We start from the raw sequence: 72,089 nt of genomic DNA on the forward strand, positions 1-72,089 counted from the left end.
GCTATGACAGAAATATTTCAAATGTCATTAGAAACGGGAATAGTCCCCGAGGATTGGCGTACAGCGCATGTTGTTCCATTGTTTAAAAAGGGTTCTAAGAGTAAACCTAGCAATTATAGACCTGTTAGTTTGACTTCAGTGGTGGGCAAATTAATGGAAAAGATACTTAGAGATAATATATATAAGCATCTGGATAAACAGGGTCTGATTAGGAACAGTCAACATGGATTTGTGCCTGGAAGGTCATGTTTGACTAATCTTCTTGAATTTTTTGAAGAGGTTACTAGGGAAATTGACGAGGGTAAAGCAGTGGATGTTGTCTATATGGACTTTAGTAAGGCCTTTGACAAGGTTCCTCATGGAAGGTTGGTTAAGAAGGTTAAACTGTTGGGTATAAATGCAGGAATAGCAAGATGGATTCAGCAGTGGCTGAATGGGAGAAGCCAGAGGGTAATGGTGGATGGCTGTTTGTCGGGTTGGAGGCAGGTGACTAGTGGGGTGCCTCAGGGATCTGTGTTGGGTCCTTTGTTGTTTGTCATGTACATCAATGATCTGGATGAAGGGGTGGTAAATTGGATTAGTAAGTATGCAGATGATACCAAGATAGGGGGTGTTGTGGATAATGAAGAGGATTTCCAAAGTCTACAGAGTGATTTAGGCCATTAGGAAAAATGGGCTGAAAGATGGCAGATGGAGTTTAATGCTGATAAATGTGAGGTGTTACACCTTGGCAGGACAAATCAAAATAGGACGTACATGATAAATGGTAGAGAATTGAAGAATACAGTTGAACAGAGGGATCTGGGAATAACCGTGCATAGTTCCTTGAAGGTGGAATCTCATATAGATAGGGTGGTAAAGAAAGCTTTTGGTATGCTAGCCTTTATAAATCAGAGCATTTAGTATAGAAGCTGGGATGTAATGTTAAAATTGTACAAGGCATTGGTGAGACCAAATCTGGAGTATGGTGTACAATTTTGGTCGCCCAATTATAGGAAGGATGTCAACAAAATAGAGAGAGTACAGAGGAGATTTACTAGAATGTTGCCTGGGTTTCAACAACTAAGTTACAGAGATAGGTTGAATAAGTTAGGTCTTTATTCTCTGGAGCGCAGAAGGTTAAGGGGGGACTTGATAGAGGTCTTTAAAATGATGAGAGGGATAGACAGAGTTGATGCGATCAAGCTTTTCCCTTTGAGAATATGGAAGATTCAAACAAGAGGACATGACTTCAGAATTAAGGGACAGAAGTTTAGGGGTAACATGAGGGGGAACTTCTTTACTCAAAGAGTGGTAGCGGTGTGGAATGAGCTTCCAGTGGAAGTGGTGGCGGCAGGTTCGTTGGTATCATTTAAGAATAAATTGGATAGGCATATGGATGAGAAGGGAATGGAGGGTTATGGTATGAGTGCAGGCAGGTGGGACTAAGGGAGAAAAATTGTTCGGCACGGACTTGTAGGGCCGAGATGGCCTGTTTCCGTGCTGTAATTGTTATATGGTTATATGGTTATATGGTTTTGACAAGGTACATTTCCACATAATGGGAGCAGGGAGGAAGGTTTCCTATTATCCAGGAATACCACACGAGTGGTTGTTTTAATGCAGAATGGCAGATGCTGGCAGAATCTGTGTAAAGGTATAAATCTTATATTGGGTCTGATCACTTGAGTATTATCCAGATCTAATGTAACTTCAGGCATCATTAGAAGATATAAAAGGTAAGAGCAATGTTTGGTAACCACATTCCAAGCTTGTCGTTTTCCCTGTGGAGAAATGTTTGGCCTTTCTCTGATATTGAAACGCACTGCATGTGAAATGATTTCCTTCCAAATGAACACTTAAGTATCTGGACAAGCTGTTGAATTACCAAAACACACAAGGCTACTGATCAAATGCTGGGAAATGGAATTAGATTCTGCACGTTTGGCATTGTTGGCATAACTATAATGGACCAAAGGGCCTGTTTCACTGTTGTATACTTCAGTGGGAAAAAAAGCACATTTTAAATTTGTAGCACAGATATAAGGTGACTAGAAATGTCACCCATTCCATCTATCCAGAGATGCTGCCAGTAACTCCAATATTTTGTGTCTCTCTAGTCCTAATCTTTCACTTTCCCATATTATTTTGTACTTTGTGTTATCCAAATTTTTACTACATTCTTCACTTCACTCCACAGAAAGGGAGGATAACAGAAAGATGTGACAAGGGATGGATTCATGTTGGAGTTGGCAGAAATAGTAGAGGATGTTTTATTAGATGCAGAGCTGGTGGATTAAAAGATGAAGACCAAAGGAACTCTATTGCTGTTCTGTCCAGGAGAGGAGATATTGAGAATTGAAGTGCAGGAAATGGGCGAGTGAGGGATTCATCAACTATTACAGAGGAAAGCCAAGGATATTTTCTGAGATTAGTATACAAACTTAATGCACACGGTATTGGGGGTTCAGTATTGATGTGGATAGAGAACTGGCTAGCAAACAGGAAGCAAAGAGTAGGAGTAAACGGGTCCTTTTCAGAATGGCAGGCAGTGACTAGTGGGGTACCGCAAGGCTCAGTGCTGGGACCCCAGCTATTTACAATATATATTAATGATATGGACGAGGGAATTGAATGCAACATCTCCAAGTTTGCGGATGACACGAAGCTGGGGGGCAGTGTTAGCTGTGAGGAGGATGCTAGGAGGCTGCAAGATGACTTGGATAGGCTGGGTGAGTGGGCAAATGCATGGCAGATGCAGTATAATGTGGATAAATGTGGGGTTATCCACTTTGGTGGCAAAAACAGGAAAGTAGAGTATTACCTAAATGGTGGCCGATTAGGAAAAGGGGAGATGCAACGAGACCTGGGTGTCATCGTACACCAGTCATTGAAAGTAGGCTTGCAGGTGCAGCAGGCAGTGAAGAAAGCGAATGGTATGTTAGCATTCATAGCAAAAGGATTTGAGTATAGGAGCAGGGAGGTTCTACTGCAGTTGTACAGGGTATTGGTGAGACCACACCTGGAGTATTGTGTACAGTTTTGGTCTCCAAATCTGAGGAAAGACATTCTTGCCATAGAGGGAGTACAGAGAAGGTTCACCAGACTGATTCCTGGGATGTCAGGACTTTCATATGAAGAAAGACTGGATAGACTTGGCTTGTACTCGCTAGAATTTAGAAGATTGAGGGGGGTTCTTATAGAAATGTTTAAGTGGTTGGACAGTTTAGATGCAGGAAGATTGTTCCCGATGTTGGGGAAGTCCAGGACAAGGGGTCACAGTTTAAGGATAAAGGGGAAATCCTTTAGGACCGAGATGAGAAAAACATTTTTCACACAGAGAGTGGTGAATCTCTGGAACTCTCTGCCACAGAAGGTAGTTGAGGCCAGTTCATTGGCTATATTTAAGAGGGAGTTGGATGTGGCCCTTGTGGCTAAAAGGATCAGGGGGTAGGGAGAGAAGGCAGGTACAGGATACTGAGTTGGATGATCAGCCATGATCATATTGAATTGCGGTGCAGGCTTGAAGGGCCGAATGGCCTACTCCTGCACCTATTTTCTATGTTTCTATGTTCATAACAATGCATCGTTGCATTGCGAAATAGGGACAGATTACTATTTGTTACAGCTGATCCCTTCCTGTATTGTCTTTTGTACTTGCTGATTTACTATAATATTAAACCAAGACCAATCGTGTCTTGCAGTTTGATGCTGTACTACTAATGTTTACTCTTCAAATAGGATAGATAATGATGTGACAGAATGTTTGCAGACTTCCTTACAAACAATAGGTAAAATATGCTTGGTCTTCCATTGGATGTGGCTTGCTTACAAAATAGAGTATTGAATTTTCACGGATTCACGAAAGGGCAGCAAACTTCCCTACCTGTCTGTCATCTTTGTAAAATAGATTCAAACGATTATTTTCCTTTCTAGCAATCCCACTTGCATAAGCTCCAAAAAGAGGAGCAATCGGTTTATACTATCATTGGTGCATTGGAAGAGCTATTTTTTGGTAGCTGCTGCTGTATTACTAAATGTTTTACAACCTCTAGTTTTGGGGCCAGTCTCAGCCATCACTTCAGAGTTTCTTTATGTGGTTTAATTTTTCCCCATCCAGGTGCCTCTGGGTTTCCTGCTGTATTTCAGTCAAAACTGAATATTTCCCATAATTAAGCTCCAAACAATAATCAGCAGATGACTTAAAAAAATGCAATGGATACTTTCAAAAATAAGCTTGTCTAGTTTATTTGTCTTCTACTGACTACTTAATGAAAATGAAAAGGCAACATAACGCAGGGACACATGACAATAAACTCTCTTGAATCTCTCTTGAACATTCGGGATTGAGAAAATGCAAAAGAACTGAATTCTAGAGATGGTTTGAGAGTGACTGTATTTGATGTCAAGGTTGGATTTGGATCCATGTGCCATCAAGGCGCTTTGGTAAAACTGGTCAATGGCTATCAAGAAAAACCTCCAGTGGATGGAGTTTTCTGACACACACTAATTTGAGGAAAGGACATCCTTGTGATTGAGGCAGTGCAGCGTAGGTTCACGAGATTGATCCCTGGGATGGTGGGACTGTCATATGAGGAAAGATTGAAAAGACTAGGCTTGTATTCACTGGAGTTTAGAAGGAGGATCTTATAAAAACATATAAAATTATAAAAGGACTGGACAAGCTAGATGCAGGAAAAATGTTCCCAATGTTGGGCGAGTCCAGAACCAGGGGCCACAGTCTTAGAATAAAGGGGAGGTCATTTAAGACTGAGGTGAGAAAAAACTTTTTCACCCAGAGAGTTGTGAATTTATGGAATTCCCTGCCACAGAGGGCAGTGGAGGCCAAGTCACTGGATGGATTTAAGAGAGTTAGATAGAGCTCTAGGGGCTAGTGGAGTCAAGGGATATGGGGAGAAGGCAGGCACGGGTTATTGATAGGGAACGATCAGCCATGATCACAATGAATGGCGGTGCTGGTTCGAAGGGCCGAATGGCCTCCTCCTGCACCTGTTTTCTATTTTTCTATGTTTCTATGGTTGTGTTTATCGGAGTTCTATCATCCACACTCCAGATGTAACTGCCAACGTTCCTCAGAGCAATGCTTCATCAATGCCCTTCCTTCCATCATAAGACCAGAAATGCCGATGTTTGCTGATAATTACACAATGTGAATTCCATTCACAAGCCCTCAGCAAATGAAGGAGTGCATGCCAGCATACAGCAGGACTGGCTTACATTCAGAAATTTGGTTCCCAGCATAAAACAGCACCAGGGCAAAGAAGTGAAACCTGGGGCAAGTAGTCAGCAATTCTGGGGCAAGTTAACTCCTGCAGTATTTTATTCCTCGTTGCCAGTTCAGAGAACCAAGATGCCAATACTAAACTAATAGGGAAATGGAGTTTCAGCCCATCAATTGGCAGCATGATTTTTCAAGTGAAATCATTGTCACATTAGTTATTCTAATGTCCCTCGGAAGTCCCTTCTAATAACACCTCAGGTAATTGCAGCCTAAAATATTTCATTGTAAGACAACCTACAATTTAAAAACCCCCAAAATTGAGTACTTGAATATTTGGAGTTCTTTTAGGCGATTTGTGTATGATTACTTGGTACTTTATTTGTCACATGTACCGAAATATAGTGACATTTATTTTTGTGTACAGTTTGGTACAAGTAACTCCTCCTAATAGATAAACAAGACCAATTCTTAACGAGTTGGTCTCCATTTATTGATTTATTGGATTCATGTGGTGCAACAGTATCGTAAAAATTAAAGGTTTCAGGTATGGGTGAAAGACGATCAATAATATAAAAACTCATCTCCTTGCGGCGATTTGATAACTCCCTCCTGCTTTCTTTTCTTGCTTATTTCTTTTCCTCACTATCTCTTTTTCCTCCTTTTTATTCACACACACTATACTTTTCTCTATTCTTTACTATATCTTTCTTTCTTATTTCTCTCTTTAAAAAAAAAAAAAAAATCAAGTTGTATGAAGTATTATGTTAACATATTTTTGGCACCTGTAAAAAGGTACCACTGTATTGTACTTCTAATAAAATTAAAAGAAAAAGAAAAAGTTTGGTACAAGTATCACTCTACATAAGCACAAAGATAAATCTCAGATAAGTATCTCAGATACAGTACAAGTGTATAGCAGTAGTACCCTGAGACAGTACACAGAGTCGCCAGATTTGATGCCATTTTCAAGTCCCAGTTTGTAGCTGCAGGGTTCTTGACCTTACCATGAAGGCCCATTGTTCTGGCGGCTTTGCAGGTTCGGCCTGGCCAAGCATGGCCGTGGTATCCGCCGCGGCTCCACTGCTGTGGGCCGCGTCTGGTCCACCCGCTCAACCTCTGGGAGTGGAAGGCCTACAGCAATGGAGCAGCTCGGACACTCCAGTCCAGCCGAGCCCCAGGCCATTGCAGGGCCTCCAGCAGCCCAATCAACGCACACTTCCTCCCGCCGCTCACTCATAAACCATTGATTTACAGAAATGCACAGCAACAGGGAAGACCATTGAAATTTGTTTATCCAGTGTGAAAGTTGGTAAACAAATCTCACACATCTCAATTTCTTCAACCTTTAAATCTTCTGAGTGTAATTACTATTCTGCTTTTATTTGAATATGTCCAAGAAGTTCTTCTCCATTGTTTTTATGTGTGATCTTCCACATATCTACTACTTACTGTAAGAAGTTAAGATATACATTCATCATCAATGCTCTCCAGATCTGTGACATGTTACCACTCCTTCACATTAAGTTTTGTAGCATGTTGCCAACATAATTTGCTGTTTAGCTTATTGTGGAAGATGAATTGTGTAAATATTCTTATTTTTCAAATATAAGCTAAATGCAAAACTCATTCTGTTCTATGTGGATTCTTTCCCAGGAATATTTATATAGCTAAGTCTCCAGGGAACCAGATAGATGAATCATTTACATTTCTCTGAAACTGGGAGAACATTCTGAGAGCAAATACTGAATTGTAATACACAAAATAAATTATTTGTATACATACTTTGTAAATTTTTCTTGGCATAACTTTTATTCTGCATGTTGAAGTGAATGATGATCCTTTTTGATAATCACAGATTCACACAAAAAATGGACATTTGCGGCTTTCCTACCAAGCAAATAGCATATGCTTTGATAAGCATATTGTGAATGTATCCTTTACAATGTAACTACAATCTCTGTGAAAAAGTGAGTACAACAAATTTCACTGAGAATAAGTCAATTCGCTGTTGTAACTGCATGGATTATGCCTTCAGCATAGAACAATGTTTCAAGGTATTTCACGCAAGGCTTTCTCTGAATCCGTGGTGTACAACATTAGACTTTGGATATACGTGCAGGTCACTATATTCTGGCCTGCCTCAGACCCAGTCATCAGTCCACAGTCATTTATGAATATAATTACTTTTACTAGGTTGCCATGGCAGGATTTAAAATTATATCTCTGGATCAATGGTTCTGAACGCTGGTCACTAGTCTAGTAAATAAACCATTACATTACCACCCCCATTTCTCTTGTGCGAACAATGGAAATATTCAAGACACCAATTTGCCAGAAAGAACAACCAAGGCTATTGTTCACTACATAGAAGTCGCTCAGTTGCCAAGTGAAGGTCTACACTGGGAGCCACTTGGCCATGTGTGGCCCTGGAACTGGAAGACTCAGTCTGATGCTAAAATAGGTATCAACAGCAGTAAAAAAATGCCATAGATTAGGTATGGTGTTCTTGCAACTATTGTTGTGTTCTTTACATTTAATTGGTTGCATATTATGGAATTAAACTGAGACCACAATTTTCTGCTGCATTGGATAGGAACCTAGGTCTTACTTCATCAAAACTCATTTCACGATCTGCAGATCCCTTGATCCCTTGACACACCCTGACCACTGATAAGTGAATATCTGAATGGTGGCCGATGAGGAAAAGGGGAGATGCAATGAGACCTGGGTGTTATGGTACACCAGTCATTGAAAGTAGGCATGCAGGTGCAGCAGGCAGTGAAGAAAGCGAATTGTATGTTAGCATTCATAGCAAAAGGACTTGAGTATAAGAGCAGGGAGGTTCTACTGCAGTTGTACAGGGTCTTGGTGAGACCACACCTGGAGTATTGCATACAATTTTGGTCTCCTAATCTGAGGAAAGACATTCTTGCCATAGAGGGAGTACAGAGAAGGTTCACCAGACAGATTCCTGGGATGGCAGGACTTTCATATGAAGAAAGACTGGATAGACTTGGCTTGTACTCGCTAGAATTTAGAAGATTGAGGGGGGATCTTATAGAAACTTACAAAATTCTTAAGGGGTTGGACAGGCTAGATGCAGAAAGATTATTCCCGATGTTGGGGAAGTCCAGAACAAGGGGTCACAGTTTAAGGATAAGAGGGAAGTCTTTTAAGACCGAGATGAGAAAATCATTTTTTACACAGAAAGTGGTGAATCTGTGGAATTCTCTGCCACAGAAGGTAGTTGAGGCGTGTTCATTGGCTATATTTAAGAGGGAGTTAGATGTGGGCCTTGTGGCTAAAGGGATCAGGAGGTATGGAGAAGGCAGGTATGGGATACTGAGTTGGATGATCAACCATGATCATATTGAATGGCGGCGCAGGCTCAAAGGGCCGAATGGCCTACTCCTGCACCTATTTTCTATGTTTCTATGTTTCTAAGTAGTAAGAAAATGTGTTCATCCCGTGTCCTGCCTAGTGTTTCCCTTTGCTATGACAGTGCAGCCAAATGGCCTGGCAAAATTGCAAGCTTGATCTGTGAAATATGGTGGTTTATTTTGAAACTGTTGGTACATTTAGGACTATGTGTTAAAATGAGCCACTATGACTGTCTATGTGTGGCAACTCGTGCTGGAGATTTGTTTGGAGGTTTCTATTATCCATTACATCATTAGAGAAAGTAGCAAGGTTCTATGGACAAATTTGCAGATGAAATGTGCAGCTGCTGTAAATGGCAGTTTGATTAGATGGATATAAATATGAATTATGGAGTTCAATATGAGCAGGTGTGTGATTGTCCAAAAATGATTACATTGGAATAATTTGTAAATAGAGGAAAAATAAAACCTGCACAGGAGGAATGAGGTTTCGGTGAATGGCTACAAATCACTTCAAACTAAATGTATTGATTTGATTGATTAAAAACCAGTTGTAACTGAGTTCCACCTGCGAAATGACTAACCAAGGTGCTTAAAACATCAAAAAGTAGATACCAAAAATATTCACTGGTGGGAGATTGGGAATAAGGAGACATTGTCATTAAATTAGTGGTTGGGCAAACAGGAAAAGACCAGAAAGGCTTACATTTGGTATAAAGGCTAACATTAGTCAGAAAATCTATTAATTATTTTAAATTGGATGTACATGCAGGACAATTGGAACCATCAACAATGAAATGAATAGATTATTTAGAGGATTTAGAGATTTGATGAGGTGATTCACAGATCAAATGTAAAATAATTGAATGGCTGACTCAGGGGGCTAAATTACCTTCTTGTATTAATGGTGCCTAGCAATTACTGATGGTTAAGGAACCGACTAGATCGAACAGACTAGAGACAAACTGAAATAGACTAGAGACAAACTGGAAATACAAGGATGGAGTTAAAGTGAAAGAGAGTATAAGAAAAGTTAAGAAAGACACCAGAATTAACGGGGCAGAAAGCTCAGGAAGGGATAGGAGAGTATGGCAAAGTGAAATAGGAATTGATGTGGAAGGTGAGGGAAGTAATGGATTAAAAGTATTATATATGAATGCACGAAGTATAAGAAATAAAGTGGATGAGCTTGAGGCTCAGATAGAAATTGGCAAGTATGATGTTGTGGGAATTACAGAGACATGGCTGCATGAGGACCAGGGCTGGGAACTGAATATTCAGGAATATATATGTCCTATCAAAAAGACAGACAGGTGGGCAGAGGGGGTGGGGTAGCTCTGTTGGTAAAGAATTAAATTCAATCCCTTGTGAGGGGTGACACAGAATCAGGAGATGTAGAGTCAGTATTGATAGAACTGAGGAATTGTATAGGTAAAAAGATCCTAATGGGAGTTATCTACAATACAATACAATACAATACAATACAATACAATACAATACAATTTATGACAACCCACTCGCAGTTATCTACTGGCCCCCAAACAGTAGCCTCGATATAGGGTGCAAGTTGAATCAAGTTAAAATTACCGCCGGCTGCAGGAGCTTCTGAACGCCGGCTGCAGGAACTTCTGTCGAACCGATGGATGGTTCAACTGCCCCAACTACGGGAAAAAAATGAGGGAAGAAGTTTGGACTTTATTGCCTTCCATCACAGTGAGGAATGTGGGGAATCCGGAGTGGTAAATGTTTGGTTTGACTTTTTTGTAGTTGGGTGTCATGTTTCTTTTTTAGTATGGCTATATGTAGCGATGTTACAAAACTTACCTTCAGCGGCGCTGCAGTTCTGCCACTGGCCGTGTGTACGACTTTGGCGCCTTTGAGGGGGGGTGGGGGGTGCGGCCTTCATCTTCATCTCCTGCTTATCGGAGGTGGATTTCCTCGGGCGAGGAAGAACAATCGATCGGACTTCCGTTCCCGATTTTTTAATTTATTTAATCACGAGACAATTTAATAATTACATTAAAATAAAACGCGACTTCTAACGCCCTCAACGCCTACAACGTGACGGATCGCATGAACGGGACAAAACAAAATGTAAGTCGTGTATTTTACATGTAAACTTGTTTTTTGGGATGGCTTTAATCAAATTTTACGATGTGAAAATGTGATTTGGGCCCCATACGAACCGGCAGTGTTTTCCTGCCGATATGGGGTTGAAATTCACCGCAAATGCAATGTTCCAATCAATCGAGTTCCAGAAAAACCCACTCGCTCTTTTTTTTGGACAATCATGTCATAAGAGCACTTAAATCATCTATATTTTGTGTTATTGTCTACCCATAGTCAATATTTTTATACTAAATATCAGTTTTAGTCCCATGTATTGTGCAAAAAAATGTAATTTTAATTACATTGAGTGGATGTTTCTAGATTAATTTATGGGAATTAAACATTAAATTCCTTCCATCTGGCATATAAATTCATGACAGTGAGATTTAAAAATCATGTTATATTGTGGATTCTTGTGTGAATGGGATTAGTTTGTTATTTGAATACTTAGGCTATTTAAAAAATATATAATTTTCTTAAGAAATGGAATCTACAAGACATTCTTAACGGGAACGTAGTGGGCAGAAAGGCATGTCATGTGTGGTTTGAAAAGCAAAAAATTATAGTTTACAATGCCAAAATTGAAAAGTCGAGGAAAAAACAAGGTGTACAGAGTTGCTTATTGGTTACAATCTGAGGAGTATGATGATGCTACTGATTGTGATATGCCAATGTACCAGCTAGCAATTGATCTTCTCCATAAAGACTCGCTATAAATTGTAATTTATTTACCTATCTGTTACAGATTTACAGCATATAATACAATAATATTAAAGTTCTGATCTTGAGAATATCACATTTTTGAATTTTCAAGGCAGTCTGGGTGTTTATTACTATTTCCGTCGCAATGGTCAATTTTGTAATTAACTACAATTAGGTAATTAATTAATTATATGCTTTAATTTCAGGTCAGCCAAGTAAGATGTTTTATATTTGTTTTAGAATGCTTCAATCTACAATAACTGAACATTTCATTCAGTTCTCTTAATTTTTAAGAAAGTTATGGACTTTTGACTGTCCTCGATCACAGCTTTTGTGTTAAGTCAATGCAAAAGCAATAGGGAACATGATGCTAATTTCCGAATATGAAAATGGCCATAACCTTTCTAATACTGAAGATGTGAAAGTGAATTAGGTGTCAAATTAAACTTATTTTTATGCTTTATCTGATAGGATAAATTGCAGACTTGATTTTTTAAATCTCAAAATGTTGTAACATTGCTACTCTATGTAATTCACATATCACTGTACCTTAATTGGTACACTTGACAATAAAAGACCTTTGTAACCTTTGAAACCTTTGAAGATAAAAACACACGTACTAAATACCAAGTAATGGCAGAAATTTCTACTGGGCAATTAAGAGAACCCTGCAAAATTCTTCTTTCAGTCAGTTTTATTAAGACCTAGCTGAATAATTCATATCTTCATGTTCAAAGGGATGTGATATTGCATTTTATTTTCATTGTGCTTTCTCCCTGAAGCAGCATCAAAATAAATTGTGGAATTTTCTGGACAATAATCCTTTAAGCATTTAACTGATGGATTGCAAAATGGTTTCACAAGGCATGTTAAAATAGCCTTCCTCCTTATAGCCTTCCTTCATACAAGCCAAATCAGGCTGAATACGTTTATTTTATCCAGTCTATTCCATATATACAAACCCCCGAACTTCTGAATGTCATTTTGTTACATCTGCATTTCCATTTAATTATTTCCCATTTTAATGATCTCACATTCATATTCTCCAAGAAATCTCACTATTTTCACAGAATTCTATGATTTATTGCATAAAGTAAAAATAGATTTCTAAGCTCTGATTGTTTCTTAATGTTGACTGACTACCCAAAAAGTAAACATTAAAAATAATTATTACACATTTAGTAATGTACTGACTTCAATCACAATAAGTTATCTCCTCAGTCCCGCACATCAAAATGCAAGATAGTGCTAGCGTACGGTTTGATCGCTAGTCGGCATGGACTCGGTGGACTGAAGGGCCTGTTTCTACGCTGTATTGCTACAGTCTAAATCAACAACCTCTAGACTTGGTGATTTTATTTTCTCTCTTAGAGCAGGTAAAATCCCACACACCAATACTAAAGATTCAGGGTCTGAACAACTGTCCAATCATTCAATAGCAGAAAAAGCATGCCCAGGAGAGGTTACATGTCTGTTGATGAAAATTATTCCACCCCACCTCTCCTCGTGTGCCCATATAAAGTAGTGTCCTTGTCCTCAGATCATCCCAAAGCACTTCACAACCCGAAGCTCTGTTGATGTGCAGTTGCCAAGAGGGATTGTGAGAATTTAAAAGATGTCTCTGCAGAAATGCAAAAGGTAAAAGTAAAGATGAGAAATCACATCCCCCGGTTATTATTTTAGGAGAGGTTTTAAAGTGAACTTTAAATTTGACAATTCTACTTTGAACAAGTACGATAACTGTGTTTACGCAAGCGTGTCAGACAATAATTTTGGTGATTAACAAAACATGACTTCTTAAATAAGATCTTTTGTGCAAGACATATTACTTAAAAAGCATAAATTATAAAATTTCACAATGTGGTTTAGCACCCTTGTGTGAACAGAAGGGAGCACGAATATGCTTGTTTGTGGAAACATGTTGCCTAGATTCCGATAATGATGATACAGCGGAATATAATTTAAGAAGAATAATGTAAAACAAATCTGTTTCATGCAACCTGTGGAGATCCTGTTAACTCCTTAGATGGGAATGTACCAATATTCTAGATTTTTAAACTGTTATAGTGATACAAATAATTTGATGTTTGGACTTACAATGAGTGTGGTGTTGAACAAAATTATTATGTTCAACAAATATTTCATGATTCAAATACTCTGCCCTAAATTTTCTTCAGAAAGAGTAAATGTGGCTAGTAATTTAATGCAGTGATCATTTACAAGATAAATAAATAATTTTCTGGAACTTGATGTGGTAATAAACACTGTCCATAAGTTTATACACCTAATTGCTTTCAAGTTGTAATGATGGGCAGTAATGGGCGAGATTTTGCTGTCGTAGGCCACCCCCTGCAATTGCTACTTAAGGTCAGCCCATGCCATCAAACTGATTAGGATGCAGCGTCCTATCGTATTCATCCAAAGCATCCAGACTCAAGCAACAGGGCACAGACAGTGCTAAGTGGTAATTGAATGTATTCAATTATCTGAACATTCAGCACTGTCATTGGCACAGACGCCCAGGTTAACAAACCCCAGCAAAACAAAGTGAGTTATGTTGGAGGGGTCAACTTCCACATGAACTGTGAAAACTGCAGTCTTTTCCATCAATTAGTTTTAAAGAAACCTAGAGTACTCTTTCTTTGTGGGTTAAATAACCACTGAATTTAGCAATGGCACCCAAAGCAAATCGTGAAAATTGGAGAAAAATGTGAAAGAAAAATTTTAGAATGTTTTTCACACTCATCAATGCATGAAAACTTTACCAGAGCAGCTCCCAACAGAAGCTACTGGCAGACATCAAAACTGCTGTATTATCACTGATATGAAGCATGGGCAGGTGATCAGAGCTTTACACGGATGCTCTCTGTGGTAGTCATAATGCATCAGAAGCAAGGCTTGTCATAGATGTCCGTGAACATGGGGAAGGGAGATATGTCTTCAGCACGTCTTTTGGGCCCTCTCTGTAATGATCTACAATGATCTCAGTTTCATAAATAGACCCCCATGATGCATTGTCTTTTCACTCCTGAAGAGGTTGCAGAATGAATTCTACAGTGGGTAAAGAGACATCCAGCAATGCTGTTAGAAATGTGCTGTGACTGGGTGATGCAAACAGCAATGCTGTTGGAAATGTGTTGAATAACTAAAACTGTGACCAGGTGATGCAGACAGCAATGCATTGACATAAGAGCAGGGACCTCTGAACCATGCCTCTTTGCTGATGCACTGTACGCTTCACTTCCTGTGTTTTGGTGCAAGATAAGCAGAGCTTATTAGCCGCAACGTTAGCACTATTTTTTGGTGATAATGAAAGAAATGGGCTCCACATCAGATAATATTGTTATATGAGCATCTGATGCTGAGTAAATGTCATGTACATTAAAGTGTATCATGCCCTCACCAGTTTCCCAATGGTGGCTAATTGAGCTGGAAATTGTTTCTGGAGCAATCAAACATGCTAAATGACTTTTATCTGCAATTTGCTCATGAGAAGGTAGCTGCAAATGGATAAAATATCCAGGCAGATAAAATCTGGCTAAGGGAGGGGGACTGGACTGACAACTTAATGTTTCAGGGTACAGATGCTACAGGTGAGGTGGGGGAGTTGCTTTATTGATTGAGGAGAATATCACTGCACTAATCTGAGATAACATTTCCACAAGGCTATATGGGTGGAACTGAGAAGTAAAAAGGGAATGATCGCCTTCTTGAGAGTGTACTAAAGGCCCCCAGTGGTCAGTGTGAATTACAAGAACAAATATGCTGGAAGATTGCAAGCAGCTTCAATACTGACAGGGTTGTCATAGTATGAGGATTTTAACCTTTCCTATATAGATTGGGACTGTGTCAAATGTCAATTAAATTCAATTCAATTGCCCTTTATTGTCATTCAAACATGCAAGTTTTGAACGAAATTTCGTTCCTGCAGTCATAACAGCAAATAAAAGACCAAAACACACAAATAACACAATTCCACATAAACATCCATCACAGTGAATCTCCAAACACCTCCTCACTGTGATGGAAGGCAAAAGTCTTATCTCTTCCCTGTCTTTTGTTCTTCTCCCGCGGTCAGGCAGCCAAACTGCAACGTCGAGGCAACCGGGGCTCCCGATGTTAAAGCCCCTGGCGGACGATGGTAAGTCCCGCGACCGTTTAAGCCGCGTTGGGTGATGTTAGGCCCTGCTGAATCAAACCCTCGATTCGGGCGGAAGAAGTTGCCGTTGCGGGAGCTCCGAAAATCGGTCTCCCACCAAGGACCTGCGAGCTCCCGACTCCACCGTCCACAGGGCCCGTGGCCGAAGCTCCTAAACTCCGAAGTCGGGAGCGCCGCCACAGCTCCGAAGTCAGCCAGCTCCGCAATGGTGAGTCCACAAGCACTACGGCTGGAGCTCTCAGGTCGATCCCGGTTGTGGGCCGCCGGGCCCCAACGACAACGGAGACACGAAAAGGGAAAAGTCACGTCCCCCGTTCAGGGAAGAGATTAAAATGTTTCCTCCACCCGCCCCCCGCCTCCCCACATATGCACAGCTAAAATAAAACCAAAAATATACTCCCACAAGACAAAGAAAGAAAAAAAAAGACAGACGCACTGCAGGTAGCCACTGCCACAAGGCGCCGCCACTCATAACCTCAAAGGTCATTTGTCAAATGTGTTCAGGAAAGTTTCTTCAGGCAATATGTAGAGGGCCCTACAAGCAAGAGGGCAAAGCTTGACCTGTTTTTTTCCGGAATACGGGAGGGCAAAAGTGTTAAGATGTGTGCATTTTGGGATTAGCAATCTTAGTTCTATCAGCTTTAAAATAGGTATGGATAAAGACAGGGCTGGCTCGTAGGTTAGTTCTAAACTGGGCAAGGCAAACTTTGAACTCAAGCCGACCTTTAAAACCCCGGTTCCTCAGCAGCCCTTTCTTCGTTGCATCCGCTGCCGCCATCTTGACCCTCTTTCCCTCCTGTCCAGTTCTCCAGTCCTCACAGACAAGTAGGGGCTGGACTCACAGGCTTTCCTCTCGAGGTCAGTTTTTTTTACTCTACAGCATGTGAGCTAAGCCTGCTGCCAGGGGATAGGTGCAGCACCACAGTCCAGATGATCATTAAATGTTTTCATAAACATCCCAACTTTTTGCATTTAATCTTAGGGCATATTATTTTTACCCTTCATTTCTCTTAATCTTCTTCTTCGAGTCCGTTGCAATCTCAGATGTCGTTCTGCCAGTATCTGGCGCAGGTCACAGCTGGTCGGGTCGGTTCAGCCAGGTCCTGGGGGCTGCACTGGGGGGCGTCGTCACACTCCAGTAGGTGGGACATTGTCTGTATTGCTCCACAGCTGCATGTGTCTTCTGCCTGGTAGTTCCATGCTTTCAAAAGTTCTTTGCACCTCCCCTGCTCCACTCGTAATCTGTTGATGGTCTTCCAGGTTGGCCATGGGAGGTCGTGCCCACTGGCGAGGCATTCAGTCGGAGTGATTCCTCTCTCCATCCAGTCGTGGGCTCGTGTGTTGAGCTGGTTACATTCATCTTTCCAGATGTTGGTCCTTGCTGTTTCTTTGGTTGTCTGGAGAGGTGGGACTGTCTGCAAGAAACTGACTCTGGATTTCAGTCGGGGTGGAGGTGCTGTGTGTCCGTGCAGGGGGTGCCTGGTATCGATCTCCTGTGCTCTCCGCTCGTCTTGGGCGACGATGGATCGTCTGATATAGGGGGGGGCAATACCAGCTAGGGCGTAGAGGCACGGGACTCTTAATGAAAATGATGCATCAGATGCATCATATCTTCTGATGAAGTAACATATATGGGCAGTGGCCATCTCCAGGCACCCACTAATTCTGTTGATATGCAATACTTTTTTTTCAACTTAATCCATTTTCTTTTTTTTTTTTTTTTTTTTTTAAATTTTATTTATTTATTAGAAGTAGACATATTATAAAATGTAGTTACATATTATAGTAAAAAAAAAAAACTTTTCATATACATGTCATACATTATTAAAATTTTCCATTATCAATTACTTCTGCTTCTAGTATTTTTATTTTTTATAGAAAGCGAGAAAAAGAGAGGGTAGAAAGTTACAAAATAAAAAAGAAAGCAAAAAAAAAACAAAAAAAAAAACAAGAAACAACACAACAGAAAAACAAGGGAGGTGGAATGGGTTACCTGTAATACATCAATGGAGATAGGTTCGTAGGTTATAAAGTATAGAGTATAGTTTTCCATCTGTTCCTGAGTTCAAGTTTCAGCTGGGTCCTCGTGCTGTGCCAATCTATCCCTTCAGATAGTTAATGAATGGAGCCCAAATTTTATGGAAAAGATCTTGTTTGTCCATTAAGACAAGTCTAATTCTTTCTAAGTATAGGGTCTCCGACATTTCTGTAATCCACATTTTAATTGTGGGGGTTGTAGGGCCTTTCCAAAATTTTAATATTAATTTTTTTCCGGTTATTATACTGTAATTGAGGAAGTTTCTTTGGTTTGTTGTGAGTGTTAAGCTTTGTTCTGATATTCCAAGTATTATTAATTTTGTGTCTGGGTCCAGTTTTGTATTAATAACTTCTGAAGTTATTTCAAAAATATCAGTCCAGAAATGTTTAAGTTTTATACAGTTTGCAAACGTATGTGTTAAATTAGCCTCTAAATGTAGACATTTATCACAAATAGGAGAGATTTGTGGGAAGATTCTATTTAGTTTTATTTTAGAGAAGTGTAGTCTATGTAAGACCTTGAATTGTATTAAAGTATGTCTGGCATTTAATGAACATTGATGTATTTGTTGTAAACTTTCGTCCCACATATCTTTTGTGATAGGATGACCTATTTCATTTTCCCATTTGTATCTATATGGTTCGGTCGGTGGTACCTCGTTATTTAGTAGGGTGTTATAAATATAAGCTATCTTCATTTTAGTTCTACTGTAGCTTAATGTTGTTGGACAGGCAAAGGTGAGAAGCAACATGATGGAATTATATGGTTTATAATAGTGGGTATGTAAAGTAAATTGAAACATCAAATTTCAAGTGCCATGATGCTGACTTTTTATTTTACACGGTATCTTTACAAGGTATATAAAATTAGGAATATCTGTAAAGCTCAAAGGATGTCAGAATTTTAGTGGTGCAAAATTCTATAGTATTTACAATAAGCAGAGATCTTCAGTCTGAATGGTTGAAAAGACCCAGGTGACAATATTGTAATTGAAATACAATAAAAAAAAACATATATTCAATTTATTTTTTCCTGGAATAACAGAAATCAATTGCTCTGAAATATATCAATCTTGAATAGCTACAACATTTGTGATCAGGAAATTAGCAATGATTTTGAATCAGTAGTCCATATTGTTAGTTTACGTAGGTTTCTACGGCAAAATAAATTTCCCCTTCAGGGGAAGAGAAACGACCCTGGATTATTCCTGTATTGATACCATATATCCTGAGCATGATCGTTGAACATCCTTGCCAGTGTTTGTGAGGAACACACAACTTTCTCACCAAAGTAAAGGAAGTCACAAACAAGCATGCTTCTCTAACTATAGGTTTCCAGGAGATGAGGCCATGAAAAGAGGTAATAAATATTTTAGAGCCTATTTGAAACAATTAGAATAAATACTTTGGAAGATACAGAAGAAAAAAAAGCAATTTTGGTATTATTAATTACATTTCTTGCTCCAGTAATTGCACTATTAACCTGTCAAATAGCCTGACGATACTGAATGTACACCCTATAAGTCACGGAAATTCAATTTAAATTCATTAGACACACATAACATTTAATTAGGCCCAGGAATGCAGACAGGTGGTAAAGGTCTATTGTCTATTGTCTATTGTCTATTGTCTCGGGCCGGCGAGGCCTGCGGAATCAGCGATATATTCCAGATGATTTGAAGTTAAGTATTACAGCAATGAGTTGCTAAAGCTTAAATAAAGATTAAGTAAATTACGAGTAGCGTAAAAGTTTCATTTGCCTCACAACAATTTAAGCAACTCAATCTCAGAAGTTAAGCAGTGTGACATCGAGATGGAGAAACTATTGAAACCACAACGCTTGGATCTGGATCCCAACTCACCTACTGCTGCAAAGGAATGGAAGCAATGGCTTCGTACACTAAATAACTTATTTGATGAGTGTGGCAACAATGCACCAGACAGATTCAGGACATTAATAAGCTCTGTCTCTTATGATCTATATGATTACATAGAGGAATGTACAACTTATGATTCTGCTATTGATGTACTAAGCAGACTCTTCGTTAAGACACCCACCGTAATATTTACTCAACACCTCCTTGCTACTCATAAACAAATACCTGGTGAGTCACTTGATGAATTTTTACAAGAACTTCAAAGACGTAGTAAAGTGTGTCTTCAAAGCAGTTACAGCTGATCAATATCGACAGGAACTTATTTGAGACTCTTTTATCAATGGTTTGGCATCGCCTTTAATACGACAGAGACTATTAGAAAACAAAACCTTGGATTTATAGTCAGCTTACAATCAAGCATACTCATTAGACTTGGCTCAGAAAAATTCTGATGCTTATGGCTCATCTAATGTGTATTCTGCTGCAACTACTACAAAAGAATCTCATCCTTGGATAGTTATATGGACGGGAAAGGAATGGAGGGTTATGGTCTGAGCGCAGGTATATGGGACTAGGGGAGATTATGTGTTCGGCACGGACTAGAGGGGTCGAGATGGCCTGTTTCCGTGCTGTAATTGTTATATGGTTATATGGTTATATCCAAGTACTAATATGGAGCAAGCTGAAACAATTTCTACTGATAAATGTGCCCTTGCTGCAGCATATATTTATTCAAAAATGAACTGTTATTTTTGTGGGGGGTAATAGAAGCAAGCAGAGACGGAAACCATTGTCAAAACATGGAGGGGACAGGGGGACACAATTTCACAGCTAGGGCGTAGAGGCACGGGACTCTTAATGAAAATGATGCATCAGATGCATCATATCATCTGATGAAGTTACATATATGGGCAGTGGCCATCTCCAGGCACCCACTAATTCTGTTGATATGCAATACTTTTTTTTCAACTTAATCCATTTTCTACTTGGTATATATCCTGCACTAAATTGATGTTGCAAAATTGATGCTCAATTTATTCAAGACAGCAATATTCCTCAAATCAGCACTCTGCAAAAATAACATCACGATGCGTAATCATCTATTTCCAGCTGTAGATATATCTATCTACCTGCTGGTACCCTGTCTCAAGTATCTCATACTGATGTAGGAGCATCTCATGAATTAGTAAAGCCAATTTAACTTCTGGCTGACTCTTACGATTGCATCTGACATAAGGGGTTCACCAGTCTGCAGACCAAACCGTACGAGGCTATTGTTCCTACAACCCTGTTTTACAGTATGTCTGTGAAAAAGTCATTAAGAAACTGAATCACTTTCACCTGCATGGCATGAGACATCTAATAAAGATGGGATAACAAAATCCATGATGTTGAAGATATTTAAAAAATCTGACATACTGATTATATATACTTTGAACTTGAAGGGTGGTGCAAATTTTCAATAAGAGAATGTATATGTAACTATGTGACTCAACCACATGTTAAGATACAACCCATTTTTATTAAAGCACTTACAGTATAGGATCTACAGTACATTTTAGCTCCGAGCTGCTACATCTACTACCTGACGTAGGCAGGTTCTTACTATTATAAAACACGTACTAGGCGGGGCTACTACTAACAAGCACTATGATTGGCTAGCATGCAATAGCCAATCTACATCTCTTCTTGTAGAAAATAAAGAAACGACGGTGGCTTAAACAATATAAAAGAAGTGTTAACAATATACTAGCAAAGTTACACAAAATCGCCATATCTAACGGCGGCTTACAAACCCGTCTAGCCCTCGTGCGGTAAGAAACCGCCTCACCTCCTTTTGCGGGAGAACAGACTGGGGAGGGGAGTGTTGACATAACCGGCAACCCGGCAGGCCTGGTGGGAGACGACCTTGGCGAGCCAGGCGCCAACCGACGTTGGGGGAGCTGGACCAACTGAGGGTTCGAACGCGAGAGGCTGGGCGTCAGGATATGGAGTCGGAGGACGGGGTTCCTTCACTGGAAGGATGTGTTGACGGTTACGTCTGTAGATTACTCCGTCCACTTCGACCAGGTATGAACGTGGCTCCTTGGAAGGGCCGTGAATGTGTCCCAGTCGTGAATGACCCTTGTCAGTCTGTAGGCAGACCACTTGTCCACGTGCAAGAGGTTTAAGTGGCTTGCTGGACTTGTCGAAGAATCGTTTCCCATTTAAGCTGTAGTTGCCTCTGCACCGCGGACGGGGAACGAACGTGCGGCTGCAGCAGCTGCTGAGAGACAGGCAGGAGAGCACGGGTTTGGAGAGACATTAGTCGCTGGGCTGGGGAGTCTAGGACAGGATCCCGTGCAATGTTTCGTAGATCGAGCAAGTCCAGGTATACATCGGATTTGGCAAGTGCATGGTTCCCCTACGCATATTCAGTCTGATAATGGCAGGCAATTCACCAGCCAAGCATTGAAGAACTTTGCTAAACGATGGGATTCCAGCAGCCCCGAGTTCCCGCAGTCCGATGGACTAGCCGAAAGTGAGGTAAGCCTGCTCAAGATAACTACTGTAAGTTTATTGACAAAGCTTCCATAAAGGCGCTGCTGACAAGTTGTATGGCTAAGACTGAATGTATATCTGCTGAGAAAATGGATCTGGTGCATTAAGAATGGAATGTTCACTCTATGGACATGAATGTCAAGCAAAATATCGATCACATTTATCAAAGACCTCGCTGCAGAAAATATAATATTTTGAGTGTTTTCATTGTTGAAGAACAAATAAATCCAATTCCTTTGTGGGGTAAGAACATGAGGAGAAATTCTACTTGGTTTTCTCCTCCTGAGAACTGAACCATTAAAGCACTCAGAAGCTGGGCCCTTGTGTCTGATGGAAATCCTGAGGCTGCAGGTGCAGGACAACTTTTTCTGTTAATGCTGATGTTAGTAAAGTTTATCACTATGTATGCTCTGCATCGTATTTCTCCGGGCCATATAAACAATTCAACAGCTTAGAACTATTTCCCAAAAGCAGAAGTCCAGCAGAGAATTAATTATCTCTAGTTTATTGCAGTAGCCACTGGAGAATTGGTAACCTTTGGTTTCCAGAACAGGTTCTTTGAAGTATTTATATTGACTTGGTGACAAATTTGTATTTCTTAAGTGATGAATAACCCTCACTGTGTTGCTGTACAATTTAATGCAAAAATAAGAAGCTTATGCTACACTATATGTTGCAGTTAAACAAAAATGCAAATAATAAACTACAAAATAATTTTAAAATCTCCCAACTCAAAAAAAAAATGCAAATGAGAGGGAATATCCTAGAAGACAGAGATGCTTTCTTTAACGATCTGAAGACACAATTAACAATATGCAACCTCTTTGGTCAGACTTTTTACTGACAATAATTTTACTGATCTAAGTTTATTTTGTAATATAGTTTCAAGACATTTTATTCATGGTTTGCAATCACATACCACAATTCATATCATTTGTCTATAAAAAAATATCTGCAGGTACATAAAAATGCTAGAGAAACTCAGCGGGTGAGGCAGCATCTATGGAGCGAAGGAAATAGGCGATGTTTTGGGTCGAGACCCTTCTTCAGTCTGTAGGAGGGTCTCGACCCGAAACGTCGCCTATTTCCTTCGCTCCATAGATGCTGCCTCACCCGCTGAGTTTCTCCAGCATTTTTGTTTACCTTCGATTTTCCAGCATCTGCAGTTCCTTCTTAAAAATAAATCTGCATGTCTGATTTACAAAGAAATGGATTTGTAATTTGTGATATTGGGGTCAAGGTTAGAGCATTCAAGGCATGGCCCTGTTTCCACCGATCTTTCCACCACTACGCACATGAAGCACAAGAAGCACATGAAGCTCAACACGCCATTGTATGCAAGATGCCGAGAAATGTGTTCAGCTCTGGATGAACAATTTCTAATCTTATGATGTGGACTTGAAAATAAGAATGTGATATTGTGGTACAAGAAATGACCTTTACCCAAGTTCCAGTTTAGCCAATATCAGAGTGGATCAGAAAGCCAACAATCCACTTTCTGTTTGTCGAATAATTGCTGGATAAAAATGATAAATTTGTCATTTTCTTAAATAATATCATTGATTAATTGACCTTAGTTCTTTTAGAACTGAAAGATTTTTAAATCGCAACTTTTAATTTTACAATAATTGGAAATGATATTGACCTAGTTTTTATGCTGGCAGTTACATAACTAGAAAGGCTTTAAATGTCACTTTCATTTGCTACCAGTAGGTGCCCTCAACTGAAGAATGTGTGTGATTCACTGTTCTGTACAATGCATTATTCAAGGTCCCCCTTAGTTCTGGTCTAGTGCTCACCATGGTGTCCACTTTTGTGTGCAATCCAGACTAAGAATATTTCAAAACACCTGATGGTTGACCGAGAACTTCTGCATTCAAGAGGGTGGTCTTGGTGAGACCACACCTGGAGTATTGCGTACAGTTTTGGTCTCCAAATCTGAGGAAGGACATTATTGCCCTAGAGGGAGTGCAGAGAAGGTTCACCAGACTGATTCCTGGGATGTCAGGACTGTCTTATGAAGAAAGAATGGATAGACTTGGTTTATACTCTCTAGAATTTAGGAGATTGAGAGGGGATCTTATAGAAACTTATAAAATTCTTAAGGGGTTGGACAGGCTAGATGCAGGAAGATTGCTCCCGATGTTGGGGAAGTCCAGGACAAGGGGTCACAGCTTAAGGATAAGGGGGAAATCCTTTAAAACCGAGATGAGAAGAACTTTTTTCACACAGAGAGTGGTGAATCTCTGGAACTCTGCCACAGAGGGTAGTCGAGGCCAGTTCATTGGCTATATTTAAGAGGGAGTTAGATGTGGTCCATGTGGCTAAGGGGATCAGAGGGTATGGAGAGAAGGCAGGTACGGGATACTGAGTTGGATGATCAGCCATGATCATATTGAATGGTGGTGCAGGCTCGAAGGGCCGAATGGCCTACTCCTGCACCTAATTTCTATGTTTCTATGTTCAATGAAGGCAGAAAAATTCCTTACAAGGTAATTTGTGGCAAATATATTTCCTCCAATTGCTTGCAATTCTTGCATAATCTATACAGTTCTGAAAGAAGAATCACATAAAGATTGACATCATGGTTCCTTTGCAGAAACTGGATTCGAGTTCTACAGATAACAGCAGGGCCGGCCTTAGGAGGTGCGGGGCCCAATTGGGAACAATTTTCGTGAGCCCCAGGTTCCCAGCCAAGGTCTGCAGAATCATAGAAATATAAATAAAGTCTATTATAGACTTTATATCTCTATGATAGAATGGAAAGTAATCAAAATGTGACTTAATGGACTAAACAGATCTAAGCTACAATTTAATATAATATTGCATACATGTAACAAACAAAATGTGTAGATCACCTCTAAAAAGTACATAGTTACAATGCCACTTGTTTTAGTGACTGTGCAATGAAAAATAAAAGTTTTACAATTAAATTGATCCTGGAAAACCAATAACCATTGGCGAAAAAACAGTCCAGGCAATACATTTTGAGCGAAGGAGAGAAGGGAAAAGAGAGAGAGGAAGGAGGGGGGGAAGGAGAGAAGGAAGTGAAGGAGGGAAGGGAGGGAGGGAAGAAGGGAATGAGAGAAGGGAGGGAGGGAAGAAGGGAAGGGAGGGAGGGAAGGGAAGCAGAGAAGGGAGAGAGAGGGCCGGCGGCGGGAGCAGATGCCGGGGTCCGGGCAGACGGGTGTGAGCTGCGGTCGATGTTTGTAAACGTTGCTCCAACCACCTGCCCGGCGCTCCCTGTAGTGTTCACCGCATCTCCCCAGGGAGAGAGAGGGGTGGAGCCGGGACTGTGTGGGTGAAGCACGGCAACTGGAGGGGTGGGAGCGCTGCCCTAGGACCGTGAGCAAACGACCCACCTCTCCCTCTCCCCTTCTCCATTCCCCATCACACCCCCCTCCCCGTCTACCCCTTTGTTCCCCCCCCACCCTCTCTCTCCACCCCTCTCTCCCCCCTCCATCTAGATCTACCCGAGCCGAGAGTAGATTACTCTGGCGCGGGGCCCCCTTAGGCGCGGGGCCCAATTGGGAGCAATCAGTCCAATCGGCTTAAGGCCGGTCCTGGATAACAGACTAACTGATGCCATCCTGTCAATTTTTCCTGAGTAATGGAAAATGATTCAGCAATATGCATTATCATGATTCATTCGCAGAGAAAATAAACTAGTTTTAATTGCAGAGAGCTGCTAAAATAGATGTATATAACCAAAGTGTGTTATTAGTTAAAACATATCCTGAAAGCATTCACTCCACCCGAAATGAAATACCCATAATTACAAAATTATTAGATTATTGTTTCTTTGTTCTTTTGATTTACTTCTAAATATATTTCTATAAATGCACACATAAAACGATTCCTTTCTGTATTCTTCAAGAAGACCTCTTAGTATCACAATCAAAAATTCTGAGACAGCGTTGTTAGGTTTCGATGAAGTGACATGTTTTGTCACTTTCAGAGGGTGGCACCTGTAAAACCAGCCTTGGCTACAACAATGGCTTCACTATGAGGATTCCCATGTGATGCAAATCACGACAAGCAAAATGTGAAAGAAAAAACACTCCCAGTTAGATTATGAGCACAGTGGACTTTGGAAGATGTTTGAGCACCTTGGAATCATTTCCAAAGCTTCTCATTCAGAAACGAATGTCATATTGTCAAAAAACCTTTGGGTGCTTATGGAATGTTTACCTTTGAAACTTAAACAGCACATGCATGTTGAAAGATCTATCAGAAGAGGTAGGCTTGTTGGACCAAATTTAATGATCTGAGCCCAAAGAGTGCGTAGTATAACCTGTCACGAATGATGAGATGTGGGGAAATAATTCAGTTTGAGATCAAAGCAGAGGTTATCTGTGTATTCATTAGCCTTGAATGAAACTCATTAAATTTTGCTTCATTAATTTTCATGCAGCTTTTGCTGAGACCTATGCAGCATGATGGCACAGCAATTTATGTTGTTGCCAGCTTCAGATTCCTGGGCTTGATCCTGACCTTGGGTTCTGTCTGTGTGGAGTTTGCACATTCTCTCCATGGCTGGGTACTCTTCACACCTCCTAAAGACATGCGACAGGTTAACTGGCTGCTGTAACTTGCTTCTTCGTGCAGGATAGCAGCAAGATGTACCCAAAGGGGAGTCAATGGGCATATGAGAGAGAGCAAGTTGCAAGGTTAAAAGAAAAATAAGGAGAGGGAAAACTGTATCATAGGTCAGGGAACATCATACCTTAGGAGCAGGAATATGAAATTCAGCGCCTGATCTACCATTCATTTACTGTAGATATAGCGGATGTCAATTAAGCCAGCTAATGATGTCAAACATCATTTTACACAAATTAGAAATATGGAAATAAGTTTAATTAAACTGATTCTCTTGACAATAAAACAGACTTTCTTTCCCACATATGTTGGTGATAACAGTTAAATTGCAATTTAGGGTCTCAATTATTAGAAAATAGATCTTGACAAACTTCTTTACTTTCTCTTCTTGTTCAAACTGTCCATTATGGTATAGGTAATTAGACATCAAGATTGATGGAACCCTCAAGTAATTTACAAAATTAATCTTAATTTTTCTTCCCCTCTCGAATAAATCCAAACCAATAACCAGGATATTATAAAAATGAACACAGATAAATGTCTGTTATGTTTCATACACTCTATACACTTCTCAAACAATCAATATACTGGGATTGCAATAATTTTCAAACCATGAGCAAGTAATTCAGATATGGTCAGAGGGTGGCACAGAATCCCAGTGTGGGATATTAATTCCAATTTCACTGAAATGCACTCAAGGTCCTTCACTTTGCAGATTGCGAATGCAACAACCATTTCCCGATATGCTCCAAGTAAACAAGTCAATTGTGGCGATTAATCTCTAAATGTACCCGTTCGCAAGAATCGTCTTGTGGAAGTGCTCGCAAATGAACAGATTCCTCACATTTATCTTATAGATCAGTTCCACTCCAGTGGGAAATTATTAGAGATGAGGTTCAGCAATGCAGCAAGAAAGATTGGTAAAAGTATTAGGATATTAAACATAGCCTTGCTTGACACAGTGTATCTTGTGTACCTGTTAGGAGCATGACATGCATGCCAACATGAAACAAATAAGATGGAGCCATAGGCTGACACAGCAGCAACATGTAAAAATTATGAAAGTTTGACTTTTTCTTTAACCCATGGTGTGCATCAAGCATTTTTATCGGAGACCCTCAGACTATCTTTAATCGAACTTTACTGTACTTTATCCTGTACTAAATATAATACCCTTTTTATGCAAAGAGCAATGATAATCAAGGAAATGTGGACAGGAGGTCCTACTGGGTTGCCAGGAGGTCGAAGGTTCTCGGAGATTCTCGTAGGTTGAAGCCGGAGCTGACGGGTGAATTTCATTGGCTCATTGAGGAAAAAAAGGTAAGCAGTTTTCAGAACCAAGGATAACTGACCGGTAATGTTACATGTCTGCCAAGCTTCACAACCGTGTATCTCTGGCTTCTTAAAGGTTGTCTCTACTCCTTCTCCCCCCTCTCCCCCCCTCTCTCCCCCTCTATTAAAGGACTTGCTGTACACTGTGCTTTAGCTGTCTTTTTACAGCGCCAACCTTCCTGTTCATCGCGGTGTGTGTCTGTATCACCTTGGCTTTGCACCGTGTGAATTTTTTAGACAGGGCAAGCGGGAGGAGCGCTGTCTGAAAAATTCACACGGGCTGGTGAAGGAAGTGATGTGTTTGTGTTCCACTCTTGTGTTCCAGTTTCCAGTTCCCGGTTTTTCAGACAGTCTCCGGCAGTCCGCTGAAAAATCGCCTAAGTGGGACAGGCCCATTAAAATGTCAAAATCTAGATTTTAACTTTTCAGTGCTGTACACCTTACTGGGGTGTACCATCACAAAAACAGCACCATGTGAAACACATTTTGAGAAAGGGAAAGAAGTGTGGTATATTTTAGTATTGTAGCATATTATTCAGTATACTGCATCAGATGCATAGAAAGCAAGTAAACGTGGTTTTTTGAAATGAAAATCATGTTTAACATATTTGTTAAAGCTTTTTAAGGCCTTAACAAGTGGAGTAATTAGAGGATAACTTGTAGATGCAATGTTTTTGATTTTAAAAAGGCACTTGATTAGGTGCCAAATGAAAGGCAAAGCAAGCACATGAAATATTAGGGAACCTATTTTAACTTTGACTGAAGACTGAGATAGAAGACAGAGTCAGAATGAATAGGTTAGTCCTTGTCTCTCAATTATAAACTAACCATATTAATGATGTGGAGAAGCGTTACAAATGTAAGGTATTCAAATTTGGACACAAAGATAGCTTAGAGGACATGCTGCGGTAAGGATATTTGAACACTGCAACAGAATATAGGTTGATTACTGGGCAAAAACATGGTAAATGAAATTCAATGTAGAAAAGTACAACATCACAAATAGTTAGCATGGCCATGAAACAAGTAATTAAGAATGTAGGTGCACATTTATCTCTATTGCTAGGGGGTTGAAGATTAAATAAAAGTATGGTTAAAATGGTACAGGATGTTGTTGGTGCCACACTTGGAGTACTGTGCACAGTTTTGGTTCCCATATTGAAGAAACAAACTTCTAGCAAGCGAGGCAGTCAAAAATGAATCACTAGGATAATTCCTGAGATCAAGCGTTGTTCTATCATGTGCAGCTATAGAACTAGAATCAGTATTTTTGAAAATTAAGCAAAATGCTGGGTGAACATTGCAACATATAAGATCCAGCAGGGGCATGACAAGGTGTTTTCACTAGTTGGAGAGTCTTGAATGAATGTAAAACACAAAGTGTTGGAGTAACTTAATAGTTCAGGCAACATCACTGGAGGACGTAGGTAGGGTTGAGGAGGGTTGGAACTTGAAATGTCACCTATCAATATCCTTCAGTGATGCTGCTTGACCCATACTCCAGCATTTTGTGTTCAGTCACAAGCTTCCAGCATCTGAAACTTCTCGTGTCTCCTATATATTGCAGTTGGTGACATAATACACTGTGGAATCCCAATAACCATCCTGCCCAAGGGCATCTAAATTACCAGAAATCATCAACACAACATCCAGCCTACTTCTTAAGACTCATCTGTAAACTGAGATACGCAGAATACCCTTTAAAACTGCATGAAATAATATATACCTTCAAAAACTTCAGCTGTGCTTTTCATTTAATATCTATTTTAAGGAAAATAATGTAATGATCAATAACCAATATTTCAATTTAATGTCTAATGCTTATAAGATTAAGTTAACAACCATTTTTTCAACATTACACACTGGCACTATATTTTACTGTGGTGTAATTGCATGAACATTATGAATCTAATAAATATCAGAACATTATTAGGATGAAAGCAACATGAAAGACTAACGTTTATCTGAAGTCACAATGTCAGGTAAATTAAACTATTGAACAGTTTATTTTCTGACTTCCTAGGAAAATCTTTAAGGCAACATTGAGTTAACCATCTACAGAGGTAACCATCTGCTAAATGGTTGGATTAGCCTGCTGTTGCCCCTACATCCCAGTCACACAACCGATTTATATGTCAAAACATGCGTAATATCAGTTATTATGGCTGTGAACAATGTTTGTTATGTATACCATTGCATTTTTAAGGATGGTATCATGTAACTAATTGCTTCCTGGGTTGCAATAATTTGTGGACAGTCTGGAAAATCCTTTAATATATCACATATATTTTGTCCTAGTTTATTTTGGGGATTTCGTGCCTCACTTATATAAACTTTTGCTTTTTTTTTTAAGAGGTTAAGACCCACTGGGGACTACCAGGTTGTAAATAATGAGTCAGAATCATACTTTGCTTGGAAAATAATCTTATTTTGATGTAAATTGGGAGAAATGGCTGCTTTACATCTTAATAAATGAGCATCAAATGAATTTACAATTATTCGTGTACAATGCAATTTTAGAAAGTGCAATGAATTTCTAAAATAAAACAAATGGAAGAGCAATTTAGTTCTTTCTACTCCTGGTAATTACATCAGTGTTAGCAGCCAGATTATGCTGATAAACTTTGGGATAATAGTCCATGCCCAATGTACTTGACAACCCACAAAACTTAGATAACTGAAGAAAATGACCATTGAAAAATACCTCTGATTAAACTGGTATACCTCTAACCTTCCTCCCAGGTCCCACTAATGTGTTCCTATCTCCCCCGCACCACTGTGCCGACTTCATTCCAATTCATCTGTTCATTTGATTAAGTTCTTAAGAAGAGAAAACTTGATAATTTCTTGAAGCAAAGTTGTCCCTGTTTAGTAATTTTTATTTGTGACTGGTTTAGCATTGGTGCTATATTCGACAGCCACATAGGACACCAAAAATGCCCAAATTCCAATTTCCATGCATATGTCTGGATGTTTATTGTTACCATAATCCAAATGATAGTTCTATTCAAATATACCATTGTAGGATGTGGTTGGTGTAGATTGGTTATTTCCTACTAACCAATTGTAGTGATTGTTAGTAGTTGCTCCGCCTAATATGCGATATTTATTTTACCAAGAGCTTGCTTACGTAATTCAGTCCGAGTAGCTGCTAGTTACTGTAATGTCCTGCAGACCAATGCTATAAGTGGACTTTAATAAATATGTGTTGTATCTTGATGTGTGTATGACTTGACTCATTACATGGTGTCAAAGAGTGAGTCTTACCTACTCTGTTCATGTTTATCATGTTTTGTTTTTTATATTTGTTTTATGTGCCTGTTATCTCTATCATGGCAAACTCGTCTCGCTGTCCTAATCCTCTGATCTTTGACTCTGACATTGCTGAACGCTGGCGCCTTTTCAAGCGCGACTACATTCACTTCGTTCATCGCAACGATCCTCCAGATGTACGTGCTTCTGTGTTACTAAACTGAGCTGGTCCTGAGGCAATGAAACGTTCGGACCGTTTTACTTTTGAGCCTGCTGTTTTAGACGCAAACAGTCAGATCCAAGTGCCTGCAGAAACGATTGATGACCCTGCTGTCCTACTTGCAAAATTTAGACAGTTGTGTGACCTTCCCTCAAACTCTATTATCGAACGTAACAAGTTTTATGCTCGTAAGCAACAAGTTGGCGAGCCAGTAGAGTGCTTTATCAGCGGCTTGAAACACATGCCTGCGCGCTGTCATTTTCGAGATTTATGTGATGAACTGATCCGCGACAAACTTGTTGGAGGTATGATCAGTGATAAGGTCAGAGACAAATTACTTTGTAACACTGAACTGACTCTAATCCAAGCTGAACACGCCTGTCGGATTGCTGAGATAGCGGCTTCTCACACTAAGTCTGTGATCTCTGGGCAGTGCTCCCAGTATAGTGTTAACCTTGCAGATACCTCCTGTTGTAACAAGCATCTGCAGCCTTCCCCTGCCTGGCAGCAGAGGTCTGCTGCTCGATATCCTAATTGTAACTATTCTCATGCTCCGGGTCGGGAGTTCTGTATTGCTTAGGGTAAAATTTGCAATTTTTGCAAGAAATTCAACCACTTTGCAAAATGTTGCCATACCTGTGCGACTCAATCCATCCCAAGGATGAGTTTGCACCTGTTACAACATAAGTTTGCTGATAACGAAAGCCAAGAGCCATCCCCCACTTTTCTCTCTGCAAGTGAAGATAACAGTTCAGCCATACACTCCCTCCTCCCTTCCTCTAACGAGCAGCTTGACCCTGAGGTAACCATGTTTGTGAATAACAAGCCTGTGATCGCTAAGATTGATACTGGAGCGAAATGTAATGTCATCTCGTTATCCGAGTTTAAAAAAATACGTAATGCTGAACATGTTGAAAAGGCCTCAGCCATGCTGCGGGCCTATGGAGGTGATGTTCTACACCCACTTGGAGAAACTGATTTAAACTGCATCATAGACTCACAGTCTCACACCCTGACGTTTTATATCGTCAAGGGGAATTCTGAAACACTGCTTGGTATATATGCATGCCACGTTCTAGGCCTAGTCTACTTTGGCCATGCTGTCCATCGCTGGGGGCCCCACTTAGCAAATACTCTCTCAATATAGAGAACTGTTTAACGATGAGCTTGGCAAGTTGCCCCTCAAGTACAACATCGCTGTTGATCCCAAAGTCGCTCCTGTGGTTCGTGCACCACATCATGTTCCTCATGCCATGCACGACAGTGTTACTCCAGCATTTTACGTCCTATCAGCTGGATAATTACTTGGTTAATGTTGAACAATCCAGTGTGATCGCATTTGCAATCACTTCACCAAGAATCCAGCCAGATTAATGGAAAAATTGCAATTCAGGGAATGATGATTGTGAAATAGGGGTGGCACAGTGGCGCAGCGGTACAATTGCTGCCCTACATCTCCAGAGACCCAGTTTTATCCTGACTATGGGTGCTGTCTGTACACAGTTTGTACGTTCTCCCTATGACCACATAGGTTTTCTCCAGATGCTCCAGTTTCCTCCCACACTCCCAAAGCGCATAGGTTAATTGCCTTGTGTAAATTGTAAATTGTCCCTAGTGTGTAGGCCCGGGCTAGTGTACGGGATGATCGGTGGCCAGCATGGACTTAGTGGCAGAAGGGCCTGTTTCCACGCAGTATCTCTAAAGTCATCAGTCCCAAGTCTAAGATGCACAACTCTGCACCACTTTATTCTCATGTGGAAAAATGTATACGCAGAGGTCTATTTTAGACAACCTGCATGCAAGGTGTACTGGAGCCATGGATGTTCTGTACAGCAAATAGAATGATCACACCAGTCTATCACAGGCCCATGTGTGGTTTAGTGATCGGGTGCCACAATGCATGCCATAAATTATGGGATAGTTCCAGTCACAATAGAAATATTTATGCTAACAGGTACACAGAACCTCTTCTTCAGAAAACCTTTCATCCATGAACATCTATGGCTGTGGTACATAATTGCATGTGGGTCATATAAAAAACAGAGTTCTGCGCTTGCACTTTTCACATGAGAGTAAAGCTGTGCAGAACTGTGCTTCATTCCCTGAATTGTTATTTTGCCAATAATCAGGATGGATTCCTGATGAAGTGACTGCAAAGGAGATCACACTGGATTGTTCAACAGAGGCAAGTAGTTTATCCATAGTAATAACTGGTTCTCATGGAAAATAATTTTAATGAGCTTCCTGGAAGTTTGCATTAAAATTAGAGCTGTTCTGAGTGTATATATATATATATAGAAACATAGAAACATAGAAATTAGGTGCAGGAGTAGGCCATTCGGCCCTTCGAGCCTGCACCGCCATTCAATATGATCATGGCTGATCATCCAACTCAGTATCCCGTACCTGCCTTCTCTCCATACCCTCTGATCCCCTTAGCCACAAGGGCCACATCTAACTCCCTCTTAAATATAGCCAATGAACTGGCCTCAACTACCCTCTGTGGCAGAGAGTTCCAGAGATTCACCACTCTCTGTGTGAAAAAAGTTCTTCTCATCTCGGTTTTAAAGGATTTCCCCCTTACCCTTAAGCTGTGATCCCTTGTCCTGGACTTCCCCAACATCGGGAACAATCTTCCTGCATCTAGCCTGTCCAACCCCTTAAGAATTTTGTAAGTTTCTATAAGATCCCCTCTCAATCTCCTAAATTCTAGAGAGTATAAACCAAGTCTATCCAGTCTTTCTTCATAAGACAGTCCTGACATCCCAGGAATCAGTCTGGTGAACCTTCTGTGCACTCCCTCTATGGCAATAATGTCCTTCCTCAGATTTGGAGACCAAGACTGTACACAATACTCCAGGTGTGGTCTCACCAAGACCCTGTACAACTGCAGTAGAACCTCCCTGCTCCTATACTCAAATCCTTTTGCTATGAAAGCTAACATACCATTTGCTTTCTTCACTGCCTGCTGCACCTGCATGCCTACTTTCAATGACTGGTGTACCATGACACCAAGGTCTCGCTGCATCTCCCCTTTTCCTAATCGGCCACCATTTAGATAATAGTCTACTTTCCTGTTTTTGCCACCAAAATGGATAACCTCACATTTATCCACATTATACTGCATCTGCCAAACATTTGCCCACTCACCCAGCCTATCCAAGTCACCTTGCAGTCTCCTAGCATCCTCCTCACAGCTAACACTGCCCCCCAGCTTAGTGTCATCCGCAAACTTGGAGATATTGCCTTCAATTCCCTCATCCAGATCATTAATCTATCTATATATTACTAAAACTCTGTTCTTGACCGCTTTTGGCGATCTGTGCTGCGATTTCCGAGAGAACACCGCCACCTACGGCCGTCATTTTTGGCCACCTCGCTCAGAGCCCCCCTCCGCCGCATGTGTGCTGAGGATTTTTCCAGCCGAAGAAAAATGACAGAGATATTAATGATTTTACAAAATTCCCCATTCTCTCTGCTGCCCCCGCTGGCGGCAGGGGGGAGGGACTATAAAACCAGGAAGTGGTGTGCCTCACACACTCTTCAAGATGGAGGAAGGCAGAGGGTCACGTTTCTCTGAGCTGTGAATAACACTGAACACATGTCAACTCAAAAGTAAGTGCCCTTAGTGGTTCTAAAATGCTTGCAGAATGTGTCTATTGGTTCTAAAGCTTGCAAAAAAATGTCTATTGGTTCTAAAGCTTGCAAAAAATGTCTATTGGTTCTAAAGCTTGCAAAAAATGTCTATTGGTTCTAAAGCTTGCAAAAAATGTCTATTGGTTCTAAAGCTTGCAAAAAAATGTCTATTGGTTCTAAAGCTGGCAAAATGTGTGTCTATTGGTTCTAAAGCTGGCAAAATGTGTGTCTATTGGTTCTAAAGCTGGCAAAATGTGTGTCTATTGGTTCTAAAGCTGACAAAATGTGTGTCTATTGGTTCTAAAGCTGGCAAAAAAATGTCTATTGGTTCTAAAGCTGGCAAAAAAAATGTCTATTGGCTCTAAAGCTGGCAAAAAAAATGTCTATTGGTTCTAAAGCTGGCAAAAAAAATGTCTATTGGTTCTAAAGCTGGCAAAAAAAATGTCTATTGGTTCTAAAGCTGGCAAAAAAAATGTCTATTGGTTCGAAAGCTGGCAAAAAAAATGTCTATTGGTTCGAAAGCTGGCAAAAAAAATGTCTATTGGTTCGAAAGCTGGCAAAAAAAATGTCTATTGGTTCTAAAGCTGGCAAAAAAAAATGACTATTGGTTCTAAAGCTTGCAAAAAAAATGACTATTGGTTCTAAAATGGTTCATACTAGCGTCCAGAAAGCCCCCACCCCCCACTCACTCCCCTGGTTGGCTTGGCTTGGGTGTGTCTTGAAATTGAAAGGCACTACTTACTGCAAATGGTGGCATGAAGTTGAAAACCACTACTTACTGCAAATGGTGGCTTGGGAGCTTTGGCTTGAAGTTGAAAGGCACTACTTACTGCAAATGGTGGCTTGGTTGCTTTGGCTTGAAGTTGAAAGGCACTACTTACTGCAAATGGTGGCTTGGGTGTGGCTTGAAGTTGAAAGACACCACTTACTGCAAATGATGGCATGAAGTTGAAAGGCACTACTTACTGCAAATGGTGGCTTGGGTGTGGCTTGAAGTTGAAAGGCACTACTTACTGCAGATGGTGGCTTTGTTGCTTTGGCTTGAAGTTGAAAGGAATTACTTACTGCAAATGGTGGCTTGGGAGCTTTGGCTTGAAGTAGAAAAGGCACTACTTACTGCAAATGGTGGTGTGTGAGCTTTGGCTTGAAGTAGAAAAGGCACTACTTACTGCAAGTGGCGGCTTGGGTGCTTTGGCTTGAAGTTGATAGGCACTACTTACTGCAAATGATGGCATGAGGTTGACAGGCACTACTTACTGCAAATGATGGCTTGGGTGCATTGGCTTGAAGTTAAAAGGCACTACTTACTGCAAATGGTGGCTTGGTTGCTTTGGCTTGAAGTTGAAAGGCACTACTTCCTGCAAATTATGGCTTGGGTGTGTCTTGAAGTTGAAAGGCACTACTTACTGCAAATGGGGGGCGTGGGTGCATTGGCTTGAAGTTGAAAGGCACTGCTTACTGCAAATGGTGGCTTGAAGTTGAAAGGCACTACTTACTGCAAATGGTGGCATGAAGTTGAAAGGCACTATTTACTGCAAATGGTGGCTTGGGTGCAATGACTTGAAATTGAAAGACACCACTTACTGCAAATGATGGCTTGGGTGTGGCTTGCAGTTGAAGGACACCACTTACTGCAAATGGTGGCATGAAGTTGAAAGGCACTACTTACTGCAAATGGAGGCTTGGGAGCTTTGGCTTGAAGTTGAAAGGCACTACTTACTGCAAATGGTGGTTTGGGAGCTTTGGCTTGAAGTTGAAAGGCACTACTTACTGCAAATGGTGGCTTGGTTGCTTTGGCTTGAAGTTGAAAGGCACTACTTACTGCAAATGGTGGCTTGGTTGCTTTGGCTTGAAGTTGAAAGGCACTACTTACTGCAAATGGTAGCTTGGGTGTGGCTTGGGTGTTGCTTGATGTTGAAAGACACCACTTACTGCAAATGGTGGCATGAAGTTGAAAGGCACTACTTTCTGCAAATGGTGGCTTAGTTACTTTGGCTTGAAGTTGAAAGGCACTACTTACTGCAAATGGTGGCTTGGTTGCTTTGGCTTGAAGTTGAAAGGCACTACTTACTGCAAATGATGGCATGAGGTTGACAGGCACTACTTACTGCAAATGGTGGCTTGGGTGCATTGGCTTGAAGTTGAAAGGCACTATTTACTGCTAATGGTGGCTTGGTTGCTTTGACTTGAAGTTGAAAGGCACCTCTTACTGCTAATGGTGGCTTGGGTGTGGTTTGAAGTTGAAAGCCACTACTTACTGCAAATGGTGGCGTGGGTGCTTTGGCTTGAAGTTGATAGGCACTACTTACTGCAAATGATGGCATGGGGTTGACAGGCACTACTTACTGCAAATGATGGCTTGGGTGCATTGGCTTGAAGTTGAAAGGCACTACTTACTGCAAATGGTGGCTTGGGTGTGGCTTGAAGTTGAAAGACACCACTTACTGCAAATGATGGCATGAAGTTGAAAGGCACTACTTACTGCAAATGGTGGCTTGGGTGTGGCTTGAAGTTGAAAGGCACTACTTACTGCAGATGGTGGCTTTGTTGCTTTGGCTTGAAGTTGAAAGGAATTACTTACTGCAAATGGTGGCTTGGGAGCTTTGGCTTGAAGTAGAAAAGGCACTACTTACTGCAAATGGTGGTGTGTGAGCTTTGGCTTGAAGTAGAAAAGGCACTACTTACTGCAAGTGGCGGCTTGGGTGCTTTGGCTTGAAGTTGATAGGCACTACTTACTGCAAATGATGGCATGAGGTTGACAGGCACTACTTACTGCAAATGATGGCTTGGGTGCATTGGCTTGAAGTTGAAAGGCACTACTTACTGCAAATGGTGGCTTGGTTGCTTTGGCTTGAAGTTGAAAGGCACTACTTCCTGCAAATTATGGCTTGGGTGTGTCTTGAAGTTGAAAGGCACTACTTACTGCAAATGGGGGGCGTGGGTGCATTGGCTTGAAGTTGAAAGGCACTACTTACTGCAAATGGTGGCATGAAGTTGAAAGGCACTATTTACTGCAAATGGTGGCTTGGGTGCTTTGGCTTGCAGTTGAAAGGCAGTACTTACTGCAAATGGTGGCTTGGGTGCAATGACTTGAAATTGAAAGACACCACTTACTGCAAATGATGGCTTGGGTGTGGCTTGCAGTTGAAGGACACCACTTACTGCAAATGAGGTTGACAGGCACTACTTACTGTAAATGATGGCTTGGGTGCATTGGCTTGAAGTTGAAAGGCACTACTTACTGCAAATGGTGGCTTGGTTGCTTTGGCTTGAAGTTGAAAGGCACTACTTCCTGCAAATTATGGCTTGGGTGTGTCTTGAAGTTGAAAGGCACTACTTACTGCAAATGGTGGCGTGGGTGCTTTGGCTTGAAGTTAAAAGGCTTCATTGATTGTATATTGATTTTAGATAAAACGCTACCACTTGCCGCTGTGATTTTTGGCCATTTTACTCAGTCCCCCTCCGCTGAGCAGATGCAGAGAATTCTTCCCATTATTGAAAAATAAAAGTGTTATTAGTTTTTTTTTAAATGTTGAGAATCTCTCTCCTGTCAATCACTCCATGAAAGCCACACCTTTTCCGGTGGGGGTAGGGGGGAGGGGTTATAAAACCCGGAAATGTGGTTGTGGCTCAGTCTCTGCAAGATGGAGGAGGGAGAGGTCACGACTCACTGTCTTTAGAGGAGGAGGGAGAGGTCACGACTCACTGTCTTTAGTTGCACCCTACTTCAAATGGTATGAAACTGCACTTTAATTTGGTGGCCTTACACCCTGCTAGAAGTGGTAAGAAACTGCACTTGAATTTGGTGGCCTTATACCCTGCTTGAAATAGAATTTCAAGGATTAGCCGCGAGTCAACTACCAGCCCACCAGCCGTGAGTGAGTGAGTTGCCAGCACAACAGGCTTGATTGACTGAGACGCCAGCCCAAGAATCCATTTGGCACACAATTTGCATACTAGCCCTCTGGAAACCAGTCCCTTCAGCCCACAACACCCATACTAGCGCTCCAGAAAGCCCCCCCCCCCCCCCCCAACTGGCCACCAATATTAGAATTGGTGGAGAGGTGGAATATTGCGTTGGATGACCAGCCCTCCTGTGTGATGCTGGGACCCAACGGGTCCCACTTAGTCTAGTATATATTGTAAATAGCTGGGGTCCCAGCACTGAGCCTTGCGGTACCCCACTAGTCACTGCCCGCCATTGTGAAAAGGACCCGTTCACTCCTACTCTTTGCTTCCTGTTTGCCAGCCAGTTCTCTATCCACATCAATACTCAACCCCCAATGCCGTGTGCTTTAAGTTTGTATACTAATCTCTTATGTGGGACCTTGTCGAAAGCCTTCTGGAAGTCTAGATACACCACATCCACTGGTTCTCCCCTATCCACGCTACTAGTTACATCCTCGAAAAATTCTATAAGATTCGTCAGACATGATTTACCTTTTGTAAGTCCATGCTGACTTTGTCCAATGATTTCACCACTTTCCAAATGTGCTGCTATCCCATCTTTAATAACTGACTCTAGCAGTTTCCCCACTACCGATGTTAGACTAACTGGTCTGTAATTCCCCGTTTTCTCTCTCCCTCCCTTCTTAAAAAGTGGGGTTACGTTTGCTACCCGCCAATCCTCAGGAACTACTCCAGAATCTAAAGAGTTTTGAAAGATTATTACTAATGCATCCACTATTTCTGGAGCTACTTCCTTAAGTACTCTGGGATGCAGCCTATCTGGCCCTGGGGATTTATCGGCCTTTAATCCATTCAATTTAACCAACACCACTTCCCGGCTAACCTGGATTTCACTCAATTCCTCCACCTCCTTTGACCCGCGGTCCCCTGCTATTTCCGGCAGATTATTTATGTCTTCCTTAGTGAAGACGGAACCAAAGTAGTTATTCAATTGGTCCGCCATATCCTTGTTCCCCATGATCAACTCGCCTGTTTCTGACTGCAAGGGACCTACATTTGTTTTAACTAATCTCTTTCTTTTCACATATCTATAAAAACGTTTGCAGTCAGTTTTTATGTTCCCTGCCAGTTTTCTTTCATAATCTATTTTTCCTTTTCCTAATTAAGCCCTTTGTCCTCCTCTGCTGGTCTCTGAATTTCTCCCAGTCCTCTGGTATGCTGCTTTTTCTGGCTAATTTGTACGCATCATCCTTCGCTTTGATACTATCCCTGATTTCCCTTGTTATCCACGGATGCACTACCTTCCCTGATTTATTATTTTGCCAAACTGGGATGAACAATTTTTGTAGTTTATCCATGCAGTCTTTAAATGTCTTCCATTGCATATCCACCGTCAACCATTTTAGAATTAATTGCCAGTCAATCTTGGCCAATTCACGTCTCATACCCTCAAAGTTACCTTTCTTTAAGTTCAGAACCATTGTTTCTGAATTAACAATGTCGCTCTCCATTCTAATGAAGAACTCAACCATATTATGGTCACTCTTGCCCAAGGGGGCACGTACAACAAGACTGCTAACTAACCCTTCCTCATTACTCAATACCCAGTCTAAAATAGCCTGCTCTCTCGTTGGTTCCTCTACATGTTGATTTAGATAACTATCCCGCATACATTCCAAGAAATTCTCTTCCTCAGCACCCCTGCCAATTTGATTCACTCAATCTATATGTAGATTGAAGTCACCCATTATAACTGTTTTGCCTTTGTCGCACGCATTTCTAATTTCCTGTTTGATACCATCTCCAACTTCACTACTACTGTTAGGTGGGCAACACCCACCAGCGTTTTCTGCCCCTTAATGTTTCGCAGGTCTACCCATACCGATTCCACATCCTCCAAACTAATGTCCTTCCTTTCCATTGCGTTAATCTCCTCTCTAACCAGCAACGCTACCCCACCTCCTTTTCCTTTCTCTCTATCCCTTCTGAATATTGAATATCCCTGGATGTTCAGCTCCCAGCCTTGGTCACCTTGGAGCCATGTCTCCATGATCCCAACTATATCATAATCATTAATGGCTATCTGCACGTTCAACTCATCCACCTTATTACAAATACTCCTTGCATTGAGACACAAAGCCTTCAGGCTTGTTTTTACAACGCTCTTACCCCTTATACAATTATGTTGCAAAGTGGCCCTTTTTGATTTTTGCCCTGGTTTTGTCTGCCTGCCACTTTAACTTTTCACCTTGCTACCTATTGCTTCTACCCTCATTTTACACCCCCCTCCCTCTCTGCTCTTGTACCAATCCCCCTGCCACATTAGTTTAAATCCTCCCCGACAGCACTAGCAAACACTCCCCCAAGGACATTGGTTCCATTCCAGCCCATGTGCAGACCGTCCTGTTTGTACTGGTCCCACCTCCCCCAGAACTGGTTCCAATGCCTTAAACATTTGAATCCCTCCCCCTTGCACCATTTTTCAAGCCACGTATTCATCTGCAATATCCTCCTATTTCTACTCTGACTGGCCCGTGGTACTGGTAGTAATCCAGAGATTATTACCTTTGAGGTCCTACTTTTAAGTTTATCTCCTAGCTCCCTAAATTCATCTTGTAGGACCTCATCCCTTTGTTTACCTATATCGTTGGTGCCAATATGCACCACGACAACTGGCTGTTCACCCTCCCCCTCCAGAATGTTCTGCAGCCGTTCAGTAACATCCCTGACCCTTGCACCAGGGAGGCAACATACCATCCTGGAGTCTCGTTTGCGGCCGCAGAAACGCCTATCCATTCCCCTGACAATTGAATCCCCTATTACTATTGCCCTTCCACTCTTTTTCCCCCCCTCATGTGCCGCAGAGCCACCCATGGTGCCATGAACTTGGCTGCTGCTGCATTCCCCTGATGAGCCATCTCCCCCAACAGTATCCAAAATGGTATACCTGTTTAGGAGGGAGACGACCGCAGGGGACTCCTGCACTACCTGCCTACTGCTATGCTGACTATTGGCCACCCGTTCCCTTTCTGTCCTCTTACCTTTTACCTGCGGTGTGACCAACTCGCTGTACGTGCTATCCACGACTTTCTCAGCATCGTGGATGCTCCAGTATGAATCCAGCCGCAGTTCCAATCGTTCAATGCGGTGTGCCAGGAGCTGCAGCTGTACACACTTCCTGCAAACGTAGTCACCAGGGACACCGACCATATCCCTGATTTCCCACATGTTGCAGGCTGAGCAAACCACGGGGCCAATCTCCACTGACATATCTTACTCCCAAATTAACTCTATTAAATATTAAAAAACACAAAACTTTATCCTTTAAACTTTACTAATAAATACTAATAAATACTGTACACTCAACTCCCAGAATCCTTAACTCCCAGAATCCTTAACCTGAAGGCAGAAATGTAAAAAGGTAAACCCAGTCCTCTTCCACCAATCAGAGGCTTCCACCAGAATCCTTCTCTGGAACGTTGCCGATTTTGGTGTCAGGTCCCCTCACACCAACGGCTCCCTGGGTCTCTGTGAAAGCAAGCCCCGCGATGTATTTTATACTTACAGCACAGGTACTCCTCCCCTCGCACCAACGGCTCCCTGGGTATAAGAAACAATTTCTACAAGACACACAAACAATTCAATTCACATAAATATCTATCACAGTGAATCTCCTCCTCACTGTGATGGAAGGCAAAGTCTTTTCTCTCCCCTGTGTTCCATTTTTCTCCCGATGTTAAAGCCCCCAGGTGGGCGATGGTAAGTCCCACGGCCGTTGAGGCCGCGCCGGGCGATGTACAGCCCCGCTCCATGTCTTAATGTCTCAACGGGGAGCCCCCGGTGGGCGTTGGATGTCCCGCAGCCGTTAAAGCCGCGCCGGGCGATGTACGGCCCCGCTCCGGGTCGTTCCAACCCCGCGACACGGGCGGGAGAAATTGCGTTGCGGAGCTCCGAAAAGCGGTCTCCCACAAGGGACCCGCGAGCTCCCGATGTCACCATCCACCGGGCCTGTGGCTGGAGCCTCCGAGCTCCAGAGTAGGGTCACAGCAGCGAGTCACCACCGCTCCCCACGCTCCGAGGCCGGCCAGCCCCACGATGGCGAGTAGTCCACAGGCTCCGCGACTAGAGCCCCCAGGTCGTTCCGGTTGGAGGCCACTCCACGATGCTAGGCCCCAACGACAACTAAGACCCGACAGGGAAAAGGTCAGGTCTCTCGCACAGGGAAGAGATTTAAAAGTTCCCACCCACCACATATACACAGTTAAAAACAATATAAAAGAACACAACAAACTACATTCAACTGGACAAAAAAAATTAAAGAATTAAAATAAAAAAAGACAGACAGGCTGCAGGGGCCGCTGCAACGTGAGTCGCGCCGCCAACCGGAAAATGTGTACATATATATACGTACCAATGTAATTATCTATGTCTGTCTGTTTATATATCCATCCATCCATCAATGCATTATTCAGGATGTGGACATCATTGACAAGGACTGCATTCAACGCCCATGGCTAATTGCATAATGAGTGGCTTGCTGCACCTCATTATTGCAAGTCTAGAATGAAATCTAGGCCAGACTGAGTGAAAATGCCAAATGCCATTGAAAAGACATAAGTGAATCAGATCAGTTTTCACAATTCAGAAAATTTTGGTTATCATTACTAAGACTAGTTGCCTTTTTTTAATTTCAAGTTATTATCACTCTTAGATTTCACTGTTGTCAAATTTAGATTAGATTAGATTAGATTAGATAGCCTTTATTGTCATTCAGACCGAAGCCTGAACGAAATTGCAGCAGTCATACATACAATACAAATTGGGATTTATCTCCGGATTGTTAACCCAAACCTATGGTTCAGTAATTTTGTAACTTAATCACTGTGTCACCGGGTGCAGGAAAGAACTGCAGATGTTGATTTCAACTGAAGATAGACACAAATTGCTGAACACAGCGAGACAGGCAGCATCTTTGGAGAGAAGAAATGGGTGACGTTTCGGGTTGAGACCCTTCTTCACACCTTTCACCCGTGTCACCATGTTTGAATTTCTAAACTGATTCTAAATGAGATCTGATTCCCAGATTTCAAGGCTAATCTCTACTATGTTAAGAGGTTCAATTGCATTTTTGTCACAGTGCAACAAGTAAATGCAACCGTTGGAAATGTCACCCATCCTCTTTCATTTGTTCAAGAAGGAACTGCAGATGCTGGAAAATCGAAGGTACACAAAAATGCTGGAGAAACTCAGCGAGTGCAGCAGCATCTATGGAGCGAAGGAATCCATAGATGCATATGCACCCACTGAGTTTCTCTTTCATTTGTTGTTTATTTGTTTCCAAGGAATGTCACTTAACAGAGCACTTTGGTAAGTTCAGTTAAACTTGTTTCATTTGAATATTTTCTCAACGATTTCAAGTTTGGTCAAAGAAAAAGCCAACTTTGAACAGAAATATATTTCCCACACAATTGAAAGACATTGACCAATATCATGCATTTTAAAAACAACCGGCAATCACACATGAATGGTTTGGAGCTATTTGAAGCAAGGGAAATTCATTTCGGCTCTTTAATTAGTTTTATTTTAACATTAAGTCATGACATTTATGACTTGCAAACCACAGAAAAAAATCAACGCATTGTGTATCTCTTTCCCTGTTTGGGTCCTATAACCATCCCATGTATTGTGCCTTCTATAGTGAAACTCTCCTGGATGTGTCTCAACACAGCTCTCTTTCATTAAGCAGTACAATAGTGCAGATAATGAAGCTGTTTGTTAAAGCAAACTGACTCATTGAATGTTTCATTTCGGTTGCCTGGGAGTCGCATCACAAGGATAGTTCCTGTTAACCTTGTCTATAGGTGATATTGTTTACCTTTAGACTGTCGGGTCAGCTTTGAGTTTTCAGCTATGTACTGTTTCTGGCCAGACTTTCATTTTCCTGGGCTCACGTCCATTTTCCCTCTGCTCTGAATCTTATAATGACCTTTCCATGTGACACAGCTTTCCTACCCCTAATCGATATGGCATATTTCTTGGCACTTCATCTGACAAAGAAACATCTAGCGTATTTTCTGATGTGCTGTTTTCCAATATTCTTCTGGACTTACTCCTGCCTATTGTTGTACTTGACTGATGTAATTAGTTCAGGCACCAAGCGGATTCAGCTCTTCTTACCATAACTTTAATCCAACCTGAAAATTCTGTCTTTAACTCTCGACTCTTTCCTATTAGATCATAAGAGATAGGGGCAAAATTAGGCCATTCAGCACATTGAGTGTAATCTGCCATTTAATCATGGTTGATCTATTTTGTCCCTCTCAACCCCATTCTCCTGCCTTTTCCCCATAATCTTTGACGCTCTTCCTAATCAAGAACCTATTTATCGATGGATTCATGTCTTGACCTCCACAACTGTCTGTGGCAATGATTTCCACAGATTCACCACCCTCTGGATGAAGAAATTCATCGTTATATATGTATTGCCAGGAGAGATTACAATAATAAATATCATCATCATCATCAATATCATATAACCATATAACCATATAACAATTACAGCACGGAAACAGGCCATCTCGACCCTTCTAGTCCGTGCCGAACACGTATTCTCCCCTAGTCCCATATACCCGCGCTCAGACCATAACCCTCCATTCCTTTCCCGTCCATATAACTATCCAATTTATTTTTAAATGATAAAAACGAACCTGCCACCACCACCTTCACTGGAAGCTCATTCCACACAGCCACCACTCTCTGAGTAAAGAAGTTCCCCCTCATGTTACCCCTAAACTTCTGTCCCTTAATTCTCAAGTCATGTCCCCTTGTTAGAATCTTCCCTACTCTCAGTGGGAAAAGCTTATCCACGTCAACTCTGTCTATCCCTCTCATCATTTTAAAGACCTCTATCAAGTCCCCCCTTAACCTTCTGCGCTCCAAAGAATAAAGACCTAACTTGTTCAACCTTTCTCTGTAACTTAGTTGCTGAAACCCAGGCAACATTCTAGTAAATCTCCTCTGTACTCTCTCTATTTTGTTGACATCCTTCCTATAATTAGGCGACCAAAATTATACCCCATACTCCAGAATTGGCCTCACCAATGCCTTGTACAATTTTAACATTACATCCCAACTTCTATACTCAATGCTCTGATTTATAAAGGCCAGCACACCAAAAGCTTTCTTTACCACCCTATCTACATGAGATTCCGCCTTCAGGGAACTGTGCACAGTTATTCCCAGATCCCTCTGTTCACCTGCATTCTTCAATTCCCTACCATTTACCATGTACGTCCTATTTTGATTTGTCCTGCCAAGATGTAGCACCTCACACTTATCAGCATTAAACTCCATCTGCCATCTTTCAGTCCACTCTTCCAACTGGCATAAATCTCTCTGTAGACTTTGAAAATCTACTTCATTATCCACAACCCCACCTATCTTAGTATCATCTGCATACTTACTAATCCAATTTACCACATCATCATCCAGATCATTGATGTACATGACAAACAACAGTGCACCCAACACAGATCCCTGTGGCACCCCACTAGTCACTGGCCTCCAACCTGACAAACAACCATTCACCATTACTCTCTGGCATCTCCCATTCAGCCACTGTTGAATCCATCTTGCTACTCCATCATTAATACCCAACCATTGAACCTTCTTAACCAACCTTCCATGAGGAACCTTGTCAAAGGCCTTACTGAAGTCCATATATACAGCATCCACTGCTTTACCCTCATCAATTTCCCGAGTAACCTCTTCAAAAAATTCAAGAAGATTAGTCAAACATGACCTTCCAGGCACAAATCCATGTTGACTGTTCCTAATCAGACCCTGTTTATCCAGATGCTTATATATATTATCTCTAAGTATCCTTTCCATTAATTTGCCCACCACTGACGTCAAACTAACAGGTCTATAATTGCGAGGTTTACTCTTAGACCCCTTTTTAAACAATGGAACAACATGCGCAGTACGCCAATCCTCCGGCACTATTCCCGTTTCTAATGACATTTGAAATATTTCTGTCATAGCCACTGCTATTTCTACACTAACTTCCCTCAATGTCCTAGGGAATATCCTGTCCGGGCCTGGAGACTTATCCACTTTTATATTTCTCAAAAGTGTCAGTACTTCCTCTTCTTTGAATCTCATAGTTTCCATAGCTACTCTACTTGTTTCCCTTACCTCACATAATTCAATATCCTTCTCCTTGGTGAATACCGAAGAAAATAAATTGTTCAATATCTCCCCCATCTCTTTTGGCTCTGCAGATAGCTGTCCACTCTGACTCTCTAATGGACCAATTTTATCCCTCGTTATCCTTTTGCTATTAATATAGCTGTAGAAACCCTTTGGGTTTACTTTCACCTTACTTGCCAAAGCAACCTCATATCTTCTTTTAGCTTTTCTAATTTCTTTCTTAAGATTCTTTTTACATTCTTTATACTCCTCAAGCACCTCATTTACTCCATGCTGCCTATAATTATTGTAGATCTCCCTCTTTTTCCGAACCAAGTGTCCAATTTTCCTTGAAAACCATGGCTCTTTCCGATTTTTACTATTTCCTTTCAACCGAACAGGGACATAAAGATTCTGTACTCTTAAAATTTCACCTTTAAATGTACTCCATTTCTCTTCCACATCTTTCCAATAAAACAAAATGTCCCAATTTACTCCTTTTAAATCCTTTCGCATCTCCTCAAAGTTCCCCAACGCATACCTCTGCCACCTGACCCGTCTCATTTCCTAACAGGAGGTCCAGCACCACCCCTTCTCTAGTAGGTACTTCTATGTATTGCTGCAAAAAACTATCATGCACACATTTTACAAACTCCAACCCATCCAGCCCATTTACAGAATGTGTTTCCCAGTCTATGTGTGGAAAATTGAAATCTCCCACAATCACTACCTTGTGCTTACTACTAATATCTGCAATCTCCTTACATATTTGCTCTTCCAATTCTCGCTCCCCATTTGGCGGTCTATAATACACACCTATAAGTGTTGCTACCCCTTTCCCATTTCTCAGTTCCACCCAAATAGCCTCCCTAGACGAGCCCTCTAATCTATCCTGCCAAAGCACTGCTGTAATATCTTCCCTGATAAGCAATGCGACACCTCCACCTCTTGCCCCTCCAATTCTATCACACCCGAAGCAACGAAATCCTGGAATATTTAGTTTCCAATCACAGCCCTCCTGCAACCATGTTTCACTGATCGCCACAACATCATACTTCCAGGTGTCAATCCAGGCTCTAAGTTCATCCACCTTTCTTACAATGCTCCTAGCATTAAAATATACAAATTTAAGAAACCCACCCTCTCTTATTCTCTGTTTATTGTCTTTTTCTTCTCTCTCCCCTACATTTTGGGTCAGAGTGCTACCATTCTCAGCCTCCTGCCTCACAGACTGCTAGCTTTCCCAATTTGAGTCCCTCCTCCCAACCATACTAGTTTAAAGTCTCCCCAGTAGCCTTTGCAAATCTTCCCGCCAGGATATTGGTCCCCCTCGAGTTCAAGTGCAACCCGTCCTTTCTGTACAGGTCGCACCTTCCCCAAAAGAGGTCCCAATGATCCAGAAACTTGAATCCATACCCACTGCACCAGTCCCTCATCCACTCATTTATCCTCCACCTCGCTCCATTCCTACTCTCACTGTCGCGTGGCACAGGCAGTAATCCTGAGATTGTTACCTTTGCAGTCCTTCTCCTTAACTCTCTACCTAACTCCCTAAATTCTTCTTTCAGGACCTCTTCTCTTTTTTTACCTATGTCGTTGGTACCTATATGTACCACAACTTCAGGCTCCTCTCCCTCCCATTTCAGGATTTCTTGGACCCGTTCAGACACATCCCTGACCCTGGCACCAGGGAGGCAAACTACCATCCGGGTCTCTTGTCTGCGTCCACCGAATCGCCTATCCGACCCCCTGACTATAGAGTCCCCTATTACAATTGCCCTCCTCTTCTTTTCCTTACCCTTCTGAGCAACAGGACCGGTCTTTATGCCAGAGGCCCGGCCGCTGTCGCTGCCCCCAGGTAGGCTGTCTCCCCCACCCTTACTCAAACATGAGTACTTATTTTCAAGGTGTACAGCCACCGGGGTACTCACCAGTCCCTGCCTCTGCCCGTTGCCCTTCTTAACTGTGACCCAGTTTTCTGTCTCCCGTGGTCTTGGAGTGACCACCTCCCTGTAACTCCTATCTATGACCTCCTTGCTCTCCCTGAGCAGACAGAGGTCATCGAGTTGCTGTTCCAGGTTCCTAACACAGTCCCTTAGGAGCCCCATCTCGATGCACCTGGCGCAGATGTGGACGGCTGGAGGGCACTCAGACTCCATGACCTCCCACATCTGACATCCAGAACAGTAAACTGCCCTGGCCCTCATTCTCCCCCTTAACCGAATAAAATAAAGCCTTACCCGGGATACAAGCCAATCAGCTGCTTCCTCTAGTCCTGTAACGGCTGCTTCCTCTAGTCCGTTCGACCAATCAGAGGCTTCCACCAGCCCCCTTAATTTGAAGTGTGATCTGCGAATGGAACGTTGCAGATTTTGATTCCTCCCTCTGTAACGGCTCCCGGGCCTCTGTTGAGACAAGCCCCGCGATGGGTTTTTTAACTCACCACACGAAGGTCGCTCCTCCCTCTGTAACGGCTCCCGGGCCTCTGTTGAGACAAGCCCCACGATGGGTTTTTTAACTCACCACACGAAGGTCGCTCCTCCCTCTGTAACGGCTCCTGGGCCTCTGTTGAGACAAGCCCCGTGATGGGTTTTTTAACTCACCACACGAAGGTCGCTCCTCCCTCTGTAACGGCTCCTGGGCCTCTGTTGAGACAAGCCCCGCGATGGGTTTTTTAACTCACCACACGAAGGTCGCTCCTCCCTCTGTAACGGCTCCCGGGCCTCTGTTGAGACAAGCCCCGCGATGGGTTTTTTAACTCACCACACGAAGGTCGCTCCTCCCTCTGTAACGGTTCCCGGGCCTCTGTTGAGACAAGCCCCGCGATGGGTTTTTTAACTCACCACACGAAGGTCGCCCCTCCCTCTGTAATGGCTCCCGGGCCTCTGTTGAGACAAGCCCCGCGATGGGTTTTTTAACTCACCACACGAAGGTCGCTCCTCCCTCTGTAACGGCTCCCGGGCCTCTGTTGAGACAAGCCCCGCAATGGGTTTTTTAACTCACCACACGAAGGTCGCTCCTCCCTCTGTAACGGCTCCCGGGCCTCTGTTGAGACAAGCCCCGCGATGGGTTTTTTAACTCACCACACGAAGGTCGCTCCTCCCTCTGTAACGGCTCCCGGGCCTCTGTTGAGACAAGATACACATATATATGTGTATCATGTGTATATATTTATATTATGGTATATGGACACACTGATCTGTTTTGTAGTAAATGCCTACTATGTTCTGTGTGCTGAAGCAAAGCAAGAATTTCATTGTCCTATCAAGGAAGCATGACAATAAACTCACTTGAACTTGAACTATCAGCAGCAGCAACAACAGTATCAGCAGCGGCATTATCATCTCCTAATAATCCTATGATTTAACCAAACCAATGCCACCTGAGCTTCCTGCACCCATTCACATAGTTGTTGTATTACCCACTCATAGTCTGAGCCTGTCATTTATGTTTCCACTTGTTTCTCACTCTTTTATTCTTAATTTTCACCCTTTTTTTCACATTTGATACACTCTTTATCTGCTGCCCACATGTGCAATAATACTCTCAAATAAATATTTCCACCATTTTCCACTCTCTGCTTCTGAATACTGATTGCATCCTATTGCTCAATCAGATTCATAGAATCATACAGTCATTCAGCATGGAAGCGGGCCATTCAAACCAACCTGCCTATGCTGACTAAAATGCCCCATCTACACTAGATCCACCTGCCCACATTTTCATTTTGCTATCTTCTGATTTTCATGCCCTTAACTTACTCCTCTGTAAAGTTATCCAACTTATAATCACAATCATTCCCTGTCCTTGGCACTTAATATGAACTTGCAATAATCATTAACAAAGGATTATCTCTTGTTAATTTCTTATATCGCTCACCACCCACGTCCTTCTTTACATCCTCAGCATTACTTCCCCGTCTCTGCTTTGGGCAAAGCTCTCTTCCAGTTTTAAATCTGCTCTTCCAAAATCTTATCCACCTTCCCTCTAGCCATCCATCTGCTATGACATTTAGCAACTGGTAACCACAGTTACCAATTGGCTCAACAATGCTCTGACCTCCATCTTCCATACTATTTTCCACAATAAAAGCATTCCTATCACTTATCCTGATTGTTCTTCCTTGGACGCTTCCTGTCTCTCTTCAATTCAAAAGTGGAAACCTGAGTGGATTTGATGGATAACTATTTTAGCCATTTGCCCTTGGATCTGGTTGGATTACATAAAGCATTATTGAGCTCTGGCCCCCACTGTCAAAACTGTTCCATAATCTAAGGTAGTCATGGAATCCAAAGGGCAATCAGCTTTGTTACTCAGCTGCAAACAATGTCCTTCTCTCCTTTGCTATGCTGTACGACATTCACCTTTAATTCATGAAATAAAATTTCCAATGATCAGGCCCGTTTGCCTGACCAGTGGTTGGTAAGATTTTAGGGTCCATTATAAAGTCCGAGGTTACGGAGTACTTAGAAGTTCACGATAAAATAGGCCAGTCAGCATGGCTTTGTGAAGGTGAGGTCTTGCTTGACAAATTTGCTGGAATTCTTTGAAGAAGTAAATGACAGGACAAACTAAGGAGGGTCAGTAGATGTTGTTTGCGTAGATTTTCAGAAAGCCTTTGACAAGGTGCCCACGTTTGGCTGCTTACGAAGATAAGAGCCTGTGGTATCAATGGACAGGTACAGCATGGGTAGCAGGTTGGCTGGATGGCAGAAGACAAAGATTGGCAACAAGAGTTACAGGCTCAGAATTAAAGGATGTTCTTTTAGGAAGGAGATGAGGAGAAATTTCTGTAGTCAGAGGGTGGTGAATCTGTGTAATTCTGCCACAGAAGGCTGTGGAGGCCAGGTCAGTGAATATTTTTAAGGCAGCGATAGATAGATTCTGGATTAGTACAGGTGTCAGAGGTTATGGGGAGAATGGGGTTAGGAGGAAGAGATAGTTCAGCCATGATTGAATGGTGGAGTTGACTTGATGGACCAAATGACCTAATTCTACTCCTATTCCTTGTGACCTTATGATCAATCCAGCGAAGATTCAAATTCCCATGTTTTTCTGCTTTCTTTGACTATCAAATTCTCATCCCCGATATTGTTCATCATTCTCTCTCCTCAGTTGTTCCCAGTCATTCAGTTTGTCATTCTCACTCTATTTCTCCTAACGCCAAACCTTCCCTTATGCTGCCCCATTCCCCAACCCTTTACAATCCAAATCTCTGAATATGTTATCTCCTATCAAGTAACGACAAATTCTTTCGAAAAGTGCTTGTCAGAATTTTATACACAAAATTACCAGAATGGTTATCAAAGTCACTGAAAGCAACCAATGTGTGTGTGTGTATGTTGAATGTAATCTAACTTTCCTCATTATTTTCCCCAAGTTGCGAAAGTTTGACACATTTCAGCACAGCATCCTCCTCCGAGTGCCTTTCAACCATTCTGTCGTCTGAATCTTAATGCCTTTCCACTGTCATGTTTTGTAGTTACATAACATTATCTCATGCCACCTTTTATCTTTTCTGTTACAGCCAGAGAATTACTTACATCTGCATTTTTCCCGCAACCACAGAGAGAGAAAAACCAAGTTAACACTAGGATGGATATCCTTAATTGCAAAATTGATACAAACCGAAAAAACAAGTTCCCTGAAATTGTAGAATTCGTTATTGAATCCCCACTGCTCCTGCATATCCAGATGGAAGACTAAATGCTAGTCTTCAAAGTTATGTTGCCTTTAGTTGGAACATTGCAGGAAGTCAGAGACCAGCAAGACAATTAAGGTGACAAGCAACTGGAAGTTCGGAATCCCCCCCCCCCTGTATAGTGCGAACAGGTACTCCACAGAGCAGCCATTCAACCTGTGTTTAGTTTCTGTGGCCACATCCTGAGCTCTGAATGCCATGCACCATGTGGGAAGAGATGAATATGAGTTGTCACTTCTCTTGGAATGATGATTTGGGTGAATGAGGGTGGAAAGGGACAACGTAAAATGGCAGGCATTGTATTTCCTGCTGTTGCCTGGGAATAAATCACGAGATCTGAAAGAGCAGGCCAAGTAAATAATGCATATGAAATGTTGAAATATGCAGGGAATGGAAGATGTGTCTGGTGATGGTATTTTGTTGAAAGTGACAGAAATTGGATGATTCATTGGATGTAGAAGCTGGAGGGGTGGAAAGTGAGAGCCTGTAGGACCTCTATGCTTCCTCTGAGATTAAATTTCCCTTAGCAAGAGTACACTACTCATCCACACAAAATATAGCAATTACTGATTCCTGAGCTGAAATAGATATGCGAATCACCAAACAGCCGTACGAAAAAAAAAAGCAACAAGGCACACAACTGCATAAAATTTACATAAACATCCATCACAGCGGATTCCCCACATTCCTCATTGTGATGGAAGCCAAAAATTCCAAACTTCTTCCTCTTTATTCTCCAGAAAAAGTTCAGGGATTTATTCTGGAGACACAAGAGAATGCAGGGGACTTGTATTTTTCGTCTTAGATCTAATTTCCCTTAACACGACGGCAGATGCTGATATTTAAGCAAAAAAAAACAATCTGGGTCAGGCAGCATCTGTTGAGGGAATATATACCTTCCACGGATACTGTCTGACCCACTGAGGTCCTCCAGCAGATTGTTTTTTTGCTGAGGGATTTATTCTGCCCACTTGCAGAACTTGTTATTGAATGGAAACATCAGAATTGTTCATCTTAAAGGTCAAGTCTCATTCATTGGCGTTGAGGCCATTTTAGATCAAAGTAATGGTTGCTTGGAAGTCAGGGTTCGTTAGTATTTGAATTACAGGGGAATAGGAATTTAAACAAGAAGATAAAGGAGGGAGAAATGATGAGAAAATGGAAAGGCACAAACTATAGATGTAAAAGTGGAAGACAAGGATGAAGGGCAAATAAGGCCTTCAGGCAAAAGAAAGATATGAGCTAATAGTTTAGTTTGGTTTAGATACAGCGTGGAAACAGGCCTTCGACCCATGGAGTCCACGGCAACTATGGGCACACTATGGTAATTTACAGAAGCCAATTAGCCTAAAAACCTACAAACTACAGACAATATTAAAAAGACAAGTCTAAAGGCATTCATCTTCAATGCACAAATGCATTTGCAATAATAGATGCAACATCTATATTATTATGGACATACAAAATCTAAGGTCCATATGGTTAGTAAAGAAATAAACTAATGCAACGGTGAGGTGGAGTTAGGTTGGTTCAGAAAATCATTTGCAGGATCTGTATAGGTGAGCCTAAGAAACATTGATTCCCATCAACAACTCTTTTGACACCTCTCACTTCCTCCAAATAAAAGGTGAAGCAATGGGCACTTGCATGGATCCCAGCTATGCCTGCGTTTTTGTCCGTTATATTGATCAGTCTTTCTTTTAGATGTACACTGGGCATATATATCCCGCAACTCTTACTCTGCGATATTGACAACTGCATCAGGGCTGCCTCTAGATCTAGATCCAGATCAGTTGGGCCATGGAATGCCAAGTGGAATTTAACTCTGACAAGTGTGAAGTGTTGTAATTTAGTATATCAAACCAAGATATCTGTACCATGTTGTTAGTGATACCACACTTGAGTATGGTGTGAATTTCTGGTTACCCAGTTATAGGAAACATGTTATAACCTTGGAAGGCTGTGAAAAACATTCACCGGATTACCTATGCTTATAGGTTTGAGTAACAGGGAGAGTTGGATAGACTGAGACTTTTGGATAGATTGAGACTGAGGGATTACTTATTTGGTATATAAGATCATAAGGAGCATTGATAAGGCAAACATTCATTGTCTATTTCCCAAGGAGGAAGTTTCCAAAACTAGAGGGCAAGAGGCTTTAGCTAAGAGAGGAAAGGTTTAAGAGGGATCTCAGAAGCAGCTGGTTTCACACACGGGATAATCGGTATCTGGAATAAACTGCCAAGGAAGTGGATATAATTATGTCATTTAAAACACATTTGGACAGATATATGGATCAAAAGTATTTCGAGGGATAGAGGCCGATTTAAGGCAAATAGGACTGACCCAGAATGCCAACTTGGTGGGCATGGACAAGGTGAGGTGAAGGGCCTGTTTCCATGCTGTACATCACTATGACTTCGAGATCATAAGCACACAGGATATTTGATATATAAACTCAAATATAGATTGTTCATTGTTAATTGAAATGGTGTACTTGGTACTAGTGGGGGAGTGCCACAAGATGATTAGATCTTCAGGTGAAACCTTTTAGATTATATTTTCTCGCATAGAGTTGGATTGATGTATACTCTGGAAAAAAGAATCATGTCAGAACCTCAAAAATCATGGTTCTGTCCAATAAACCTCATAAGAGTCTTTACTTATTATAAAGCCTTGAGAGAATGTCCTTTACATTTGGTCGCCACCCACTGTGGACAAAGGAATCCACATTTCCTTGTCTGGCTGAAAGTTTTTTCGTAAGTTAGTTAAGTGCCGTGAATACTGGCTGCTCCCAACAAGGCAACAAAAAAGTCTGAAAGGTCATGTATCGGAACACGCGGGCATCCTCAGTCAGAATCAATGGGCATTAGTGCTCCTTTGTGAGAGGTAGTCGTCATTGTTTCAGAAACTATTTGAAGAGACAGAGCTAATTACTAGCCCAGAAGGGAGGCTAAGAACGCTGTCTGCTTTAATGAGCAACATTGCATCTTTGGATTAGCAGCTGACAGTAATAATTAGAAACAGTAATTTAGGAGTGGAACCTCCTAATTTTTCAAAATCAACATACCTCCATGAAGGAGTCGTGGGTGGGAAGACGAACTAACACATTTTGAGGGAGAATTAGCCAGCTGAACAGCAAATCGGACATAGGACCAGTTGAAGTTAATGAGGAGAATAGATTAGTCGGCCGCATAAATGTGGGCTTGAAGGACATCACACCAGATGAGAGTGAATACAGTACACACAATACTGTGTAAAGGAGGAAAGACTCAGTAAACCAGGCAGCGGGCTGCACAGTGGTGCAGGGGTAGAACTGTTGCCTCACAGCGCCAGAGTCCCGGGTTCGATCCTGACTATGGGTGCTGTCTTTACAGAGTTTGTATATTCCCCCTGTGACCGGGTGCTCTGGTTTCCTCCCACATTCAAAAGATGATAGGTTAATTGGCTTCTGTAAATTTTGTTTATAGTGTGTAGGATGCAAAATTGCGACATCTTAGAAGTAGTGTGGACTGGTGATCAATGGTCGGCATGGACTCTATGGGCCGAAGGGCCTGTTTCCATGACGTATCTCTAAACTAAATGAAATATTAAGTGCTGGAGTACCTCATTGGGTCAGGCAGCATCTCAGGAGGACATGGATAGGTGATGTTTCGGGTCAGGACCCTTCTTTAATTGTTAGGTAGCTGGAAACAATGTTAACAGGTTGGGACTGAGGGTGACAGGAAGAGTTAACATGACTGGCAACTGGCAATGCAGGGGCACCCCTTGCAGGGTGGAGGTGGGTGATCTGCATGTAGAGTTCTCCATTCCACTCCCACTCTGGCCTATATATCTGGCTGCCACCTCCTGCATTGTTCCATCGGTATTCCGATAAACGCAAGGAATCATGGGATTTGTCAAAGGCCATTCGCGATCTTTTTTTAAAGCGAACAAAGCGCTGGCAATATAAACTGTGTATAAATTCTCATCTTTATTCATAATTTATGTGTAAAAATATTTGTAATCTGAGTAACGGGGTGCCAGGTAGCGGGAGAGCGGGGTGTAACAGCGAGATAGTGGGCAGATGCGAGTGGGAGATGGGGAGAGACTGGACTGGCAGAGAGGCATTCTCGGCAGCTGAGCTGCTGCGCGCACACAAACCCACGCTTCATCCACAGCCAGGATCGGGACACCGGCTCGGAGCAGCGGCGACCCCGGGCCCACAGCCAGCGTGGAGAAAAAGCGCTAACTCCAGTCCAATTCCAACAATCCTAAGACGTGCAGGTTTGTAAATTAATTGGCTTCGTAAATTGTCCATTGTGTGTAGGTTGGAACTAGTGTATGGGTTATCGCTGGTCAGCACAGTGGGCCGAAGGGCCTGTTTCCATGCTGTATCTCTAAACTAAATTAATCTAAACTTCTATTAAATGGGGTGTAATCAATGATTTTCTCCGTCATTGTTATGTTAACATCAAGAAAAGTGTCCAATTTCAATTATCCAACTTTACCAGAGATTTTTTTTAACATGGTCATTATTTGGGGTTTAATAATAGTTTATAATTGACCATTACTGTATTCCTCAGAGTCAAGGTCTGGGGAAATTTCATTTTTAAACCGAAGGGTCTGAGCATTGTATAAGTCTGTAGAAAAAAAGGAGCCATTGTCAGTCAGGATCAATTTTACCCAAGACCTGGTTTTAAATTGCCCTTCAGTGCTATTAATTAACAACTCCACTGCACCCCTACATCCATCCAAGACACAATTATAACAACTATTATGTAACCAATACTGGTATTGTGAAGTGGTAGGTTGTAAAATGCAGCCCATTTTTCTTCAACTGCACAGACTGTACAATGAGTCTCGAACTTGACTTGAGCCAAGAAGTTGCCAGAGTCTGTTTATAGACACAGAGTAAATTGCTAATCTACAATGGCAGTGAGTACGTCCTGCTGTGTGAGCAGGTGTGAAGTACAGGTCAAGTACCTATCCAGGGGAGAAAAAGCAGATTGCTAATTTGAAGACAAATACTTTGTTGCCATGGTATATATCTAATGCTAACATTAGAGTTATTTTGCACTTGGCATTATCATTCATTTTTCATGCTGCTCCATAGCTCTACATTTCAGACTGCTCCTGACACTTCTTGGCACTTTTAGATGAGAAATGAATACTCTGTTGATCTTGAGCAGAGGAACAGAAGTTCAGGAGGCCTCATACATCCTGTGAGGTCCAACACTTGATTGAATCATCACTTCATAAGATGGACCAATAACAGAGGCCAAATATGTACCAATAATGTAATTTCATACATGGTAAAATTGAAACCCAAGAATATATGAAAGCCTCCTGAATCCCATGATATTTTATGGATTTAATGTGCATTAAATTGCTTGAAATGGTTGAGTAGTATTAAATGTTGAACCATCTGATAATCACCTCCAGCTGTCTGCAATTAACACATCCTGGAACTCATTCGCACAGCTCTGCTAGATCCTTCGTTGCTAAGTATACAAAAAGGAGCAGGGAAATTCCAAACAGACAGAAAGAGGAACAGAATCTTTGTAATGGTATGAGAGTTGAATCTTATAATGTTTCATTGTTCATATGTCAGGAGTATCATAATATACGCATATCAGTTTAGGAGGTAGAATGAATAAATTAATGCTGATACTGTGTAGTTTGAAACCAGTATCTGGTTTACATTAATGTCCACCAGTAGTAGCAAATGAATCCTTTTGCTCTATACCAAAGTATAACTCTATTGCAGTAAGTAGTGCCTTTCAACTTCAAGCCAAAGCTCCCAAGCCTCCATTTGCAGTAAGTAGTGCCTTTCAACTTCAAGCCACCATTTGCAGTAAGCAGTGCCTTTCAACTTCAAGACACACCCAAGCCATAATTTGCAGGAAGTAGTGCCTTTCAACTTCAAGCCAAAGCAACCAATCCACCATTTGCAGTAAGTAGTGCCTTTCAACTTCATGCCATCATTTGCAGTAAGTGGTGTCTTTCAACTTCAAGCTACACCCAAGCCACCATTTGCAGTAAGTAGTGCCTTTCAACTTCAAGCCAAAGCAACCAAGCCACCATTTGCAGTAAGTAGTGCCTTTCAACTTCAAGCCAAAGCAACCAAGCCACCATTTGCAGTAATAGTGCCTTTCAACTTCAAGCCAAAGCTCCCAAGCCACCATTTGCAGTAAGTAGTGCCTTTCAACTTCAAGCCAAAGCAACCAAGCCACCATTTTCAGTAAGTAGTGCCTTTCAACTTCAAGCCAAAGCTCCCAAGCCACCATTTGCAGTAAGTAGTGGCTTTCAACTTCATGCTACCATTTGCAGTAAGTAGTGCCTTTCAATTTCAAGACACACCCAAGCCAAGCCAACCAGGGGAGTGGTGGGGGGTGGGGTGGGGGGGGGGGGGGGCTTTCTGGGGCGCTAGTATGAACCATTTTAGAACCAATAGTCTTTTTTTTTTGCAAGCTTTAGAACCAATAGACTTTTTTGCAAGCTTTAGAACCAATAGTCTTTTTTTTTGCAAGCTTTAGAACCAATAGACATTTTTTGGAAGCTTTAGAACCAATAGACATTTTTTGCAAGCTTTAGAACCAATAGACATTTTTTTGCAAGCTTTAGAACCAATAGACATTTTTTGCCAGCTTTAGAACCAATAGACATTTTTTTTGCCAGTTTTAGAACCAATAGACATTTTTTGCCAGCTTTAGACCCAATAGACATTTTTTTTGCCAGGTTTAGAACCAATAGACTTTTTTTGCCAGCTTTAGAGCCAATAGGCATTTTTTTTGCCAGCTTTAGAACCAATAGACATTTTTTTTGCCAGTTTTAGAACCAATAGACTTTTTTTTGCCAGCTTTAGACCCAATAGACATTTTTTTTGCCAGGTTTAGAACTAATAGATATTTTTTTTGCCAGCTTTAGAACCAATAGACATTTTTTTTCCAACTTTAGAACCAATAGACATATTTTTGCCAGCTTAGAACCAATAGACACATATTTTGCAAGCTTTAGAACCAATAGACACACATTTTGCAAGCTTTAGAACCAATAGACATTTTTTGCAAGCTTTAGAACCAATAAACATTTTTTTGCCAGCTTTAGAACCAATAGACATTTTTTTGCCAGCTTTAGAACCAATAGACATTCTTTTGCAAGCTTTAGAACCAATAGACATTTTTTGAAAGCTTTAGAGCCAATAGACATGTTTTTGAAAGCTTTAGAACCAATAGACACATTCTGCAAGCATTTTAGAACCACTAAGGGCACATATTTGAGTAGACATGTGTTCAGTGTTATTCACAACTCAGAGAAACGTGACCCTCTGCCTTCCTCCATCTTGAAGAGTGTGTGAGGCACACCACTTCCTGGTTTTATAGTCCCTCCCCCCTGCCGCCAGCGAGGGCAGCAGAGAGAATGGGGAATTTTGTAAAATCATTAATATCTCTGTCATTTTTCATCGGCTGGAAAAATCCTCGGCACACATGCGGCGGAGGGGGGCTCTGAGCGAGGTGGCCAAAAATGACGGCCGTAGGTGGCGGCGTTCTCTCGGAAATCGCAGCACGGATCGCCAAAAGCGGTCAAGAACAGAGTTTTAGGAATATAGAAGATAGATATGAGCATTACCCATTCTTTTTTGGAGAAATTGTTTACTTTATGTTTTGGCTCAAACTCTGTTACCTCTGTTTCATACAGCTGTGTTCAGAATTCCAAATTCCAGCACATATTCATAGTTATCTCAATACCAGATGGCTACTGACATTCAGTTTTTTTTAAGACTTACTCTCAGTTGATTGATTTCCTACAAAAAGTGCTCCAGAAATGGATTTAGTATTTATGATTGCAGCAATATTCAGTATTCTTAAGAATGCACTTTGGCTAAAAGGAGAAGTTACGTTCCACATATTGTGTTGCAGAAGCCAATGCTCTTTTAACTGAGCAAAAAAATAAATGTTGCATGATTCCAGCCCCCATTGGAAATGATTCTAAGAGATAAATATTCTTGAACAAGAAAATAAGTTATGAATTACAGAGAATGTTGTTTTTTTGTAGACACAAGGAACTACAGATGCTGGTTTACAAAATGGACACAAAGTGCTGAAGTCACTCGGCAGGTCAGGCAGCACCTCTGCAGTACATGGATAGGCAACAATTTGAGTCGGGAACCTTCTTCAGAAGAAGGGTCCCATCCCAAAATGTTGCCTAACTATGTTCTCAAGAGGTGCTGCCTGAACCGCTGAGTTACTCCAGCACTTTGTGTCTTTTATCAATGCTTTTTTCAATCTTTAAATTTTTTTAAACAAACTCTTAGCCATACCATTTCACATGTGAGAAACATATGAGCACTATCACTGCAGGCTGAGCAAAGTCAATTGGGAGTCAAGTCATTGGCCGGAGGCATTACTATATTGGACTCATACCAAGATTTACAAGGATTAGTATCTAATCATTCCAGCATACTTGCATATTTCTAGCTCCTCACGGTTTAAGATAATGTTACATAGAACGCTGCATAAACTAGTTTAATTTGATGAATGGGAAGCTGAATCCACTGCACATAAGATATCTTTCTAAATGCAGCATTTTTAGGCATTTACTATTTAGTGTGTTGAAGCTGTGTCATGGATGGAATGTTGTTATCATGGATCATGGTGATGAGTTGCTCTGAAGTGATGCTGGAATAAAGATCATTCAGAATCTAACGCATTAAAGGTGATGAAAGTGTAACATTTACTAGACATAACATATGGAATTATTCATGAAAGGATTTATTATTACTGCAGTAAGAAAGAATTGGAGCAGAGCTTGTGGTAGGATTTGTGAGACAATTGCTGCACATCTACAGTAGATGGAATAGGAGTTCCTGTCACCATCCGGCATGATGAGTGATGTGGATTATCCATTGTAGATGTAAATGTAGCACAAGAAGTGCCACATAGTAGGAAAATATACTTTAGATTTTAGATTTTAAACTGGAGATACACCGTGGAAACAGGCCCTTCGACCCACCAAGTCCATGCCGACCAGCAATCACCCACACTTACCCACACACACCAGTGACAATTATTACAACATACCAATACCAATTAGCCTACAAACCTGTACATCTTTGGAGTGTGGAAGAAACCGGAGCACCCGGAGAAAAGCCACGCGGTCCCAGGGAGAACGTGTAGATGGCGTGCCAACAGCACCCATAGTCAGGATCAAACCAGGGTCTCTGGCGCTGGAAGGCAGAAACTCTGCCGTTGCACCACTGTGCCACCCCAAAGTAATCCGTGTTGTAAACTAAAGTGTAGTGTGGATGATTGGGATGAACCAGCAAATACTCTGAGTCACTGCTTGTATCGCGGCATTCTTTCCAGAGGTGTAGGGCCAAAGCACTCCACCAATTACACCAGGAGGACTCCCACATGCAGGGCAGCTCTCTCTCCTTTCCGAGTACCTCTGAGGTGTAAACAGGGAAAAAGCTTTGTGATTGGTAACTGACTGTTTTTATGATGCACCAGACTTTGTCTCATAACAATTGGCCTCTGGCAATGAGCTTTGTTGGCTGCCTCTCTGGTACTTGTGCCTGATGGTTTGGCATTGTCGCCTGTAAGCCCTTGAAATATGTATTGAGGCAAAGACTGAATCTTGGCATGTACTGTAGTTATGAAAGAAAGCAGTCCTAAAAAGGAACTTTTCATCTGTTCTTATCAAGTTCAAGTTCACAGCCACATTTATTGTCAAATGCACCAATTAAGGTACAGTGAAATTTGAGTTACCAAGCAGCCATACAATCAAAGTGCTGTATATGAATGCGCGAAGTGTAAGGAATGAAGAGGATGAGCTTGAGGCTCAGTTAGAAACTGGCAAGTATGATGTTGTGGGAATTACTGAGACATGGCTGCAAGAGGGCCAGGGCTGGGAACTGAATATTCAAGGGTGTACCTCCTATCGAAAGGACAGACAGGCGGGCAGAGGGGGTGGGGTTGCCCTGTTGGTGAAGAATGAAATTCAGTCCCTTGTAGGGGTGACATTGAAACATTGTGGAGTCAGTATGGATAGAACTAAGGAATTGTAAGGGTAAAAAGACCTAATGGGACTAATCTACAGGCCTCCAAACAGTAGCCTGGACATTGAGCGCATGTTGAATGAGGAGTTAAAATTAGCATGTAGTAAAAGTATTGCTGTGGTTGTTATGGGAGATTTCAACATGCAGGTAGACTGGTAAAATCAGGTTGGTACTGGACCCCAAGAAAGGGACTTTGTAGAGTGCCTTCATGATGGATTCTTAGAACAGCTTGTATTGGAGCCCACCACGGAGAAGGCAATTCTGGATTTAGTGTTATGTAATGAACCGGATTTGATAAAGGACCTCGAGGTTAATGAGCCATTAGGAGGCAGTGACCATAAAATGGTCAGGTTTAATCTACAATTGGAGAGGGAGAAGAATAGATCAGAGGGGACAGTGTTGCAGTTGAATAAAGGGGACTATGGGTCCGTGAGGGAGGAGCTGGCCAAAGTTGACTGGAAAGATACACTAGCAGGGATGACAGTGGAACAAAAATGGCAGGTGTTTCTAGGAATAATACAGAAGGTGCAGGATCAGTTCATTCCTAGGAGGAAGAAAGATTCCAACGGGAGAAAGGGACGACCATGGCTGACAAGGGACGTCAGGGACAGTACAAAAATTAAAACCGTTATATTGTGGGTGGGATTTATGACGTATTTTTGGGCATGTTTTGGGCTATGTATCTTGCGCAGAAGCTTAGTTTGTAGCTTAGTTTGGAGGAGCATGAAGAAGGTTTACCCTTCGACCATGCGAAGTGTAATGGAGACACGAGGAGTTTCTAATGTTTAAAGCAATAAGCTGGACTTCGATGAAGATTGTAGTAACGAGTCAGGAGAAGTTTGGATGTATCTGAATGTTTTTCATCAACAATAAAGAACTTATTAACCAAAAGACTGTGTTTTGAAGACTTATCTGTGAAGAAGCTCTGAATGTCTCTGTGGGTGAGCTCGCATGCGTATCGAAGATATTCCCCTTAATCATGCTGTCTATTTAGCGGCTGGAGGGTTAATTTCTCGAACTATATAAAAATCGGTCGCTACATTAAGTCAAAGGTGACCTCCATCACAGGGGTGAATACCAGTCCCAGAGAGTGGGACAGAAGATTTGGCCAAGATCTGGGAGGTTTTGGCCAGAATTCCGGTTCCAGCCGAGGAACTGAAGAAAATAGATCTCGGCCAGAGAAGGCCTTGAGGTCTATCGACAGCATTGAGACTTATCTGAAGACAATATCACAGGAATTGAGAGTAAAAATCGTTTATATATCTTTGATATTCTGTAGAAGAGCCAAAAAGTGTTTTCTTCAATCTGACCGGAGAAAGGAGACCGGCCTTGGAAATTGTTTTGAAGTCTTGATAACACACATTCCATTTGAATTATCGTCATCTTTTAGCCCATGGATGTTGGAGAGATGTTCCCTACAATATCAGTATTTTATGGTTTTAAGGAAATCTGACAAAACAAAATTAGAACTACAAGCAGAGGATTCTGTTCGTTTAATTTAAAGACTTGGCGATCAGCCAAGACTTCTTTAAAATTATGGATCCAGAAGATGAAGAAAGAGCCACGCCAGATGAACAACGAGATGAAAGTCCAATTAGACAACTTAAAGAAACTAAGAACGAGGAAAACTCAATTTGGGAGCAAGCTAATGTCCATCGATAGCTACAGAAAACTCTTGTATCGAGAAGAAACAGATAATTCACAAGCTGCCTGCTTGAAAGAAACCGAGAAGGAGAGAAACGAATTATGGAAACAGATTGTCAGATTAATTGAGAAACAGAAGAAACTAATGGAATCAGAACAGAACGTGATCAAGGTGAAATCTAATAAGAAACCAACTATTGAACCTCTGCCAGGAGATTGGAAAGGACCAAGATGTGCTGCTCTGTTCACAGCCGTCTCGGGAAGAACACATAAGACACACCCAGTGGGAGGAAGACAGGTTGAAGATATTCAATGGTTTCATGAAAAAGGCAGAGAAGTGATTATCTGAAATGATGTCACAACTTACAAGCATAGTAGCTGGAAGTGCGAAGCAACAAAGTGCCAGAATGGAAGATGAAATTACACGACGAGAAAATATCTCCAATGTATCTCCTTGAGGATCAAGACATAAATCTGGTTCTTCAGCCAGTTCGGTATAATACAAATTGCCTTTATTGTCATTCAAACAGACAGAGGTTTGAACGAAATTTTGTTCCCTGCAGTCATAATAATAAAATAAACATAACACACGGTTAGTACAGTTTCACACAAACATCCATCACAGTGAATCTCCAAACACCTCCTCACTGTGATGAAAGGCAAAAGTCTTATCTCTTCCCTGTTCTTTATTCTTCTCCCGTGTCGAGGTGATCGAGGCTCCTGATGTTAAAGCCCCCGGCGGGCGTTGGTACGTCCCGTGGCCGATTAAGCCGCACCGGGCGATGTAAGGCCCTGCGACGGGCTGATTCAAACCCCACGATTCGGGGCGGACGAAGTTGCCGATTTTACCGTCCACAGGGCCTGTGGCCGAGGCCTCCGAGACTCCGTAGTCGGGTCACCACCACCGCACCACCACAGCTTCCAAGTCAGCCAGCTCCGCGATGGTGGGTGAGTAGTAGGTGAGTCCGCAGGCTCTGCGACTGGAGCCCTCAGGTCGGTTTCAGTTGGAGGCCGCCAGCTCCACGGATGTTAGGCCCCAGCAAAACGGAGACGCGACAAGGAAAAGGTTGCATCTCCGTTCAAGGAAGAGATTAAAAAGTTAAAAGTTCCAAGAAGGAGATACTGGAAAGTGAGGGTTCAAGATATAGCTCTAGATCATCGAAGACGATGAGCTCCGGACCAAGAAGAAAGATTGCTCGAAGTGAATTAGCAGTTGGATCAATTCCACAATCAAGGTCCACCAGATTTCATGGCTTTGAAAACTCATTGGAACAGAGGAAGATGGGTGTCAGCAAATTAGTTCTAAATCGAGACAAATTACTAATGGAGCATCTGTGGATCTGTGGATGCTCGAGACAAACCAATAGCAGTACATGCTTGTCCGAGGCCTGGTGCACAGGCTCGAGCAAGCCAATTTGAATCACAAGGGCCTGTTTATCAACAGGTGGAGCCAAGCCAAGGTTATCAGGATGGATTATTGGCATTGGTGAAAAGTCAAGCTGAATTCATAGCTCGACAAAATACCTCTCTCATTCTACCACCGGCAGAAATTCCTATGTATGGTGGAGATCCTTTGCAGTATGAAGCTTTCGTAAGGGCATAAGAAGAAGTATTAGAAACAAAAGTTACGGATGAAAAGGAGCACTTACGATTTCTGGTGAAGTACACAAGTGGAAGTGTTAAGGTACTTGTAGAAAGTTGTCAAAAGGAGCGAAGCAGCCATGGCTATAAAAAGGCGAGAAGATTACTTGAAGAACGTTTTGGTGATGAACAGAGGATTGCTAACGCATACATGGAGAAGGCACATGCTTGGAAATAAATCAGGCCAGAAGATGGGGAAGCATTGAGTGATTATGCAATATTTCTGAGAGATTGTTGCAGCTCGATGAGAAATCTCGGCCACATGGAGGAAATTAATCTTCCAAGTAATACTAGAATCATCAATGGCAAGTTGCCCAGAAGACTAAGAGCAAAGTGGAGAGACGAAGCAGGCGGAATAATGGATAAGAGGAACCAAGTAGCCAGGCTACCAGACCTGGTGGAATTCTTGGACAATGAAGTACGGTACATGTTAGAGCCACACTATGGGACTATTGAAGATTACAAACCAGCCACAACTAACAAAGGTTCTACCTTTACCAAAACTGAAGAAATATCAGAACCTAAGAGAAATAATTATGCTATCACAACCAGGCCTGTGGAAAAGACAGATGGAATGAAGGTAAATGTGTCTACTAGCAAGCAAATTGTATTTTGTTTGTTATGTGATGAAGTTGGTCACATCATAAGATGGTCTTGAAGATTCAAGATGAAAGAATATAAAGATAAGATGGATTTCTTGAAGGAGAAGGGAATCTGTTTTGGATGTTTGAAAAAAGGACATATGGTGAGAGACTGTAAGAGTCCTATGATTTGTTATGTGCAAGCAATATAATCCTGAAGCACTTCACACTGAAGAAGAGCTACCAGAGTATTGGGAAGAAGAAGTACTGGAACAAACGGATGATGAGCTACGTGAGCAAATAGAAGAGGATGAACCGGAGCAAACGAAACAGAAGGAGAAGCCAACTACTAGCGATGCCATCACCTCGCCTCAAGTAACTGCTCATATTCTCCTTTCTTTCTCTCCCCTTCTCTCTTTCTCCTCCTTCTCTTTCTCCCCCTTCTCTCCCTCTCTCCCTTCTCTCCCTCTCTCCCTTCTCTCCCTCTCTCCCTTCTCTCTTTCTCTCCCTTCTCTCTTTCTCTCCCTTCTCTCTTTCTCTCCCTTCTCTCTCTCTCCCTTCCCTCTTTCTCTCCCTTCTCTCTCTCTCTCCTCTCTCTCCATCTCTCTCACTTCTCTCTCTCTCTCTCTCCCTTCCCTTTCTCTCTCCCTTCTCTCTCTCCCTTCTCCCTCTCTCTCCCTTCTCCCTCCCTTCTCTCTCTCTCTTCTCTCTCTCTCTCCCTTCTCTCTCTCTCTCCCTTCCCTTCTCACTCTCTCTCCATCCCCTTATCTCTCTCTGCCCTCTCTCTCTCTCCCTTCTCTCTCTCTCTCTCTCCCTCCCTTCTCTTCTCTCTACCTCCCTCCCAGCCACGGCTCCACCCCTCTCTCTCCTCGGGGAGATGCAGTTATCAATACAGGAAGGGCCGGGCCACTGATACTAGCCAGTGCCTCCCCAGCCATTGACCTCACCGCACGTCACTGGACCCCAATCATCCCATTCCATCCACTCATTACTCTTGACTCAACCAAAATTATTTCTGAAATATTGGTCATAAATGTGGTGCAAAAATGCTCCTAAATAAGGCTCCGAATGCACCAGAGAGCATCTAAAACCCCAGAGCTTCCCTGGACTCCGGCTGCGAAGGGCTTCACGCTCATGATGTGCGCTGCGCGCATATTATTTCACTTTAAATTTTTGTATTCTGTTGCCACCCCCCTATCCATGTACCTATCCAATGTCTCTTAAACACTATGATAGTACCTGCCTCAACTACCTCCTCCGGCAGCTTGTCCCATATACCTACCACCCTTTAGGTAAAAATGTTACCCTGCAAGTTCCTATAAAATCTTTCCCCCCGAACCATACACCTATGTCCTCTGCTTCTCAAGTCCCCAACTCTGGGCAAAAGACTGTGCATTTACTCGATCTATTCCTCTGATAATCTTATATACAGCTGTTAGATCACCCCTCACCCTCTAATTGATCTGATTGAATGGTAAATAAGAAGCTGAATGACTCGCGCTACATCTTATGAATTTCCAATGCTGTTCTCAGTCAGTGGTTCATGTCTGAGTTCAGGAACATGAAACATTTCTTCTCCACCCACACTCGCTGCTGCAAGTGGTTATATTCACAGCAACTTGGAGAATCTGCCAAGATTCGCCTTGGAGAATAAGCCTTGGAGGGTCTGCCAAGATTCACCAATAAACTCAGATCTTTATCTTTACATGATGGATCGATGCTGTCTTTTCACTTTGATCTTCTCCAAGTTGGCGAGGAACTATCCTGATGATTCATTGTTACATTTTAGCCATTTTTCTGCTTTATGAAAGCTTAATTGAAAACAGTTGATAGGAAAACAGTTAGTTGAATGGACCTGTGGTGAGGATCTGGTGTAAAAAAGAAGTATTAGATAAAATCAGAGACCACCAGAGTGAATTCACTTGTTTAAGTGAAATAATTTTATGACAGTCTGGCCTGAATCTTGACTAATAAACAGCTTGATTTCCCTTGTTCAATATACAAATGGACAAATAGTTCATTCCAATACATATTGCACGTTGGTATTTGTAAACTATCAAATCCACAACTGAAGGAACAAAGGGTGAAAGTGTCATAGTCATAGTCATAGAGTCATACAGCATGGAAACAAGTTAGTCAGCCCTGCTCCTCAATTCCCCGACTCAGGGCAAAAGACTGTGCATTTACCTGATCTATTCCTCTCATGATTTTATACACCTCTATAAGATCACCCCTCATCCTCCTGCACTCCAAGGAATAAAGTCCTAGCCTGCTATAACTCAGGCCCTTGAGCCCTTGCAACATCCTCGTAAATCTTTTCTGCACCGTTTTCTATAACATGGTGACCAAAGCTGAACACAATACTCCAAATGTGGCCTAACCAATGTCTTGTACAACTGTAACGTAACCACCCAACTTCTATACATAATATTTTGAGTAGTGAAGGCCATTGTGCTGAAAGCCTTCTTGATCACCCTATCTAGCTGTGGTGCCACTTTCAAGGGATTATGTATCTGCACTCCCACATCCCTCTGCTCTACAATACTCCCCAGAGCCCTGGCATTCATTATGTAGGTCCTGCCCCAGTTAGACTACTCCAAATGCAATGCAGTTATCTGCATTAAAATCAATTAACCATTCCTCAGCCCAATCAATTTAGATCCTGCTGCAATTTTTGACAGCCATCTACATTATCAACAATACCACCCACTCTTGAGTCACAGATTAAAAAAAAAGACTTTTACTCATTCCATGTGATTATGCCCCAAGGCATTCTAACAAATTAGTTTACCATGTGGCCTCTTCTGAATTTGTCACGTATCAATTTTATATTTTATTGACAGTAAATAGTAAGCTCTCCATCTAGTTTCTGGAGAAACAAATACCAATTTTTAACAACTTTGTGTTTAGATTTATTCATCTTTAGAGATACATTGCTGCCATTTCCAGCACGGAACTTGCTGTGAATAGCTCCCTACTCTCTGTCAGCACTGACTGTATGTAACACCATAGGGGAGTTCACTGTCCTGATGCTAAATGGTGAAACCTTGTGTAGCCGCAGAGCCTTACGCCACATAATGCCATCGTACAAGTGTGAGAGCGCCAGGAGGTAAAGCATAGCCTGACATTCAGAAGCTTCCAAGATCTGTTGGAAATCAAGCAATTGAAAAGCTTTTAAACTTCCACTTGGAGATGTACAGACAAACGCAGACGAGGCACATGGAACGCAATGTGTGCTCTCTTTATTCTGGAGTTCCTCTCAGATTGTCTCCCTGGATCTTTTTATAAATATTGTTGCAGCCTAGGCAGCAGTTCATCATAAAGCTTAAAGGAAGGTGTTGTTCCATGTTGTATTACTCTATGACTATAACACAACTCTATTGCACATCTGTTGAAGATTTGTGCCTAAATAAAAATTGGTTAAGGTTAAAAAAAAAGGGTGGCGCAGTGGTAGAATCACTGCCTTCCAGCGCCAGAGCCCCAGGTTCGATCTGACTACAGTTGCTTGTCTGTATGGAATTTGTATGTTCTCCTGATGACCTGAATGGGTTTGTTCCGGGTGCTCCGGTTTACTCCCACACTCTAAAGACGCACAGGTTTGTAGCTTAGTTTGTTTGGTATAATTATAACTTGTCCCTATTTGTGTAGGATAGTGTAAGGGTGCGGGGATTGCTGGTCGGCGCAGACATAGTAGGCCGAAGGGCCTGTTTTTGTGCTGTATCTCTGAACTAAACTAAACTAAACTATTTTTCACAATGAATATTGTATATACTACCTCGCCCTCACTTCGGTAAGTCCGACCATACCGCGGTGCTGCTTCTTCCTGCCTACAGGCAGCAATTAAAGAGCGCACCCCCAGAAGTGAGGACAGTACAGAGCTGGTCGGGGGGGGGGGGGGGGGGGGGGGGCAGAAGAACAATTCCAGGTCAGTTTGGAGTCTGTAGACTGGGCAATGTTCAAGGACTCGGCAACGGACTTGAACGAATATGCCACAGTCGTTACAGACTTCATAAAGAAATGTGTGGAGGACTGCATCCCTACAAAAACCTTCCGAGTGTTTCCCAATCAGAAACCTTGGATGAACTTTGAGATCCGCACTCTCCTGAAGTCCAGACACAGGGCATTCACCTCCAATGATACAGTGGCCTACATGAAGACCAGATACGACCTAGGTAAGGCCATCAAAAAGGCCAAAAGGGACTTCTGCTGCAAACTGGAGGACGAGACAGATGTTCGGCAGCTGTGGCAGGGCCTGAATGCAATCACCTCCTACAAGGCGAAACCAGGAGGCAGCTCGAATGTCGGTGTAACATCACTCCCTGACAAGCTCAATGCGTTTTACACACGCTTTGACAGGGAGAATACTGATGTGCCTTCCCGATCCCCCATTCGCTGTGATGGCATTTCAGTCTCAGTCACAGAGGCCGATGTCAGGAAATCCTTCAGAGGGGTGAACCCCCGAAAAGCACCTGGTCCTGATGGTATACCCGGTCGTGTTCTAAAAACCTGTGCGGACCAACTGGCGGGAGTTTTTACGGACATTTTCAACCTCTCACTTCTGAGGTCTGAGGTCTCCACCTGCTTTAAAAGGGCATCAATTATACCGGTGCCCAAGAAGAGTAAGGTGACGTGATGAAGTGCTTTGAGAGGTTGATCATGGAGCAAATCAACTCCTACCTCGACAAAAACCTGGACCCACTGCAGTTTGCGTACCGCCACAACAGATCAACGGTGGATGCGATCTCGCTGACCCTCCACTCCGCACTAGACCACTTGGACAACAAAAACTCATATGTCAGGCTGTTATTCATTGATTACAGCTCAGCATTTAACACAATCATCCCCTCCAAACTGGTTACCAAACTCGCAGAACTGGGTCTCTGCGCATCCCTCTGCAACTGGATCCTCGACTTCCTCATCCACAGACCACAGTCTGTTCGTATTGGTGGAAATGTGTCAGCCTCGATAACAATCAGCACGGGAGCACCTCAAGGCTGCGTGCTCAGCCCCCTGCTGTACTCACTCTATACCCATGACTGCGTAGCGAACCACAGTGCGAACTCCATCATCAAGTTTGCTGATGACACCACTATTGTGGGGCGTATCACTGATGGGGATGAGTCAGAATATAGAAGAGAGATCGAGCAACTGTCCATATGGTGCCAGCACAATAACCTGGCCCTCAACACCAGCAAAATCAAGGAACTGATTGTGGACTTTGGAAGGAGTAGGAGGGGGACCCACAGTCCCATTTATATCAACAGGTCAATGGTTGAAAGGGTCAAGAACTTCAAATTCCTGGGCGTGCACATCTCTGAA

Source organism: Amblyraja radiata, chromosome 12 (genome assembly GCF_010909765.2).
Source record: "Amblyraja radiata isolate CabotCenter1 chromosome 12, sAmbRad1.1.pri, whole genome shotgun sequence".
NCBI classification, from domain to species: domain Eukaryota; kingdom Metazoa; phylum Chordata; class Chondrichthyes; order Rajiformes; family Rajidae; genus Amblyraja; species Amblyraja radiata.